At 37.8% G+C, this 72089-nt stretch overlaps 4 protein-coding genes, 2 non-coding genes and 2 pseudogenes across 6 annotated transcripts; 6 read left to right on the top strand and 2 right to left on the bottom strand.

Moving 5' to 3' along the window:
* LOC114495093 overlaps nt 1-5302 on the top strand; it is a 9602-nt pseudogene extending 4300 nt beyond the window's left edge.
* On the bottom strand, nt 69-170 carry LOC114495802. The gene has a single exon (XR_003684474.1). It is a non-coding gene; the product is annotated as a U6 spliceosomal RNA (small nuclear RNA).
* LOC114495803 lies at nt 2068-2168 on the top strand (annotated as a pseudogene).
* An 18346-nt stretch (nt 5303-23648) lies between the features above and the next one.
* On the bottom strand, nt 23649-23789 carry LOC114495747. The gene has a single exon (XR_003684427.1). It is a non-coding gene; the product is annotated as a U4 spliceosomal RNA (small nuclear RNA).
* Nucleotides 23790-28646: 4857 nt separating this feature from the next.
* Nucleotides 28647-30134, top strand: LOC114495595 (trace amine-associated receptor 1). The gene has a single exon (XM_028510922.2). It carries the CDS (start codon nt 28748-28750, stop codon nt 29765-29767), a length of 1020 nt encoding a protein of 339 aa, XP_028366723.1. The 5' UTR covers nt 28647-28747; the 3' UTR covers nt 29768-30134.
* A 13732-nt stretch (nt 30135-43866) lies between these two features.
* Nucleotides 43867-49328, top strand: LOC114495388 (trace amine-associated receptor 2). Its single transcript, XM_028510654.2, has 2 exons — nt 43867-43986; nt 48193-49328. Exons 1-2 carry the CDS (start codon nt 43963-43965, stop codon nt 49186-49188), a joined length of 1020 nt encoding a protein of 339 aa, XP_028366455.2. The 5' UTR covers nt 43867-43962; the 3' UTR covers nt 49189-49328.
* Nucleotides 49329-58566: 9238 nt separating this feature from the next.
* On the top strand, nt 58567-59910 carry LOC114495397 (trace amine-associated receptor 3). The gene has a single exon (XM_028510676.2). It carries the CDS (start codon nt 58611-58613, stop codon nt 59640-59642), a length of 1032 nt encoding a protein of 343 aa, XP_028366477.1. The 5' UTR covers nt 58567-58610; the 3' UTR covers nt 59643-59910.
* A 3765-nt stretch (nt 59911-63675) lies between these two features.
* LOC114495152 (trace amine-associated receptor 4-like) lies at nt 63676-67499 on the top strand. Its single transcript, XM_028510309.2, has 2 exons — nt 63676-63746; nt 66387-67499. The coding sequence occupies exon 2, from the start codon at nt 66446-66448 to the stop codon at nt 67487-67489; it is 1044 nt and encodes a 347-aa protein (XP_028366110.1). The 5' UTR covers nt 63676-63746; nt 66387-66445; the 3' UTR covers nt 67490-67499.
* Nucleotides 67500-72089: the final 4590 nt, after the last annotated feature.

The raw sequence follows: 72089 nt of genomic DNA, 5'->3' as shown, positions 1-72089 counted from the left end.
GTACCAGGATTGCCACTATGGGTGTGTATAGGAATTCTCACATAAGGAGATTTGTTTGTTTGTTTGTTTTAAATATGGAACGCTTCACAAATTTGCGTGTCATCCTTGCACAGAGGCCCTGCTAATCTCTGTGCCGTCCCAGTTTTAGTGTACACACTGCCGAAGCGAGCTCAGGAGCATCCTTTAATACAAAGAATGGCTGCACCTATGATCAACGTGATCTGGCTTAAAGATTAAGGAATCAATCCTTAGTTCAGTAAGTTAACAAAGAAAGGCTTTCCTAATCAGCTGAGTTGTATGAAAAAGCACTTTGATATCTGATTTTGTATCGTTTGTATTGTTAGTTCGGGGTTCTGTGCACGCAAGGCTTCTCCAGTGAGACGAACTGACTCTGAAGCGCACCCACTGTATCTTCCACTTCAGCACCTCCCACACGGTGCGCTGGGACAGCTCCGCCCAGGATGTCCTTTCCGCGGATGCTCACATGCCCAGCATGGTGCTTTATACGGTAAGAAGAATTCAGCAAATATTTGTTGAATGTTTAATGGACACTTACTATAAGATAGTGTCTTCTTCAGTAATTAATAATTTTTGTTGTATTGTACTTTGAGATTGAACACTTTGAAACAGGTCTTAGGAAATACATTTTAATTGTTCTGTTTCACTTCTTTCTTCTGCTCCCAATAGCACTAAGACAGAGCTCTCTGCAACATTAAGGATTCTGCAAACATTATGGTTTAAATGACAGGCAGAATTCAGGCTCGTATTAACAAAGTGCATTTTTACACTCCAAACCAGGACATGTGATTTAACAAGGAAGTTTTGGAGATTTTTTTTTTTTTTTTGGCTATAGCAAATAGTCTGAGAAGTATAATTTAAACAGAAATATAGTAGAATATATGAAGAACTTTTAGGAATAATAGGCACAGGAGAAAATATATAATCAGGACTGTTTCAGATACACAAAACACCAGGCTTCGATTTCATGTACCTATTCTACCACTTCAGGTGACCTGGAAAGACTTGGGGTAAATATGTTTCAAGTGGTTCAATGTGTTGTATTTACATCTGTGCATTTCGTATATCACTGAAGCAAATGAGGGGGAAAACTATCAAATGATCACTTACATAAATGCATTAAAATAATTTTTAGATGTGTTTTTCCATTTTTCTTTCTCTTTTACAAAGATATGTTTAGTAGGTGATTGCTATGGTTTTGTGCCAATCTGCAGATTTAATGATCTAGATTTGAAACACTAAGAAAGCTTTTATTACTATTGCCAGCAGATGGCACCACATTTTCATTCATTCAACAGTAAGTATCACCTTAATCCAGTACTATTATTATTATTATTATTATTATTATTATTATTATTATTTAATGTTGTGCCAGTACAGGATAAATATGGTTAGCTATTACACATTCGGAGTTTCCCACTTTTCCAAACTGCCTTTCAATTGCTTTTCTGGGACAACTACTGGTAATATGATAAAAATAAAGAACTCAAACATTAACAAATGTCCCCACATTCCTGTCTCTCCATATTGGCTGGCACTCTCCTAGCCCAGCTCCCGTTGCCTCTAATGGGAACTATTGAAACAGCTTCCTAATGATTTCCCTACATTTAGCCTCTGAACATTCTAGTACACTCTATACTGTGATGTCCTATTGGTCATAAAGAAAATTCATTCTGTCCTCAAAGCTTTATAAATGGTACCTCCTTGTCTATGAAATTTTGAACAGGTTCTCGGCCCCTTGTGCAGAACTCTATCTCTTATGACCCCAAATGTATCTTTTAAATCCTCCTTGTCCTTTTCTTTCCTAAAGATTCACTAGTTTCTCGAGTAAGATTCCTCTTTTCTTACTTCCTAAAGTTTTCTTCCCTCAATTTTATATTGTGTTGATATATGTATAACAAAATTTATCACCTTAACCATTCTTGAATGTATAGCCGGTGGTATTAATTACATTCATATTGCTGTACAACCATTACCATCACTCACCTGCAAAACTCTTTATCCAACAAAACTCAAACTCTGTACCCATTAAGCAGCTACTCCTCCTGTGCTTGCCTGGGCAGCACATACTAAAACTGGAATGATGCACAGAAGATTAGCATGGCCCCTGAACAAAGATCATGTGGATTACTGAAGCATTCTACATTTTTAGTTATTAAAGAGAAGACATCACAACAAATAATATAGAAATACACAGCATCCTAAGAGACTATGAATAATCATATGCCAACAAATTGTACAATTTAGAAGAAATGTATGAATTCCTAGATATAGACAACCTACCAAGACTAAATCATGAGAAATGGAAAATCAGGAAAGACCAACAATGAGTAAAGAGATTGAATCAGTAATCAAAAACCTCCCCAAAAAGAACAGTCCAGGACTAAGTGGCTTCATAGACAAATACTACCAAAGATTTAAAGAAGAATTAATGCAATCTATATCAAAATCTTACAAAAGTTGAAGAGGAGGGAACACTTCCAAACTCATTTTATGAGGTCAGCATTACTCTGATAACAAAGTTAGATAAGAGTACCACAAGAAAGAAAAACTACAGATCAATATCTCTGATGAATATAAATGCAAAAAATGTTTAACAAAATACCAGCAAACCAGACTCGACAGCATGTGAAAAGGTCATAGGCTGTGCGACATGGGGCTATCCCTGGGGTGCAATGGTGGTTGAACATACACAATAAAAAATGTACTACATCATTAATAGAATGAAAGATAAAAATTATATCACTAGCTCAATATACACAGAAAAAGCATTGGACAAAATTCAACATTTTGATGATTAAAAACTCTCAACAAAGTGCATATGGAAGGAACACACCTCAATGTAATAAAGACCATGTGACCAGCCCACACCTGACATCATACTCAGCAGTGAAAGTTTGAAACTTTCTCTCCAAGATCATGACCAAGTCAAGGGTGCCCACTTTTCTGTCTGGCATGGGTTCAGTGAACAGGAGATATGTGTATTTGCCCCGTAATGTCTACAAGATGGGACATACACTATATGATTAACACATAAATGAATATATGATTACAGATGATGATAAATGCAATGAAGAAAAAATTCATGGTCTGGAATCTTACTCTAGAATAGTTTCCTATATCTGAATTCCCACAAGTGTGTACTTCTTCTGAAGCCCCTTTTTGTTTTAATCCTTCCCTTTTATTTATGTTATTCAGAATTTTTTGCGTGTGTATATTACATAATAGGTTCTGGCCACTATCATTCTGAATTTTGTTAAAAGCTGGGTTTATTTTTTCCTCTTCAAATAACACATACCAGATTTGGCCACACCCAAGTGTGAGAAAGGCTCAACTGCCTGGCCAAAGACAACCCTATCTACACTGTGGCAAACACTGGGGACAAGGAGCCATGAAATGCCCGTTACCCCGAGTGTCCCTCTGATGGCCGTTACCAATACAACATGGATGTAGTGTTTGACTCTCAAGGAAAACTGGTGGCACGCTATCATAAGGTAGAATTAATTTGCAAATAATCAATCCAATTACTGAATGCATAACAGAATAGAGGGTACAAGAGGGAAAATTCCTTATAGTTGGTAATAATAAGCATACTTTAGAAGCTGAGTAGAGACAAAACATAAGAAGTAATAATTAGGTGTGGAAAGCTTCTACAAAGAGGCTCAAGAGGTTTACCGGAAAGTGTTGTTGGGTGTGTGTGAGAATCAGGAGGACCTACCTGGACTTCATCCTTTGAAAGACATGCTCTGGCAAAGGGCCAAGCCTAGAATAAAAACCTCCTTACGATAAACTTTGTTTTGATGAGAAAGGAACAAAGAAAGTCCTCAGCCCACAGAAAATAGTTAAGTGTTCTTGGCAAATAGACATTATCTAGTTTACTCATATGTCTTGTAAGATTCAGGAAGGTCTTAGCAGGTATGGATTTCCTTGTACATATCTATAAAATGTGGAGATTGAACTAAAGTCTTCCTGTTAGCTATAGCAATCTCAGATTCTGTAACACTTTTCCGATGAAGCCAGTGGTCCTAGATGAAATTAGCACTGCTGAATCGATGTGAGCTTGTACTTTTTTAGACACAGTGACATCCAGATCACCTTCTTAAAAGAGATTTCTCCTCCCATCACCCTCTGTTTATTGCAGCAAAGCCTTTTTAGGGTGAAAAACAATTATTCAATATACCGAAGGAGCCTGAAGTTGTGACTTTCAACACCACTTCTGGAAACTTGGGCATTTTCACATGGCTCGATCTCTTCCACGATCCTGCTGTTACCCTGGTGAGGGACTTCTTCATGAACACCATGTTGTTCTCCTCAAACTGGGTGAATATTCGGCGACATTTTTCAGCTTGTGAATTCCATTCAGTTTGGGCATTGAGCATGGAGGTCAGTCTCCTTGCAGTCAATGCACATCACCCCTTCAAGAAAATTCCAGATATTGTGTAATTGTTAAGGTTTACAGGCTTGATGTAATCCAAAAAGGAAAAGAAAAGCTTTTTTATAACTAATATGTGCTACTTAATACAGTATTTTTCACTCTTAATTTTTGTGCATCTAGCTGGTGACATGGTGTAGACTCAATTTTCATGTAAGTTGTTTTGAGATTTATTTAGTTTTGTTCAACTTGAATGAACACCTTTTTCTGTTTTTATTTCAAAATTCACCACTTCTTACTGGAAATTCTTCTTGGCTTTTTGGTGTCATGATTTGTTATTCCTTTTTATCATCTATTGTCTTTAACATATTTCACTGAAATTAATGAAATATATACCTTAGAGTAAAATATTAATATGAGGTATAAGTTTAAAATAATAACTATGGGATCCCTTTTCACTTTTCTGTTCCAAATGTCATTTCCAACTTATTACTTCCAGGAAGTGGCATCTATGCACCCGATTCTCCGAGAGCATTTCATTACGGTATGAAGACAAAGGAGGGAAAACTCCTGTTCTCACTAGTGGATTCCTACCCATACCACCCAGTTGTGGTGAATTGGACTTCTTATGCCAGTGGTATAGGAGCACTCTCAATGGGAAACCAGGAATTTCAGGGCACTGTCTTTAAAATTCATCTCCTTGGAACTCACAGGAGTCTCAGGAAATTACAGTTTGTCAGAAAGATCTTTGCTGTCATCTAAGCTACAAGATGTCTGAGAAGAGATCGGATGAAGTTTATGCCCTAGAGGCATTTGGTGGACTATACAAATATAAAGAGAGCTACTATTTTCTGGTAACAATTATTTTGGTGGCAGAAGAATTACCAGATAAAATATGAGACACCCAGTTAAATTTAAATTTCAGATATACAATGAATTGTTTTTATTACAAGTATGTCCCACTTTGGTAGAAAAAATTATTTACCTGAAATTCAAATTTAGTTAGACATCATAAATCCTTATTTGCTAACTTGCAATCCTAAATGTGAGTCCAATTTTAAACCAGTTGTAAAAAGCAGAGCATTTATTTTGCAGTGCCAATGTTTAAAATGATATAATAATCACATTAGAGACAATTTTAACAGATAATTAACATCTGATATTTCCTGCCTGACCAAATTTACCCATTTTTCTTATATGTTCATTGATGCCTAGGTTGTTTTATAAAGAGCTTGACACTGTGTCCTGGAGATATACAGGGTTGATCTCTGAGATGTGCAGCAAAACAGCTTATTAATGAAAAGATTCAGCTATCTAACATTCTTCAACATAAAGGAGGAACTGTAATAGTCTTATAAAATGAAACTCATATGAAAAATCAGGTTTCTTGTTCCTCTCATTCTGGTCTTATCTTCCTTGATCTGGCCTCCAATCCTAGTTCACCCAGGTTATGGCACTATCCTCCTAACGGAGTTTCGGGGGTGACAGTTTCAGCTCCATCCACTCCACTCCCCAAACTATACTTATAAAAATCATTAAAAGCCATTTCTGATTATTTCATTCTCTTGACTAAAATTTCTCACTGTCTTCTCATTGCCAAATCGAATTCCTTAACATAAAACACTTGAAATCTGATGTGCCTTTTTCTCCTCTTTGTTGTCTTCTCTCACTTCACTGTATGTGCCTTGGGGCCCTGTCACACTGAGACACTTCCCCATCTCCAACACGCCAGCATCTGCAGGACCTCTGGATGTTGGCACAGAGTTGTTTCCTGTATCTATGTCACTCCCTCCTACTCATCATTCACAGTGCTTCTTCACCAAGAAGACAGCACCTTCATAGGTGCTGTCTTCACCAAGAAGGCTGCCCTGAAGCTTCCCGTAACACCACTGCTGCCTCTCAACTGAGCCAGGTGCTCTTTTAGGTGCCCCCAAACATCCTATGCTTAATTTTATCAAAGTCATGTCATGTCAGATTATGTGCACACCTTTTTGGAGGCAGAAAGCCCTTTGAGTGCTGGAACTGCCCCCACTGTGAAACATTTTCAAGTGCCTACTACATACCAGGTATATGTTCTGTACTAAATGGTATGAAGATTAACAAGTCTAGACCCTCTTCATGAAGAATCTATTGGGGGAGAAACATAGATAGAACATAGAACACACATTTTTCTGTAGGAATACTAAGGAGCTGTACTTAGCCTAATTTGGGGATCCAGGGAGCTTTCTGGAGACATGCTGTATAGGCTTATGCTATTACCTAGGTAAAAAAGAGTGGGATGGAACTTTAGGTAGAGGGGAGAGCATGATCAAAGGTGTGGATACGTGACAGAACAAGAGAACAAGTTGCAGGGAAGAGCAAGCAGTGCGGTGTAACCAAGCCATGACATAAGGAGTGAAGACTGGTGGGAGATGAGCCTGGAGGCAAGACCATAACTTGCAGGATCTTACCTCTCGCTCCTAAGATTTGGACTTTATCCTGTCAGTGATATTCTTTTGTTGGAAGGTGTTCAGCAAAGGAATGATGTGGTCATACCCACTTTTGAGTAGATCATTTTGGCTTCACTGTAGATGATGGAACTAAGGACAAAAAGATTGGTTTGGTTAGTATTAAAATAGTTCCATTAGGACCTGGACCAAGATTATGTTAATAGGAATAAAAGCAGCGTGTGGAGTGAAAAAATAGTTAGGAAAATGGAACTTAGTAGCTAGCTAGTTTGATACGGAAGAGAAAAGCAGAATGAAGGGTGCCAGATTTCTGGGAAAAGCGGCCAGGGGAATGTGGTGCTCTGACAGCTCAGAATGCACGGGGAGGAGCAGGCTGGAGAGCAGTGGGGAAATGCTCAGTTCTGCTTTGGCCGTGCTGGTTTGGGAGTGCTTGTGAGACCTGCAGCTGGAGCTGTCCAACAGGCTGGTGAATGGTTGGTTCTGATGCTTTTGGTCTTTCAGTTAGGCAATTGTCAGCAGTAAAAATAATTATTTTGCCTTTTCCATTTCAAAGTATTCCTTGTTTTGTTACCTTCTCTTATTTTATTGACTAGCATTTCAAGAATGCTTTTAAATCATAGTGGTAATAGCATTCATTCTTGCCTTTAAAATTTTTTTCAATTGTAGTTGACATATAATATTATATTAGTTACAGATATACACTCTAGTGATTAGATATTATAACACTTACTAAGTGAACATTCCAATAAATCTCATACCCACCTGACACTGATATAGCAATTAGAATATCATTGACTATATTCCCTATGCTGTACTTTAAATCCCCATGGCTATTCCGTAACAACCAACTTGTACTTTTTTTAAAGTTGAGTGTCATTTCTTTTTTTTTTAAAGATTTTATTTATTTATTTTTAGAGAGGGAAGGGAGGGAGAAAGAGAGAGAGAGAGAAACATCAATGTGTGGTTGCTGGGGGCCGTGGCCTGCAACCCAGGCATATGCCCTGCCTGGGAATCGAACCTGCGACACTTTGGTTTGTAGCCCATGCTCAATCCACTGAGCTATGCCAGCCAGGGCCAATTTGTACTTTTTATACCATACATACATTTTACTTTTTTCACTCATGCACTCCACCCCCTACCATCTGACAACTGTCAAAATGTTCTCTCTACTATGAGTCAGTTTCTGTTCTGCTTGTTTATTTCAGTTTTTTAGATTCAATTGCTGATATATTAACAATTGCTATTGAAACATTGTTGAAATATTGCTATTTCTTCTTCTTATTTTTTATATTTTTCTTCTTTTTCTTAAAGAAGATCCTTTAACACTTCATGTAATACTTGTTTGGTGGTAAAATACACCTTTAGCTTTTTTTTTTTTTGGTCTGGGAAGCTTCCATTATATCCTTCCATTCCAAAGGAGAGCTTTACACCCAGGCTGGTGTGACTCAGTGAACTGAGTATTAACCTGTGAGCTAAAAGGTTGGTGTTTTGATTCCCAGTTAGGACACATGACTGTGTTGTAGGACAGGTCCCCAGCTGGGGGCATGTGAGAAGCAACAGATCAATGTATCCCTTGCACATTGCTGTTTTTCTCCCTCTCTTTCTCCTTCCCTTTCCCTCTCTCTAAAAGTAAATTGATAAAATCTTTAAAACTAATGATAGCTTTTCTGAATATTGTAATTTTGGTGTAGGTCCTGGCTCTTCATCACTTTGAATATTTCTTGACAGTTTCTAGTCTGCACAGTTTCTGTTGAGAAATCAGCTGATAGTCTTATAGGAGCTCCCTTGTTGGTAATTAACTGCTTTTCTCCTACTGCCTTTAAGATTCTATTTTTGTCTTTAAACTTTTGCATTTTAATTATGTGTCTTTATGCAGACTCTTTGAGTTCATCTTATTTAGGACTCTCTACATCCCTAGACTTGTATGTCTATTTCCTTACCAGGTTAGGGGAGTTTTCTTTCCTTATTTTTTCAAATAAGTTATCAATTTATAGCTTTCTTTCTCTTCCCCTTTCCAGTACCTCAATGATGTGAATGTTGGTATACTTGAAGTTGTCCCAGAGGCTCCTTACACTATCCTCATTTTTTTGGATTCTTTTTCACTTTTGCTGTTCTGATTGGGTGTTTATTCTTCCTTATATTCCAAATTGCTAATTTGTTTCTCAGCTTTATCTACTCTACTGTTGATTCTCTGTAAATTATTCTTCATTTTAGTTAATGTATCCTTCATTTCTGAATGGTTCTTATTTTATGGTTACCATGTCATTTTTTATGATGTGGAAGTTCTCTCTAAGTTCATTTACTATTCTAAATTCATTGAGCATCCTTATAACCATTGTTTTGAACTCTATATCTAGTAGATTGCTTATCACTATTTTGTTTAATTCTTATTCTGGAGTTTTTTTCTGTTCTTTCATTTGGGACACATTTATTGGTCTCTTTATTTTGATTTCCCTGTGTTTGTTTCTATGTATTAGGTAAAGCTGTTATGTCTCCTGGGCTTGGTAGAGTGGCCTAATGTAGTAGGTCCAATGAAGAGTCCAATGGTACCACCTCCCCATTCACCCGAGCTGGACACTGCAGGTGTGCCATCCCAGCCCCTCTGTGTGAGCTATGTACACCATCTTGTTGTAGCTGAGCCCTGATTGTTGTTGGCACATCAATAGAAAGGATTTATTCCTAGTCTGATTGGTTGCAGGGACTGACTGTGACCATCATGGAGGATTAGCTGTGCAGGGGCACACCTCCTAGAGCAGGACTTACATAAACAGAGCAGATTCTGCTCTCTGCTGAATCTACCCCTTGACTGTGTCACTTGTATAGGTGCTTGGGTGGTGCTTTGACATAGTCTGAAGTTGTCCATTGGGGTGTGCTGGCTCTTGGACTTCTGAGAGGTGCAAGCCAAGGTCAGCTGCTGCCTGTGTTCTGCCCAGAGCAACTTGGCATGAGCTACACAGCAATCTGTAGATACCTTCTAATTGTGCTTGGCTTGGACATGCCCAGGAGAGGCCAAGCTGCAAACCAAGGCTGGCTTCTAGTAATGCCAAGTCTGGAGCCACTTAGGGAGAGGTATGGGGCACACTGAGTCAGATGCTGCTTGAGAGATTTAGTAAAGCCTGAAGCATGGTTCAAGACAAGCCATTCACATGTAAAAGCCACTGGAAACAGCTTGGCCTTCAAGTTGGGTGGGGCAGATTCTCAGGGAGTCATTAGAATGGGGCAATCAGTAATAGGTTGATGGAGACTCAAATGTAGCTCTCACCTGCTGGCTCTGTGGAAGAAGGGCTCCAAAAAGGAACAATGGCCTCTGCCAGTACTTCTGTCTAGGAAAAAGCTGTTCCTCTCGCTCTTACCCTGATACCAATCAGTTCAGTTCTTCCCTATATGCACTGGGGCTTTTTGAACTGCAGCCCTAGTGCTGGAGGTTAGAATGAGTGAGCCCCTCATTGATTATTAAAGACAGATTTTCATTGCATCCTTGCTTTTGTAAGAGCTATATTCCACTTTCCTCATAGTCAATCTTATAGCTTTAATAGCCACATACTTTGATAGAATGCAAGGTGAGGGCTAAAGTAGAAGTATATGATTAATAATAAAGCATATACACTTCCTGGAACAAAGACTAAATTGAGTTTATTGTATCTGTTGACATGGAATGGAGAATAAAAGTTTTCCTTGAGATATTGGTAGAAGACTGTCACCATAAAGAGTGAGAAAGTTTCAGACTTAGGAGGTAAATTTAGAAGGATCAATGAAAATTTGTCAACAAAAGAGTAAGCTCTTTAAATATTTCTATCTGAAAATCATTTCCTTATGGTGGTCCAGCCACTGAAATATAGCAAGAGTGCTTATCAGGGTAAATGACTATTTAGCCACCAAACCTTCTAGAAACTTTGAACTCCTGCCAGAGCAAGTAAGGCTCACTTGTTAATATAATGGTAGATTATCTGATAAATAGTTAATGTTTGGGCAATGTGCTTTGTAGACATGTTGATTGGATAAATTTTGAATTGAGTTATAAAAATATGAGTATTACAGAATACTGTTTTTATAGATTACAATGTTGATTTAACTAAAATTGTGAACCAACTGATTTTTTTCTTCATTTTATGATATAATGTTATCTTGCTCTATCAAAGACAATTAACTGAGGGTTTATTTGCTATCACGAAACTAATTGAATAAAAATTAATTGAAAGCCTGTCATTGTGTATATTGAGTTCTAGCTGCAGAGATGAATTATAAAAGCATTGTAGCAAGAAAATACAATATGACAGTCTGAAAAATGTGCCTAAGTATACATGTAATTTAGTTTTACTTGAAATAAATATGTAAAAGTTATCTTCAAAGATAGTTGATAAAAATATACTATAATAATTTCAGTGATTACAACAATTACAAATACTAAGTTTAAAATGTTTAAAAATGCTATTAATGTGTTATCTATTGTCTAGCTTGTAATTAATAAGATTCTCCTAGCCACCTATGCATAGGTGGATAAGTCAAGTTCTCACTAATGTAGATATCTTACTCTTTCCTGTCTCCAGCTATTTGGAGGGTGTGTGGAGGAAATCAGCTACAAAGAGGGAAAACACTTCATTTTAACGTTTTCCCCCCAAGTTTTTGGTAGTCATTTGGAGCTCCAGAGACAGACAAATCTAGAATCAAATTCCACTCTGCTCCTCAGTTGTAACTTAGCATCTAGTTGTCAGTTTCTTTCTTTGCAAAGCAATGATAAAAATAGTATCTGTTATTTAGAGTTCTTATGTGAATAAACATAAGAGAGATTTTATGTAATGCCTTCAGCTCAGTGGCTGGTTACGAGTTTAATAAAAGTTGTTCCTCCTCCCCCTTCCTCTTCCTCTTTCTTTTCTTCCTCCTTCTCCTCCCACATTCGATTCTCTTCTTTCTTTTCTGCATTCATCTCTCCTCTTTCCCCTCCCCTTCCTCCTTATTATTTCTCTTTATTTTTGTTGGCAGTAACCCAGCATAAGCTGCGTTCACACAAGCCATATATTCAGGTTCTGTCTTCATGAGTTCCTAAGGTGCAAGACAAGTTTCTGAGCAGCACACTGGGAGACCCACTGTCACAAATCATTGCCACAGTTTATCCCCACCTCCCCCTCCCATGGGGCATGGAGGAATGGTGAGAGAGATGATGTTACTTCTCCCTGGCTCTCTCCATTCTAGGGCACTTGGAAGGAGGAGAGAAGGGAGGAGAGATATAGTATGAAAGCCCAAATCCTACAACACAAAAGTGTGCAAAACTCTGTCCCCTCTGGATCTCTGTGAATATATCACTTGGGTCAGAGATTCAAGTTCAATAAGAAATTAACATTCAAGGTGTAATGTCTTAGGGTGAGTTCAGAAAGAGGAAATATTCTTCTTGAAATTTATAAGCTGAATACTTTGTTTCCTTCTATTTTTCTATTTGTGGTAGCCAAAGAATAAATATATAAAATTCCTCTAAAGCCTTCCCTATACTATTCATGGAAATATTCAGAGTTGGTAGCATCGTGATGATTTCATTTATCTGATAATCAATTCTCTGAAAGAAGTTTTATGAGACTTGATAATATTTGGTCTGTCCCAGGACTCTGAACTGAACATAGTTTTTGAATTTGCTTCATAACCTTCAAACTATTATTAGTTTCCATCACTATTATTTATTGAGTTTATAAGTTCTGGGAGTGTGTTGGGCTTTTTTTCATATAAATACTCCAAATATGCTAAAATATTTATTTGTTTGTTTGTTTATTTATTTATTTATTATCACCTAAGGACTTTTTTTTCCACTGCTTCTAGAGAGATATAGGAAGGGGGCTGGAGAGAGAGGGAGGTTGGGGGGGGGGAGAGAGAGAGAGAGAGAGAGAGAGGGGGAGGGAGAGAGATCAGTATAAGAGATGCATGGCTTAGTTGCCTCCAATATGGTCCTAACCAGGGATCAAACCTACAACCTAGGTATGTACTCTGACTGGGAGTCAAACTGACAGTCCTTCAGTTTACAGGATGGTGCTCCAACCAGCTGAGCCACACCTGCCATGGTGACATGATGTAAGTGCTCCAGATACAACATTCAGATCTGACTTAGCAATCTTCATGAAGCGCTGTTCCATTCCAGGCCCACGGATGGCTTCTGTGTTTTGCAAGGATAATAATGAGAGGCATCCTTGTCATATTCTGCATTGATATGCTCTTTGCTAATCACAGTGGTTATTTGTGCTGAACTGTATTCTAGGTTAAGTTTTTAAGGAAAATATAATTTACTACTTTTTCTTGTCAAGAGATAGGTAGATTATACAAAGCTGAACTTTTTTGGAGGGTGTGTAATCTGTGCATGTTTCTCCAAACTTCAAGTTCAGAAACTCGGTTGTCTGAATGCCACCAGAAGTAACCAGGCTCTGGCAAACTGAGCCACTTTGACTAAACTTGCCAGAGAGAGTTTATAAACCAGAGTGAATAGAGTTGTTTATACCATGGGAGAGCTGAAATGTCAGAACAGTGAGATGGAACCTCAGTGTTAGGCCTGACTTTGCTTCCTGGCTTTGCTACTTGCTGTTGTGAGTGCAAATCCCTCCTGTGCCTTGAGTATCAGTCTGTGTTTCCAAGTCTCAGGGTTGGCATGAAGATTAAACGTGACAGCACAGTGCAGCTCTGCCATACGGGAGGTGCTTCGAAAGTGATTGATTGCTTATTACTAAGCCAGCTGGACATCTGCTTCAGAACAGCTGTAGCTTCACGATATAAAACTTGCTGGGGAAATCCACATAATATATATAGTTCTACTTGCTAAAGTCATTTAAAGATTAGAGTAAAGGAATATATTCTCTTAGGAGTGCTTTCCAGAAGGCCATAATAATGTGCTGTTTCAGCATTTTCCGTAATAGGAAGGTGACACCCAACTGACCACATGCACATCCTGTGTCAGGAGACACTCAGTCCCACAAAACACCAGAGCTATACCACAGTCTTAGGGGCTCAGAACCACACCCTTTACACCAAGACCTTTTTCTCACCTACCCCAAATTCCGCAAGTCAAGACATTCTTTAATGTCTTGGTATAAGACATTAAAACATGGTATTGAACACCTGATTTACTTAAGTCCTTTTCATGGCAAGTATCTCTAAGCATGGGCATGATCATTTGCCTGGTTGTTGAAATCCTGGAGCCACAGTCGTTTACTCTATGTTTCTAAAATGGAAAGAAGTGGGAGGGCATCTGAGAGAAAGGAGAAGTGAAGAGCTGTCAGGCAAGATTCCTGATCCCATTACCCTCAATCTCCCAGAGCCTGTGCCCCCTCAAACACCTCACTGTTGGTGTTCTCTCTTCCTCTACATCTAGTCTGCCTGAGTGGTGACAAGTGCTTTCACATCTGTTCTAATTAGACTAACGGGTGTTTCTGTTGGAGAATATCATGAAAAACAAAATCTCCTCTCAACACAGAAAAACACTCCCATTAAGGGAGACAAAAAAGAAAAGTTTTGTCTTTGAATAAGTATTGAACCAGAATATGATGCACTTCACAGGCAATCTGCTAAGATATTGCAAAGATTAAAAAGCAAACCAACTCTCACCGTTTTATATAGCCAAGCAGATACAACCTATTCCATACATTGTGAAAGTTAATTCTGTGTATTGTATTAACTTGACTACGCCATGGGTTATTCAGATGTTTGGCCAAAATTATTCTGGGTGTTTCTATGTGAATATTTTGTTTGAGATTTCACATTGAAATTGATAAACTGAGTAAAGCAGATTGCCCCCACTTGTGAGTAGGCTTCATCCAATCCCTTAAGGGAATGAACTTACAAAAAGGCCAACCATCCCCGAGTGAGAGGGAATCCCACCTGCCTGCCTGCCTGACTGCTTTTGAATTGGAGCATTGTTTTTTTTTTTTCTGTCTTTAAATTCAAACAGAATCATTGGCTCTTCTTGGGTCTTGAATTTGCTGTCCTTTAGACTGGAGACCTAGCCCACCCTACAGATGCTGGGATTTGTTAACCTCCATAATCATGTGAGTCAACTCCCTATAATAAATCTTCTTCTTTCCCTATACACAGCCTGTCGGTTTTGTTTTTCCTGCGAAGGCTGACTCACACATACACGTTCTCAAGGTAAATAATGACTAGTTTTCAAGTAAGACAACTGACACCACCATTTGTCTCACACAGTTCATCCTGAACTCACTTGGTTAAATAAATTTTTAGGTTAAAAGAAACAACTCATCATAAAATGAAAAGATTGACTTTCAGTGTAGTTTCGTAATGAACACAAGTGGAGCTTTGGGAATTCCATATGAATGCAATACTTTGACTTAAAAAGCTTTAAAAGAGAACAATTAATTTAATCAGTAATTCAACATCAATCAACAAGTACATATTGAGCATTTATGCTCTGCAGGCACTGTTTCTGATGATAAAACAATGATGAACAAAGCAGACAAGAGACATCTCTGATTTCCTAGAACTCCAATACACAAGGCGTGCTTGCTTGCAAAGAAAATTAATTTTTAAAAAGTGACAGTTATTTTTATGATTCAGGCACACAGTTAACTAATTTTCAGAAAGATGAATGCTATTTTCTATGTACTGTTAATAAGCAGTGAACCAACCTTAACAAATCCAGGAATTTCTGGAGCAGGAGTTATATTCACCTAGTAAAAGGTCAACTTCACTCAGTAAAGTGAATTTTTATTCTATGCTTGTTTTGGTTTTTGCTATTGCAGCTTTTGTTAACAGCTATTTAGATCACAGGCGACGCGCTCGCTGTGTGTGCCAGTGTTTCTCTTCTGACAGTGTTCCTCCACAGCAGGAGAATGGAGTGATAGGTCTCGAGGGCTTGTTTCAGAAATACAGTTACTCCAGATAGTTGTTGTCACAAAATGCTACGTAGCAAACTACCCCAAAACTCGGTGTCTTAGAATAATAGCAACTTCTGCTCACAAATCTGCAAGGTCAGCTCGGATGTCTCTGTCACAGGCCACATACCTCTGTGCCCCAGTCTGCTCCACAGGTCTGTCAAGCACTTTGGACAAGTGGCCGTCACGGGGGTATGCTCTCATGAGGATGGCTCAGAGGATGGTCGTAAACATGGGAGTCTTCCTCATGACTAGGCTTGGAAATGGCACCCTTATGTTTCCGTCTACATTCTCTTGGCCAAAACAAGCCAAATGCAAAGTTCAAGTTCAAAGGACAGGGAAATAACTCCCACTCCCAATGGAGCAAAGACAATGGTAGAGATTCTAGGAGAGTGAGGAATTGGAACCAATAATTAATCTATCATAATTATGATCTAGTGTGAAAGAACGAGAAATAGGTATAAATAGATGAGAAACTATATCGGTTGAACTGTTTTTTTTTTTGTATTGAAGGCCCTCGCTCTATGTATAAGAGGGTCATTTTGGAAAAGTTGTATATATAGGAATTTAAAAAACTGATGGGCTACATATGTGTGATCGTATAACCTCTACAACAGTGTTTTCCTCATTGTGATTAGTAACATTACAGGGTGTAAATCCCACTCATTAAAAAAATAAAATCGAATAAAATAGAAAATAGAGTGAATTAATTAAATGAGGTAAGGGTATTTTTAATGAAAGCATTTACTTCTGTTATGAATGCCTATCTACAGTATATTGGTCCTAATATAAAATATATTTCGTCTTAGTGGTTAAAAAAGTTTGAAAGTCGCTGCTTCAAATTATTTTTTAACTATAAGATATTGTGGAGTCTAGGACATTGTCCATTTTAGAAATAGTCCTGAGGTGGTATATGTTATCTGTTTTGAAAATGAGTGATATTTTTTAGTGCTAGTATTTTCCTTTGTAAGGATGTCTAACACAGGAGTATTTTCCTTTCAAACCAATCAACAATCAAAGCAGTTTTAATGGACGTGTGCTTTCCTTTCTGTGTTGTTTACACCCATGACTGTGGTTACTGGTGACCCATGCTTGAGCTTATTTTTAAAGAAATGGTAATATTTACCTTCTCTATTTAGCTTGCTCAGTGCTAACTTCCTGATGCCAGTTTAGAATAAAAGCACCTCCCATTTATATTTCTAAACAATATACTGTTGCCTTGTCTCAGAAAGATTTATTATCAGCTTATCTTTTTCAGATTTTAACGTCTGCGTCATCCTGCCACTGTTAACTGGGGCCTATGGGAGAGCAGCCGTGGCTGCAGCCAGCAGAAGCTGTGTGGTCTCCTGGCGAAGGCAGTGTTTCCGCTGCGGCTCATCCTTCCGCTCTGTTCACTCCGACCCCAGCAGGTAGGTCTGAATGCCTCCACCGACAGCCACGCTGAACCGCAGAGACTGGCCCGGAGGGCTGGGTGATCTCTTACAGGGAGACTGCTCGAGAGAATACAACTCATCGATGGTTTGGTACTTACTCATACATTAATTTTAGGGTTCTTGAATGCAAAAACTAACAAGGTTTCTGTAACTTTAGTTAGTTAAAATGCACTTTAGTAAGAGAAGCTAACAAATCATTATATATTTTTAAATAGCTTGCTTTACACGTGCTCTTTTAAAATGCTTCACTTTTATGAAAAGTTCACCTATAGAAAGTTAGGAAATTTGAAAACTTGAAACATTGTTTTTAAAACTCCTTTTCTTGTACCTAAAGAAGGAAATTCCGTGTTGTATACTTGGCTAGATGTAGCAATATAAAAAGTCACCATGTAGATTTTTACAGGTTTTGAAATTTAAATGTATTGTATTGTTACTATATGTTAAATTACAGAACTAAAATCTTTTTAAATTTTATTTTAATTGTTGTTCAAGTACAATATTCTATCTTTTACTCCCACACCAGCCCACCCACCCAGCCCTCCCCTCCTCCCTTCCATTTCCACCCGCCCCTAGTTTTTGTCTATGTGTCCTTTATACTTGTTCCTATAAAACCTTCCCTTAAGAACTAAAATCTAATTTGCAAAAATATTATTTGGTAGTAATAATTCTGGCACATTCCTGAATGGCTTTATACTTTGTGTGTGTATGTGTATGTGGAAGTCTACACATGTCATATATTAGATCAACTAACTTAAGAATCTTTCAGTTACAATTTATATAATTGTAATATATCTTATACAAGTACAGTCTGTATCTTATACAGACTGATACATTGTATCTTATACAAGTATACATCATAGACACATGTCAGGGGTAATCTGTTGACCACAATATTTCTGGAGATTATTTTTTCTCTCATCTATTGATCTACGGTGATATATAAGCAAACAAATGGATTTGGCCACGTTTCCTGTTTCTTCAGGTTGGAAACTGTTTCCAGCCATGTCTCACCCCTAGAATCATGACCTAACGATTTGGAAATTCTGTTTCCCCTGTACCTTGTCTCTTTCTCTCTTAAAATAAGTATTTTAAAAAAATGTGCTTACCATTTTAATGAAAACTATTGGATAAATTACAGAGATGTAAACATATTTTTGGAATAAAATTATTATCAAGTCCATTTCTAATTTTGTTTCCAAATTTGTAAGGTAGAAAAAAAACAGGATATGGGTTCAGTTCAGAAATTTAGCAAAAGTGTGATTTTAATATGAAGGTAAAAATAGCTCATGTAAAGAATTATACAAGCAAAAGAAGCACAAATAATATAAGTACATTAATAATTATTCATGAACACATTTTTAAGTTTCACTTGAAACTGAATTCATTAACATTTCATTTTATTAAATAATTTTTCTGGGTATGGAAGTGAAGCATTCTCATAGTCAAAAACTTGGAAGATCTATAAATTATAGGGAAGAAAGCAAAACTCACCCATTTATTTCACTACCCAGGAAAAATTATTGCTAAAATTTGGTGCTATATGTCTTCTCTGTTGTTGTCGTTTATTTTTTTTTCGAGTTTTAATCACACTGTCTCCAAGTAAATGATATTGAGAAGTTGGAGTATACTATTACACACCTATTTTCTGTGTGTGTGTGTGTGTGCATGCTCCCTCCAGAGAACTTTACAAAATGAAATTTTTAGCTAGGTAGCGTGCAATCTAGTTCAGAAGTTTAACTTGTCAACTCCTCATCAACCCTAATAACAACTGGGGGTTAGTGAGATAGTCGAGAATTTGAGTTCCAGGTTAAAATTTAGTGTTTTTTTCAAAATTTATTATTGCTATCTAAAAATCCATATTTAACAAGCATTGCATTGTGTCATATTATCTTAATCATTTTGATTTAAACTAAAATCTTAGTTTAGATAATATTATTCACTAATGTTCTTTTTATTCATCTCTTGTAATCTAAAGAAAATTGATTTGATTTCTTTATTGCTAGAGTATTTCCTAGAGTTTCTCAGAAGGTGGTCATGAATGTATATTTGTTGTCTTTCTTTTATCTGCATATGATTATTTTTTTGGCTGAATATAGGATTATTGAATTGCCATCCTCTTTCTGTAATTGTTTCTAAGCTCCTTCCAATGATCTCTTGCTTCCAAAATTACAGATGAGAAGTCCTACGCTAGCCTGATTATCTCTGTTTTTAATTTTTTTTACATTTTAAAATATAGCTTTATTGAGGCATAATTGATATGCAAAGAGCTGCACATATTTAATGTGTACCATCTGATGCGTGGGGCACATGCAAACACGGCCACCACGGCCAAGGAATTGCTACCTGTGTGCCTGCGAGGTTTTCTCCTTTATCTTCGGAATTTAGAACCAGGTTAAGTGTATGTGCCTACATTTTTCTTGGCCCCAAGAAACACAGAAATGAGCTAATAAAGTCCTCAGTTCATTTGTTCATTCTTTAACCTTTTATTCAGTTTTCAATGTTCTAGGCATTTTCCAGGCCTGGAGGCTATAGCAGTAAATGAAACACTGTAAGTGAAAGGTCATTGTAACACTACCTCTGTTTGTTTCATTTTACCTTACTGTTTTTTCTCCTTTGTCCCACTCCCTCCTCTCCTTACCCACTGCCTATAGTGACCCTCAAGAGTGCATCTTTTTATATTAACTCAAATATGGGTGTATTCTGGAAAAAGCTTTGTGATGCTTCTTATACATTCCCTTAACATGCCCCTAACATTCCCACCCTACTGATGTTTACTTGTTTGATTAACACCATGCAAAATATGCTATTTTGCGAATCTTAATTTATACCATCCTCAGAAAAGCCGAGGAAACAGATTATTTTTCCACATAAGAACACTGCAGCCCCAAGAGGTAGCATGTCAAAGGCTGCAGAATCAGTGAGTGGCCAAACCCAGACTGGAGCAGAGGCAGCTGAGCTCCAAAGGCCCTGCTGTTCAGCACATGGCTCCAACCTCCCAAGTTCAAAACTGGACTCCTGACTCCCTCCTGCTTCTTGTCTTTCTCCAACCACCATCTTTTCCTTCTCAGTAAATGGAACCTCCACCCTACATGCTGTTCAAACCAAAAGCCTAGCTATTTCCCTTGACAACTTTCTCCCAACTTATGCTCAGTCTACAGTCAAATCCTGCCTGCTGTATCTCAGCACATATCCCAACTTGACCAGCACACCCCATAGTCATAGCCACTTCTCCAGCCCCAACCACCATCTTCTCTCACCAGGTTATTGCAGCTTCCTTATCGTCACCTCACTTTTGTCCTTGCCCCATGCCTCTGTTCTCAACACAGCAGCCATAGTGAATCTATAAGAACATATCAGATCATGTGGCTGGGTTCAAAATGCTTTGGTACCTGGCTGGCTAACTCAGTTGATGGGAGTGTTGTCCTGATATGCCAAGGTTGCAGGTTTGATCCCCAGTCAAGGCACATATTAGAAACAACCAATTACAAATAAATAAGTAGAACAACAAAAAACAATGTTTCTCTCTCTCTCTCTCTTCCTTTCTTTCTCTCTTTTTAAATTAATACATGAAAATTTAAAATAAGTAAAATTTTTACTGTGACCTCTAAAACCTTACTCAGTGCAGTCTTGTGCAGCTTCTCTGGTGTCCCCATCTATTTTTTTTCTGTTTTATTCACTCTATTCCAACTACATTGATCTCTGCTATTTTGCAAACACACCAGGCATGCTCCACCACAGAACCTGCGCACTTGCTGTACCCTGTAGCTGGATTGCGCTTCCTCCAGATGCCCACGAGGTTACCTTGCTTCCCTCAGGTCAAATTCAAAGTCTTCTTATTTTAGTCTTTTGTGGAGACATTTTTTCTAACTTTAGTTCTCTCCCCAAGTATTCCCTATCTCTCTTCCCTGCTGTATTTGTTTCCTTAGCAACCACTGCAATCTAATATTTTATTAATTTATCACCTTTATTGACTGAGCGCCACTCCCAACTGGAATGTAAGTTTCACATGGGCAGGAAGTTTGCTGTGTGTGTTCACCACTCCTCAGCACCTAGTGCCTGATGGAGGGAAAGCATTCAGTAAATATTTACTAAAAAAGGATGAGTGAATTTCTATTCCTTTTTGATTTAGCTTAGTGTATGTGGTATTCCTCCACTTGATTCACAAGAGCAGGGATTCACTTTTCAGTCACGATTCTTCTCTTTTACAGTGTCTTTATGCATTTTTGAAATACCTGATATCATTTCTTCAAGTTTCTTTTTCTGTGCTCTAATTTGATCTGCTCGGGTAGTTTTACTAAATTGTGTTTAGAGTTCTCATTTTTCTGCCACCCTTTCTAATTGACGTGGCCTCTCTCTGTGATGCTGCTGTATTTTGTTAAAGGGCTTGTGAACTTTTCTTGATGATTCCTGCATCAGGGGTGCAGAACTTGTCAGCACCCGTGAAGATCAGGCTGTCTGGCTTCTTGGGTAGAAGACTTTCTTTCACAGGCAGGTCTGCCCACAGTGCTTGCTTCCAATTCTTAAATGGTATGACTTTTCTCAAGGTCAAAAATGTGACCCTTTATCAACTGCATCTCAATTTTAAAACAAAATTTGGCAGAATTATTTAAAACTCAATTCTATGTTTGATTTGCATAAAGCTAATTACTAGTCCTCTTATGGCATAGGTTTCTAATCTTGAGATCCTAGTTCTCATGCCTTTCACAAACAATGAATGCTTCTCTGTAAGTAATTCCTTTTTCCAAAAAAAGATACATGGGTGGCATATTTTATGAGCACTTGTATATTGTAGACAATCATTTAGAGTCACATAAAGATATATTCCTTGCATATAAAATCCTTAGGTTTCCCTGGCTGGCGTAGCTCAGTGGATTGAGCTCGGGCTGCAAACCAAAGCATCAAAGGTTCGATTCTCAGTCAGGGCACATGCCTGGGTTGCAGGCCACAGCCCCCAGCAACCGCACATTGATGTTTCTCTCTTTCCTTCTCTTTCTCCCTCCCTTCCCTCTCTAAAAATAAATAAATAAAATCTTTTAAAAAAGACTCTTCAGTATCAGTATTGTTTAAAAAAATTCTTAGGTTTCAAGTTTTTCTCCCCGTATCTCTTTATATATACTACTTTGTTAAGGTAAGGGATTCAGTATTTCTGACAAGCTTGAGGTCAGCCTTATTTTTATTCCCTTCAAGATACATTATCTTGGAGTTTTGGATTTGTAGGGAGAGACCAAATCATATCTCTTACAAGGTTAAATTCTAGACTGTATTTGTTCTACCAGGCCTCCTACAGTAGATAAGAAAGTGAGATTGCTATGCGGAACAGGAGAACTCAGCAAATTTCAAGTTTCTGTCTCCCCAGAAACACTGATGGGGACACACGGCAGCTGACAACCCTCTCGTGCAGGGAAGGGTCTTGCTAGTTTAGAACGTTTAGTCTTGCTACACCCACTGCTCTTTAAATTGAGTCGTGGAAAAGACACCCTTTTAGAAGATCTTATCCTAACAATTGTTTTTCAATTTTAGGCCATGGTTAAAAACTTCAGGGTTTCTTGGCTCTAGAACCGAATACAGAGTCAGCAAGTTTCCAGTCCCATCTGTAAGGAGAGAGCGGTTAGGGTCTCTGAACAAGCGTGTTCCGCACTTGAGGACTATGCAGTGGATTCACATCGTGTGCATGACTTTCCCCTGGCACACTCTACTTCCTATATCTCCTTTGTGCATCGGAGACATGTGACCTTTTCTAAACTCACCTGGCTGCGTTGGCTGACAGCGTTTTCTTTATGATGCTCAGAAGGTCACAAATTTGTCAAGAACCATCTGAAGCCTTAAAAGTGTACCAAAAGTTTGACTGCAATAGTTTCTGTAGGACCACACAATTTTTATAATGTTACCAAAACCCAGTAGGAAATCATAAAACTGTACATTTTGATTAAAACTAAGTCTAGTTGCAATGTTAGGTCTATAATACTTATAGCTGCCTTCCTCAAATAGATCAGATATCATATAATTTAAAGTTTTTCTTATAAAAGCATAGCCATAGAGAGTTCTAGAGCAAACAGTAAAATTCTAAATAATAATGTCTCATTTTGCTACCTTTAATTTTGCAATAGGTGCTAACTGCAAAGTCACCCTATACAAGAAACACAAAGTCACTTTAAAAAAATTCAAACAAGCTCACCAGGCATTGAGACTCTGGCTCCTCTCTGGGTCAAGGAGAGTGGTTTCTTCTTAGTTTCCTCTTAGTATCAAGTGGCCCCTGATTTGAATTGCTCAGGATTTCAACTGCTCCACATTTTCTGCCTGGGGGCTGCTCTTGCATGTCTATTGATGTGGCTTGTATATCTGGGTAAAGACACAGCTGTACCTATACTTGGTGGGAGGTTCTGCACTATTGTAACTCTAGGCCACTCTACTGTTATTTCCTTGAAAGGCTGCCAGGGGATTTTGATGCCTCCCTGAATTTGTGCTGGGGCATAGGTGATTTTCTCCTCCAGGATTTGGGCGTACTGAGAAGTAGCTCATCTAAACCTGTATAACTCCTGCCTCTCCCAGGCTGCATGTACTGGACACCTGGAAGGGCAGCTTGGTCTTCTTTTTTTCCAATTAGCAATAATCGCACCTCAAATAAACCTCATTGGCTATGACACTGCCACTGTGCAAAACTTGGCAGATGAGTTTTTAAAAGGCTATGACTTTTGCCTCTCTACACTGTAATGGCCTCTTTTTCAGGGGCACTGTGGGCCTCCTTTTCTTTTGTTTCTTAACTGATGCCCACACCTGATTGTAAACAGAATGAGTTTCTCTTCTGTGGAGCATTTTCTATTAAATATACACTCTGCATCTTCCACAAAATTCATTCATGTTCTTTACCTTTTATGAACAAGTGGTAAAAAGGGAACTAATTCTCTCTTTTTTGGCTGAGAAGGTATATTCTTGAGGCAAAAATCTAAAAGTAAGGGGAAAGTAAGGAAGGGGAAAAAATAAGAAAGTTCCACTTGTTAAAATACATAGCTTTCCAGAAGCCAGGAATTTATGTCTTTTTTTCTTTTTAATTATCTTGTATATCACTGGTCTAACAAGATTGTTTTTCTTAAAAGTGAATTATACCTAAAATTCTTTATTTATACTTTTACCAGTGAAAATTTCATACCTCAGTAATTTCTTTTTTAGTTTTGCACCTAGTCCAAAATTATCTTATAGAATTTGTCCTCTGAATATCAATGGAAAAAATGACTTAGCTTGCACAAATCACAGAACTCCGGGCGTGTAGCTCCTTCCTGCCTCATTTGTAAGAACAGCATGGCCATGAGTGTGTGAGGGGAAAAGGAGTGAAGAACGTGCTTATTGGAAGACAGAGGGGTAAACAGTTGGAAGGCCATTATTGGATCATTTATGTGGAAAAAAATCATTAAAAATTTTGAGAAGTGTGGGTTTGGAGGAAGTGACAGGACGTCAGGAGCTAACATCTTGAAGAAACAAAGAGAAGTCTAGTACACTGTTGGTGGGATTGCAGACTGGTACAACCACTATGGGAAACAGTATGGAATTTTCTCAGCAAACTAAAAATGGGTCTGCCTTTTGATCCAGCAATTCCACTGCTAGGATTGTATCCTAAGAAGCCTAAAACACCAATCCAAAAGAACCTATGCACCCCAATGTTCATAGCAGCACAATTTACAATAGCCAAGTGTTGGAAACAACCTAGATGCCCATTAGTAAATGAATGGATTAAAAATCTATGGTACATTTACACAATAGAATTCTATGCAGCAGAAAGAAAGAAGGAGCTCCTACCCTTTGCAATAGCTTGGATGGAGCTGGAAAGCATTATGATAAGCGAAACAAGCCAGGCAGTGAAAGACAAATACCATATGATCTCACCTTTAACAGGAACCTAAACAACAAAACAAAGAAACAGGCAAAATATAACCAAAGACACTGAAATAGAGGACAGACTGACAGAGTTTAGAGGGGAGAGGAAAGGGAATTTCAGGGGAAAAGGGGAAGTGTTTACAGGAAAGAGTATAAAGGACACATGGATAAAAACTAGGGGTGGGTGGAAATGGGAGGGACGAGGGGAGGGCTGGGTGGGTGGGTTGAGGTGGGAGTAAAAGATAGAAAATTGTACTGCAACAACAATTAAAATGAAATTAAAAAAAGAAATAAAGAGAAGTGACATATGAGTCTATAGATGTCTGTAGCGGGAGGAGACAGAGTTTTAAAGCTTGCAGAAGGTGAAGTTTAAAAAGGAAGGAAGGACTATGATCTGTAAAGACAGCGAGTATGAGGACACTTACTTTTCCTCCAGGCCTGTAAAACAACGATTTTCAACCTTTTTCATCTCACGGCACACATAGACCAATTACTAAAATTCTGCAGCACACCAAAAAATATATATTTTTCTGATCAGATGAAAAAATAGATATTATTTTGATTCATTCACACCAGATGGTTATTGTGGTGGCTGTTGTCATTTTTTGATTTGACAACCTAAGGGAAAAAAAAGACAGTGCCCCTGACTAAATAGTCAGGTATTACATGTTTTAAACATTCTTGTAGTATACCTGTTGAAAACCACTGGTATAAAGGGGTTCCAGGGATAAGGAGAGAAACCACCCACCTTAGGAGATGAAGTGTCCTTGGAGGAGAGACACTCTCAGTTAGACCCAAGTGAAGGAAGCACTTAGAAACGTTTGAGGAAGGAGAACGATGACCACAGGATCCAAAGGGTACACTTGGAAGGGTTTTGTGAGAAATGGTCCCTTAGGTGATGGGTTCAGAGCAGAGGTTGTATGCAACAGTATGGAGATGAGAGGCTGAGCAATTAGACACAGATGCTTGATGAAACCGGAGACAAAAGGGCATGGTGGGATTAGTGCGGATGGCCTTTCACTGGGACATTGGGAGTGCTCTACCAGCAAGTTCCTATTCTGCTAGGCAGATCTATTTAAAGCTATAGCTCCTACCAATGTATTATTAATTCAGATGTCAATTTCAAACATTAGATGATTAGATCGTTTGTACAGAATTGTTTGCTTAGCTAGATAATCAATGAAAGATTTATTAATTTTCCATATTACTATTATATGTTCAACTTGGATAATTTGTATACACAGATAATAATCATTTCTAGCTAGCTAAATTCTTAAAGCCAGTAGAAAAGAAACAAAACCACCCTTATGTCATGTTCTTAGTAAGCATTCAACTCATGACGTCATCATAGGGCATTTATTTAAACAAGTAATCTAAAAACAAAGCATTTAAAATAGATGCAGAAATAATGTACAACATTCTTTAAGTTGGGCAGGAAAATTATTCTATCGGAGTGTCATTAATATTAACAATTTCTGACATACTACGTTTAAGGTTCTATATCTCTGAAATCAGGTTATAAAATATGAGGAGGGAGCCTCTGAGTTGATTGGTTTTTATCTTGGAACCTAACATTATGTGTGGATATGCAAAAAACAAGGCATACCAAGTTGTCAAATTACTTTTTTATCTTCTATGGATTTAGTCTTCTAAAATTGGACAAGTGCTTTCCCCCAGCTTCCTGTACTTTACTTTCAGACCCTCGTTTCCACTGAGCAAATGAATCTACTCAAGATGATATCATGTAGGAATGATTTTTTGACTGGTAATTAATTTGAAAACTCTTCTAACAGTGATTAGAGTGTGGTGCTTGATTCCTTTAATATGTCGATGGCATAAGAAAAAGAAGGAAAAGGGGAAAAGAGTGAGAAAAATATCTAAGTAGAATATTGCTAACTTAACTGATAGAGTTTAGTTGAGTGCACACTTAAATTTCATGGTAAAATAGTCACCATTCCTTCAGTAAAATTTTAATTATAATTCACATATTAGTTTAATAACCTAGCTTTAGTCTACTGTTTGTTCTTTTATGAAATGGGCTTGAGTGTCTATTTAAATAAATCTTATGGTTCATTTATTATGAATATGTTTACTCCTGGGAATGGAAGGCAGAAACAGGTTGGGAGAAATGTTTTAGATTTATTAAAGTGTGCATTTTAGTTCCTAAATAGTCTGTGTACTCATTCAATTCCACTTTTGGATAAATTTAGATTTCCATGTGGTTTTGATCTATACTGTCAGCCCAGAGGGAATGGGAAGAGATGAAGAGGAAGGCAAACTCCTAGAATTCTAAGACTTGTTTTATTTTCTAGCATTTTCACAAAATAGTGTCAGGTTGTTCATTGATTGCCAGAAATTTAGATTCTTCCTCCAAATGTCTCTCTCTCTCTCCATACACACACACAGACACATATACATATATGTATACATATATATAATGGATATATGTCTGGAGTACTATATATATTTCAAAATGTACTGCAAATTCAATAATGTAGCTGGTAATTATAGAGTCCTATAGAAACAAAAGGGACATTTTTAGACTAAGTCCCATGGAGCTTTGACGTTCTTCAATGAGGCATGAGGAGGAGGCCTAGTAGAAGAAGCTATCACTGTTTAACAAAATTTTACTTTCATATGTTTAATAAACTGTGATTGCATGAAAAAAATTAAGGGGTTTTATAGCTAAAAAAATAGCACTGCAGTGCCATGCCGGAGCCCACACTGAAGCCCAGGCCCCCTGGGCTCCCATTGCAGCACTTCCCTCTGGGCCACATCACTTCCCGCTGTGCGCCTCGCTCTGCATGTTTAAAATCCTTAGTGATTTGGACCACAACAGAACACTCCATGAGTAGGTGCCATTTTTCAAGTCATTCTACATTCTGATATGAAAGTTCAAAGCTCAGTGTTCTTGAAATAATTTATCTGAGTTGATCCTTTCTGCAGTGAAAAAATACTGGGATAATAACAAAGAAATGGTACTAGTAATTGAGCTATCAGGCCATATTCCAGCTTTAATGGTTTATGAACTAAGCCTCAATTTCTTGTCAGGAAAATTATGTCATGTCTTCCTTATAAGGAATAATGTTGGTATTATCAATATTAAAATGTTAGATGAAATAATTCATGGAATATATGTATAAACTGTGAGTAAAGGTATGTATGTTTCTTGCTATTACAATCACGTAAAACAAAAAATATTTTTATATGATCAAATGGGGAAGGAGGCATTAGTGGATATCAGTTCTGTTGAAGAAGCATATTTAAAATATTTCATTTTTTAAAATTATTTCAATTCTAAACTTCCTTGCTCGTACCTCTCCTTTAGAATATAAGCTTCTCATGCAGAGGTTTCCTTTGTGCAGACTATTTTCATAGATTAAAGTGTATGAAAAGTATTTGTCATTTGACCTCTGACCAACAAAAGTGGCAGTTTTATGTATTTCAACCTATTAATTCAGCTTTTCATTTTCAGCAGTGTATGGCATCAAGTAGTTGTTAAAAATTATTAAACTAAACCATTGAACTCAACTTAGAAAAAAAAGCTCTATCCAAAATAATTATTTTTCAGCAAGAAGTAATAAGTAAAATGTATTAGAAGTAGAGTCATCAAATAACCAGTGATTCACTCTTTTTTCTCTTCCAGGTTTCTGGGATAAATATATTGAAATAAAAAATGTAACTTGACTTGGATTTTGGAGAAAAGTCAACGCACAAAGGAAAAAATAAACTGGTGGATAGCCCTCAGGAATGATGTCCTTTTGCCACAATATAGTGAACATTTCCTGTGTGAGAAGCAGCTGGTCAAATGATGTCCGTGCCTCCCTGTATAGCTTAATGGTGCTCATAATTCTGACCACACTGACTGGCAATCTGATAGTTATTATTTCCATATCGCACTTCAAACAACTTCAAACCCCAACTAATTGGCTCATTCATTCCATGGCCACCGTGGACTTTCTGCTGGGATGCCTCGTCATGCCTTATAGCATGGTCAGATCTGTTGAGCACTGCTGGTATTTTGGAGAAGTCTTCTGTAAAATTCATACCAGTATTGACATTATGCTGAGCTCAGCATCCATTTTCCACTTGTCCTTCATTTCCATTGACCGCTACTATGCTGTGTGTGACCCACTGAGATACAAAGCCAAGATCAGTGTCTTGGTTATCTTTGTGATGATATTCATTAGCTGGAGCATCCCTGCCCTTTTTGCATTTGGAATGATCTTTCTGGAGCTAAACTTGAAAGGAGCTGAACAGATGTATTACAAACATGTTCATTGCTTAGGAGGTTGCTCCGTCTTCTTTAGCAAACCATCTGGGGTACTGGCCTTTATGACCTCTTTTTACATACCTGGATCTATTATGTTATGTGTCTATTATAGAATCTATTTCATAGCTAAAGGGCAGGAAAAATCAATTAATGATGCCAAACAGAAGCTTCAAATTGGATTGGAAGAGAAAAATGGAATTTCACGAAGCAAAGAAAGAAAAGCTGCAAAGACTTTAGGGATTGTGATGGGAGTTTTCCTGATATGCTGGTGTCCCTTCTTTGTCTGCATGGTCCTCGATCCTTTTTTGAACTATGCTATTCCACACACCTTGAATGATGCACTGATCTGGTTTGGCTACTTGAACTCTACTTTTAACCCAATGGTTTATGCATTTTTCTATCCCTGGTTCAGAAGAGCACTGAAGATGATTGTATTTGGTAAAATTTTCCAGAGAGATTCATCTAGGTATACATTATTTTTAGAACCAAATCCATAGAACTATTATACATTACCATTTTGCCAAACAGCTGCTGATTGTATTTATAAACACTGCATAAACAACCATATGTACCAATGGCAGCATCTTTTATCAATTATTTGATGTAAAGAATATATAATGAGATATGATGATTATATCTTGCTTCCTACTTGCGATGTAGTAGATAGGATCTTTGCCATCCTTATGGTATATGTGAAGTTTTGCAAGTTCAGAATTTACTGTCCTACATCCAAAAAAAAACCTTTTCCAGCTCTTTCATGAATTGCCATGAAACTGACAGCGGTTCTGCACCTAATTGTTCAGTGGTAGAAACTGTGGGCTGCATTTGGAAATGCAAAGTAGAGTGACCTTGTCCTTTATTTGCTTAAACATGTATTTTTTTTGTAAAATTAACTAAAAGTACACTTGAATGTTATTTATTAAATAATTATTTATACATACTTTACTATTTATCACAAATCCTTCTTAATATGTATTCTAATTCTTTTTATATTTATTTTTATTTTTTTACTGTTTGTATTCTAATTCTTAAATATCTTGATTTTATCTTTTTAAAATGGGTATCCCTGGTTCTCATACTTGTAGGAAATTTGGAAAATAAAGAAAAACATAAAAATAAAAATATCATTTATAGCTCACTTCCTGAAAGAACTATATTGTTTAAAACCCTTAAAAACATCGTTTTTGGTGACTGTATAATATTACATGATATGGATGTACAAAGATATTTTTTAACCATTTCACTATTGTTGACCATGTAGGTGTTCTTAATCCTTAAAAAAAATAGAAATTAACTCAAGTTTCTGTCTGTTACCTGCTTCTGCAGCTCATGAAAGTGTCTGGAAAGATTTTACCACGTTTCAAGGTTATATCTGATATGGTAGGACTCAAAATATGAACTATATAAAGTACAACAAATTCACTTGCTGGAGTCCAGGCTGCACCAAATGAGGGGCTGTCACTCATCAAAGCAGCAAAACAGATGTATCATCGGAATAGACGTGCCATGCCTGTTTGGGTGGCATGCACAAAAAACAAATGGTGGTTTCCAATAAGATCCCCGAAAAGGGAGTGGGCAAACACTCTAAATTATAACCATTGGTTTGCAATTAAATTGTTTCTCATCAGGCTTCACACAGTCTGTTTCATATGGGTAGTACCAGGGGTTTGGCTTTATTTATTTAACAAGAGTAACATATGCTCCTGTGTGTGTTTGAGGAAGGCAGCTAATTCTAAATGAAAGTAAAGTTCATGTTCCTGTGTGTAAGTTTCTGTTCACAAACCTCATGATCTCCTGAGGATCGGTCAAAGTCTTTCCTCTATCATAGTCTGTTTTAGGACTGCATATTTTCTTTCATTGATCTGACTAGAGTTTTGTTCTAGCCCATTTAAAAAGATAACATTCTGAGTTATCTTTTCATTTAGTATAGAGTAAGACAAGTTTCTTCTAAGCCGGGGTGTCAAACTCATCTTCATGGGAGGCCATATCAGCCTCCCAGTTGCCTTCAAAGGGCCAAATGTCATGTTATGACTGTATAAGTGTAACTACTCCTTAACAGTTAAGTGAGAGCTTGGTGCTCCCGCCGGGTAAGAAACAAGGTGCCCGGCCGGATACAACAAGGTGGAGGACCGGATTTGGCCCATGGGCCTTGTGTTTGCCACCTGTGTTCCAATCACTCCCAATTTCAAACATTCCCTTGACAATTTTTCACCTGTAAGACCCTTTGGTCAAATTTTAAAAAGGGAATAAACACATGTAGACATTTTTCTGTACCTTACAGCAACTTTCTGTGGTGTTCTTCACGTGCCCCTACACATCCCTCCTAAGAGTATTCTTAGGTGCTTGTACCTCTGGGGTGTATATTTTGTCTATTGTAAATAAATCTTTTTTAAGGCATTATATTTTCTATGTGACCATTAATGTTGGCATACAATAAAAATTTATTTTCGCTTTTCAGCTGGCTTCTTTGGGTTTTCACTATATTTAGCCATATTATCCTTAATGAAGCACTGTTAGTTTTATCTCCTTTACAATAGTTATGATTCTTATTTATATTCCCTGGTTATCAGTCAGAAGTTTCTAGAGCAATACTGATAATAGTGGTAAGAGTTATACTGTTTTACATTTATTTTAGAGTACTATCTAGGCTTTAATAGGGTCCTCATTTTTCTTGGAACAAGTCCATGACTCACATAATTCTACCTTTTCACTTACTACTAAAACCTTCGTAGGCTGCCTGTTTTTGTAACTTGTTTTTAGTGCTTACAATAAAAGATAACCACAACCCACCCTCTAAGTAAAACAAGAAGAAAGACTCATTTTGCTTTGCCATATTCCTAGCTTTACTGCAGCTTCCATTCCCTCATGCAGAAGGTATTTTTGTCTTTTGGTCGCCAGAGTCCGTGTCCTGTCTAGTATCCAATTAGCTTTTGAAAAATATCTTATTTCAACCGAATATAGTCTGTTGGAACTGTAATGAGAAGACTGGTTCCCTGCTCTTCCCCTTAGCTGGACAGTTGGGTGAATAACACAAGCTAAAGTTTTCAGGAAGTCTTCCTCCAGAATTTGCATCTTTAGCAGATGGGAAAGCAGTGATCTTTAGCAGAACTGCTAGCAGAAGACAATAAAAGCACACGGGTTCCCGTCCCATTCACGTGTAAGATCATGACCAGTCTGCTCTTAGTACGGCCAGGGCTCCTGTTTCCCAGACTCTAGAGCTGCCTGACCCTCTATTCCCAAACTAAGTTCTCCCATTTCTAATGGAGTCCAGCTAGCCATCTCATAAATTCCCTTTGAGAATTATTTTTGGTTGCACCACAGATAAAACCCTTAGCTTGATATACTATATCATGGTAAAGAAAGTGATTGCAAAACAGAATATTCCTTTCCCAAGTCCAGACAGCTCCCAATTAAAACAGCCTCATTTCCCACTCTCCTCTCAAAGAGGAGTATTTATATACATTTCTACCCAGGAAAAAATAAAAACAAAGGTACTAGCAAGGAAGTTTGTTGCAAAAGATTTATTGTTAATAAAAATAATGCCCTGGAAATTCCATCCTGATTTTAGACTTGTTCTTGAAGTAAATAATCCAGTCTTTGTAGAGTCATAAATATTTGTCAAGGAAGTAGGGCAAACCATATGAACCTTAATTCACTGTGGATTCAAGTGAGTCAGAGTTTCTGTTTAGTCGTACATTGTCAACAAGAGCTTGAACTTTAACTTAAATGTATAAAGATACACAAAGAATGATTAGTATTTTTAAATTTAGCAGACTACGAAGTGTACCAACACAACTATTATTCAGAGAGATATTCTGAGTACTGCGCGAAAACAATCTACATAATGTAAAAGTCAGATTAAGTGAAGGCATGTATGCATTTCACACAGTGTTTCAATGTAGATTGTTGTGTACATGGCCGGCTGCAAACAGTATTCAAAGGAAGTAAATTTGTCTTGGACAGGTCCTGACCTTTTCCCCCACACCTCAAACTCCTCCTCCTAAAACCCCTCTCTCAGTCTCTAAACTCTCAGTGAAATCTATGCTGCTCTAACATCCTGTCTTTGTTAGAATGTCCTATTCTGAATGGTTCTACTGCAAAGTTTTATCAGCCTCAGCATCTAATTTGTTTCTGTCTTTGATTTTCCCCAAGAGAAAGAAATCACTAATTCACACAAATTAAAAGTTATCACCATACATATTGAATAAAGTGGCAGAGGCTTAAAGTTAAGCTACTCACAATGGTTTATCAATGGCAAGCTTTCTTCTTCATTAATCTAACAGTCAGATAAGCAATAACTGAGATGATAAGCTCTAAACTTTGTTGGTCAACGTTTTCACAATGTGATGTGTTAAAGTAGTGTTTCTTAGGAGCCATGTTATAACTATAAATAATGTGGACGCTCAGGCCCTCTATCAAGAAGCTGATCTGTGGTGAAGAGGGCAAGCTTGGGAGCCAGAGGCCAGTGGGTTCAAATTCTGGCTCCAGTATTTATCAGCTCTTACTTGGACAAAGGTACTTAAAAGTTCTAAACCTCAGTTTGCCCACCTAGAAGATGAGGACAATACCTGCCCTCACTGGACTGTTGATTATTAGATAAGACACACTGTCTAGCATGGGCTTTGCACATAAAAACACTCAGCTAACATACGTCATTAGAATTTTTTTTTTTTGGCATTTTGTTGGTATGTGCTGTGGTGCTGCTCGCTCAGAATATGCTAAGGGAGTGTACGCAGAGAAGTTGACATAGGCAAATGTGGCCTTTTCTTTTAAAAGTCAGTGCAGAATTGCATCATTCTCTTTCCTATTAAATTTCACAGCTACAGTTATGAAAAAGAAGAGCAGAGATTTACTCCGAGGTCTACAGAGAAGAGAGTTGACCTGCTAACACACTTCTGTGTTGTTAGTCTGCCGTGTGTCAGTGTTCGGTGCCAGAACGTTTGAGAGACTGGGAATTTCCATTTTTTAAAAAAATAATTTATATAAAATGTGTATATATTTATATAAATTAACTATATATTTATATATGCATCTATAATATTGTTATTTCATTTACAAACTAACTATTATCTACTTATCTAATGAATTTGGATGAACACTTTGTGTAGGCCCTCGCAAGGGTGTCCAAACTTTTGGCATCTCTGGGCCACACTGGAAGAAGAGTTGTCATGGGCCACGCATTAAATACATTGCAACATGTAGTCACAAAAAAGTTTCATAATGTTTTAAGTAAATTTACGATTTTGTGTTGGGCCACATTCACAGCCATCCTGGCTTGCATGCAGCCTGTGGGCCGCAGGATGGACACCCCTGCAAAACATGTTAGTGTAGAGTCCTGAAGCACCAGGGTCAGCCTCACGCTTTGGAACAGGACAAGCCTGGGGTCCAATCCCAGCTGTCTGTGGTTCTGTGCTTTCTCTCCTCTGTGCCTTTGCTCCTGCAACACCGGCCCCCCAACCCATGCCTGAAATGCTTCCTCCCCCACTCTACCTCTCTTGACTGGCTGACATTTACCCATTTTAAACACTCATCGTGAAAGTTATTACCTCTCCAGGAATTTATTTATAATCCCCAAAATATACCATGCACTTCTTTTCAGGGCACTTACTGGTTATGTTAAAGTGCCCACTGTCCCCAGTTGCCTGTAAGTTGCAGAAGTTCATCACTGTGCTTTATTCATGGCTTTACCCTGTGCTTAGCACCAAACCTGGCACAGAAAAGTCATTCTGTTTTTTAGGTAAATTAATGTTTTTTATAGGGAGATACATGAAAGAGGAAAAACAAGGTGTCCACACAGGTGGACCTAATAAAAGTTAGAGAAAGATTAGAGCCCAAGTCTGTCTGGTTACAGACTTCTCCTTCTTTCCTATTTCCGGAAGTGGGGCCCGCTGTGGGGAAACTATGGGGGGTTCATAGTTTTATCTCCAGTCAAGTTTAAGCAGATGCGCCTATATGCATTTAATTTTGGCAATAAGTGCGTATTCTTTATGACTATATACATATGCAGAGTATGTTTTACTCTTCTTGCATCAGCTGAAGTTTTCTTTCTCAGATTTACACTTTGCCTTTGCTTAGTAGTCTGAGAATTCCCCAAACATTTGGTTTCTCAAATAAAGTTTCGTGGTAAATGTTTTCCTACCTCCACTAAGTACAACTACTTCCCCAATGACTTGTAGTGTGAAATGATTTCCCATCACGGCCAAGGCAGAGCTGCAGATGTGTTAATGATGCCCTCTGGTCTCTGTTTACTTGGAAGTTGGGCAAATGAAAGCAAAGTGAGAGAAATGTTGATTATACTCGTCTCTTTGGACTATGGACACAAATTGCAGCTTCAAGGCGTCAAACTGTAAATGAAGTGCAGTGGGCATTGATAAATATCCAATCAACACATTTAATTACCGTTATTAACAATTCTCACAAGACTGTACTTTTAACAAGCACAAGAGTTTGCAAACAGTGATATCATATGCTTGAAATATGTTGACAACTTTATTTTCATATGGCTAAAGGTTTTCACCTTGTTTATAGATTCTCCTAAGCACAGAAATTTATAAACTTTGGGGGAGTAAAGAAAAACATACATATCATCCACTAGTTTCCCTTCCATGGTTCATATGACAAGGAACAATAAAATAAAATGCAACAGAGCAAAACATCACAGTAGAATTTTCTACCATGCGATAGACAAGACTACCACAATGCTAAGTTTGAATATGTACAGCTAGATGACTGGTTTGGTTCTATGTAAAAAAGCAAAGTGGAAAATGATGGCCATTGCCTGGGTAATTAAGTCATCTAAATTCTCTTCTTCATCGCTCCTATTACCTTGGTCAAAAAGGGCCACAAATGAAAGAAACCGGAATCATTGCTTGTAATGTACCTAGAAACATATTGGCTGGAGTTTATACTCAAATACTGGTTATTTATTATTAACTATTTAGCAATGTCCAACAGCTGAAAGCAATTTACTAAACCTCTTTAAATTTTCATTTTCTTAGTCATATAATGGATAATGGGTAACACTCAGGGTTATTGTAAAGATTTATTCATTTATTAAATAATTTAATTATTCCCACAAAAAGTATTTGTTAACTGTCTATTATGTCATCATTATGTTAACTGGATGATAAGGATACAGGTGTGAACAAGATCAACATGTTCTCCATTCTTCTGGAAATTTTGTAGAAACAAAATGAGTTCTTTGGAAGTGAAATGAGATTATATTTGTCAAGTATTTGCATAATGTACAGTAGATAGTTCATAGCGCATGGTCAATAAATTAGAGGCATTATTATTGTTAGTATTTATAATTCATTGGATCCTTGTCAAGTTGGTTCCTAGTTGCAGAGATAGAATTAAAAATATATCCCTGGCTAAAGGGATTAAGGAGCACAAATTGGTGGATAACAAAATAGCCACAAGGGTGTAAGTACAGCATAGTGGATATAGTCAATAATAATGTGATAATGAGGTATAGTGCCAGCTGGGTACAGGAAATAGCATGGGGAACATCATGTAAAGTACATGATTGTCTAACCACCAAGCTGTACATCTAAAACCACTACTAAATAATATTAAAAGTGAACTTTACTTGAATATACATGTCTATACCTGGCTATCAGTTCTGAGCTCAGGTCACAATTTTATGTGTCACTCTTTCTATATAACTGACACAGCTAACCCTGAAGGTCATTGCTGTGATCAGGCCCTTACTACCTTCTCCTAATTTCTCTTTTTGTCCAGTCAAAACACAGAAAATACCCTGGTATTTTTGTTCCTCTTCAGTAGGCATCCCAAATTCTATACAAGTGCTAAACCAAACTCAATCATTCCATTTCCAAGCTTCTCCTCCTAAACTCTCTATTACATCACACCACTATTCTTGGAATTGCTGAAGCTGGAAATCGGTGAGCAATCCTCGACTTTTCCTTCTCCTTTCCCCACACCCAGTCCAGTGTGGGCAACACATCTTAATTCAGGCCTTAGCTTTCCCTCCCATGCACTTTGGGTAAATTCCATTATTGGTTGCATTCCTCAAGTCTTGACCTCTGCAGTCCATTTTCTATACTGTAGACATCAAGTATCTAAAGCCCAAATTTGGGCCCTAATTCAAATGTCTTTCTGCTGCTGAAAGCCTTATGTGGTTTTGTAGTAACTTTCGTATTAGTTATGTCCAAATTCCAAATTTGGATGTCCAAATGTCCAAATTCCTTGGCTAGCACAAAACATTTGGTGATCTGTCCTGCCTACTTTTCTACCTATATCTCTTACCCTTCTCTTATTACTTTATTTTATTGAAACCATACCAAGTTTCCTGAAAACTCTGCATCTTTTTAGAACTCCCAGCCTATAATGCCCATCATCAATGTGTTTACTTATTTACCTTCAGCATAACTCTTGTCTGAAGCTTTCCCTGTTCAGGACAACATATTGTCTCCTCTCATCTCCAAAAGCAGTTCAGGCATGGTTCTATTGTTGCCTACAACACACTGCATTGTAATGATCTGTCTTTACAAATCAATAAGTTTCAAATAAATATTGAGTAAAATATTTAACATAAAATATGTAAGGTATAAATGTTAGGCATAAAAATAACAGTGAGCATCCTTGCAGCCTATTCTAAGTTTAGGAAAAATAACATATCTAATTTTTTTGTGTGTTGATTTTTAGTTCTTTGCATATTTCTGATGCTAACTTCCTGTCAATTACTTGTATGACAAATATATCTTCCTGTTAGTAGATTATTTTTTAAGTTTCTTAGGATATCTTTTATAAACATAAATTCTTCATCCTCATGTAATCAAATTTATTCTTTGTTTTGTGTTTTTTGTGACTTCAGTGATCCTTCTTTAATATGAGATCATTAAAAGCTTGTCCTATATTGTGTTTGAAAAGTTTTATAACTTTTCCTTTTATACTTAAGATTTTAATTCACCTTAATTCTAGAATTGATTATTGTGTGTGGTGTGAAATAAGTTCCAATTTCATTTATTCTTTCTATATAACTAATTGTCTTAGCACCATTTGTTGAAAAATCTAAACATTCTTTTTAATCTGTTGTTGGTGATATAATAAATTGCTTCTATATGTATTGGAAAAATATATGTTTTTATGCTCTTTAAAGCCTGCATTGATCTGTTTATTTGTTCATGTACCGATAGCATACTGTCTTAATTACTATAACTTTATATTGTCTTTAAATGTGTTGAAAGAAATTTTCCTTCACTCCATTTTTTCCTTTTCCTTTCCTTCATTTGGAGAGTTTACATTTATGTAGCTTTCTGTAATTCCTTACACATTTTTGAAACAACTTGGTAAACAACACATACACACACATTTGATGGTTTTTTTTTTAAAGATTTTATTTATTTATTTTTAGAGAGGGAAGGGAGGGAGGGAGGGAGGGAGAGAGAGAGAGAGAGAGAGAGAGAGAGAGAGAGAGAAACGTCAATGTGCGGTTGCTGGGGGTTATGGCCTGCAACCCAGGCATGTGCCCTGGCTGGGAATCGAACCTGGGACACTTTGGTTCCCAGTCCGCGCTCAATCCACTGAGCTACACCAGCCAGGGCACATTTGATGTTTTGATAGAGCATTCAGTCTAGATTGTTTTGAAGAAAATTAACACCTTCACAACAGTTGTTCTTCCAATCCCTGAATATGGCATATTTCTTCATTTATTTACATCTTCATGTATGTCTTCTAGTAGTTTTAAACTTTTTTCTGTAAAAAACGTTCACATTTATTTTTAAGGTTACTTTTTTATTTTTTAATTACAGTTTATTGATTATGCTACTATCATCGTCCCAATTTTTCCCTCTTTGCCCCCTTCCACACAACACCCTCCAACTCCCAGGCGATCTGCTCACCATTGTTCATGTCTGTGGGTCATGCATACAAGTTCTTCGACTCCTCCATTTCCTATACCGTACTTTACATCCCCATGGCTATTCTATATGTACCTACTTGTACTTTTTAATCCCCTGACTTCTTCACCCATTATTTTTTTATTTTTTAATCATGTTGTAAAGATAAACTTTTTAAAGTTATAATTTGTAATACTTTCTTTTTATTGCTAGAAAAGCAATATATTTCTGTATACCAATTTTTAAAAATTAGCAACTTTGCTAATCTCTCTTACAAATTCTGAAAATACAAATGTAAATTTTAGATATTTTTAGAGACACTCATATCACTTGTCAATAATAGCAGGTTTTTTTCTTTCCCCCAATCATTGTTTCTTTCTTTTTTTTTTAAGATTTTATTTATTTATTTTTTAGAGAGGGAAGAAAGTGGGAGGGGAGAGAGAGAGAGAGAGAGAGAGAGAAACATCAATGTGCGGTTGCTGGGGGCCATGGCCTGCAACCCAGGCATGTGCCCTGACTAGGAATTGAACCTGCGACTCTTTGGTTCACAGCCCGTGCTCAATCCACTGAGCTACGCCAACCGAATCTTTCTGATCCTTGTACATTTCTCTCCTGCATTTCTGTACTGGCTAACACCTGTAACAAAAGAAGGGCACTGAAGTGGTTTTACAGGGTTTTTAGCCTTATATCTCATCCTCACAGGAATACTCTTAATGTTTCATCATTAAGTATGATGTCTGTTAAAATTTTTTATTTTTATATATACTCTTAGTTAGATTAAAGATATTGTTTTTTCCTTAGTTTGTTAAAGTTTTCCAAATGATAAATAGATTTTTATCTATTTATTATGTGTTGACATAACCAAATAATTATTCTCTCTTAATCCAATAATGTGGTGCATTACTTTAAGTGATATTCTCAAGTTAGTATAGAGGGATAGATAATAAAAGAAGGGAGCAAAGGTGATCAGACATTAAGAAACCTAATCTACTAGGGGGCTGAGTCAGATAATAAGCCTTCTTCACTAGGACGTTATAGCTTCACGCACTTGCCTGGGGACCACTGCATCCTCCCTCCTTAGGACCTAATCCCCCAAGCAGACAGGAACGGGGCAAGAAGGATCATTACCAGGCATTGACAAAGGAGGAAGAAAAACAGCAGGAGAAATTCCTCTGTTGGTTGCATACCCAGTAGAAGCCACCACTGGGGGAAGTTCCTTCCACCATGAGGCAGTCACAGTAAGAACTAGGATGGCTACCTAAGGGGCAGAGCCTAGCCTGAGAAAAGGATCAGATTAGATAAGGGACACAAACTTTGGGGAAGATCTAGGAAATGGATTAGTTAGGGGGATGACCCAACCATAACGCATGAAGGGTTGGAAAATTGACTGGTTAGTTTGAAAAAGCACCTGGTCCTTCCCAAACCCAAGGTGATATAATCCAAGCTTAACAAAGCTCTCCCCTTTGGTTTATATATGTTTGGAATATGTTTTTTGTTTTTACTCTCCAAATTTCTGAATTCTTATGTCTTGGAAAATAAGCAAAAGTAATGACAGGATTTCACAGAAGGAGAAACAATGAAAGATAATACACATATGAATAAATGTTTTATCTCATTGGTAATCAAGAAAATGCACATCAAGACTACAATAAAATGCCATTTTTTACTTATTAGATTGTCAAGAATTTCATCTTGACAATACCATGTTAGATGTAGGTCAATAAAATTTCTACATATTGATTGTAAGAATGCGAATTAATACAGCCATTTTGGAATACAGTTTGTTTTAGTCTTGTGAAGTTGAATATTCAGATTCTTGTTGATTCTGCAATTACTTTCTCATGTATATTTCCAATAAAATCTCTTGGATATGTGCAGCAGGCGACTTGCACAAGAATGTTAAAGACATCACTGTTCAAAATAGCAAAAGAACTAGAAATAATTCAAATATCCATTGATAGGAGAAAACATAAAAAAATTACTATAAGGTAATGAAAATAAAGAACTACAGATACATAGCATAAAGTTGAGTTAAAAAATAAGAGCAAAACAAATTCTAAAAGACAACAAAGTACATGATATCTATTTTATATAGAATTCAAAAATAAGTAATCCCCGAAATGCTTTGATTTAGTTAATACAAATACATGTGATAAAGCTATTAAGAGAATACAAAAAGCAATAAAAATAAAACTCAAGATAGTAGCTACCTGGGGTGATTGGCAGAAAGCAACATACAGGTCTAGTCTAGTAGTTCAGTCACTTTTTTCTTCTAGATTTTACTATCGTCTATTTAGTTTAATTTAACTATGTCAACTTATTGATGTAAACTATTGTCAACTTAGTTCATAGTCACGGGTGTTTATTATGTTACAAACAAAGGAATAAAGCAAGTAAGACATATGTGGCATGGTTGTGGTTAATTCAAGTTCTACACACGTGAGTTCCATTAAAAATGTGAAAACTAGCCCTGGCTGGTGTAGCTCAGTGGATTGAGCGCGGGATGGGAACCAAAGTGTTCCAGGTTTGATTCCCAGACAGGGTACATGCCTGGGTTGCAGGCCATAACCCCCAGCAACCGCACATTGATGTTTCTCTCTCTCTCTCTCTCCCTCTCTCTCTCTCTCTCTCTCCTATCTCCCTCCCTTCCCTCTCTAAAAATAAATAAATAAAATCTTTAAAAAAATGTGAAAACTTACATTATTGATGTATCTTTTTGCTCCAGCTTGAGATACAAAATAAGATCACATCTCTTTGTATTATTTAAATCAGTTAGCCAGCTTTTGTATTTCCTTTTGGATCTTTTAGTTATAGTCACAGGGGACTGAATCATTTCTCCTAAATTGCCACAAGGTGTCACTGTTCAAGTTAGAAGACGATGCCATTCCGTCTGCAGTGCTGTGGGGCTAATGGACAGTGAGGGGAAGCTACTATTCCCAAGGGCTTGGACAGGAGAGTGAGCTGGAGCTCATTACACTTACATTCACCAAAGAGCTCTTTCTTTCAGATCTTGCCCTCGGGATCAGAGAGGCTGGTTCAGAAGAACCAGCTCGGCCAGTTTTCAAGGCTCAGCCATATATTGTTTCTAGGATTTGGTTTTGACCCTGTCTGCACCATCAGTCCTCCCACCTTCCTCATGGTCAGGTTCAGTCAGGAAAGCCCTCATGATTTTTCTTGCCAGCCTGTCTAAAATGGTATATTTGAGTTTACTGGATACACTCAAACAGCAGTGAACCTCAATAGGCAGAGTACCGGACTGATTGCTTTTTCCCCATGTGGGATTCTTAGCTCTTTGGAAATTATAACTTAAGTTCTAACCTCCCCCTGCTACTTATCTGCCATCTACCTACTGTATTTTGCCATGTATAATGCACACCATTTTGCCAAAATTTTTGAGGGAAAAATAAGGATGCACATTATACATGGCTTTAATGATTAACATGTTCTGGGTATAATAATCTCATGTATAACGTGCACAAAAACCATGGGTGCACATCATACACGGCAAAATACAGGTAACTGAAAGAAAAGGCTTAAGTAGTTCTTTACAGAATCAGGAAGGTTTATCCAAAATGACTCACCATCTGCCCAGCAAAGATAGAAGTCCCTGGCAAATTTTAAGTAGTAACATCTTCTGATATTAAAGAAATTAAGTTCTACTTCTTGGCAAACAACTGCGCTATTTGTAAAACTTTCTTTTGAAATACTTTCCCATACATGTTTCTCATCATAACATGATATAAATATGAATCTGCTCTGAAATGAAAAAAAGTATTTTTAGTTACTCTTTGTTATAATTTCAAAACGATCCCCTGAGAAAGACTGAGCCAAGACCAACTACATCACTTGTGAATGTTTTTGTAAAATGAAAATGCAGAGTCCTTTGTTAAAAATTATTAAAAATTTCAGGAATATGACTGTAAAGCATTAAACCAAGCATGGGCCATTGGAGTTCAGTTCCCCATGTGACTGGGCATTACATGCCCAAGCAGCAGCCCTGAGCTAAGCTGACTGAGAGCACATAGATTAGGCAAAATTATAATTCAAGCTGGACCCCGATGTCTTTAGTGACCAGTATTATAGTTTATCTACATCTTGACTATGCTGCCATCCAAGGCTGGCCCATCAATGAAAAATAAACTTACACATTTTAAAAGAACACAAAGAAGTAGAGCCTTTAACATGCACGAGTAGATTTAAGTCGGTAGCATCTGAGAAGTGTTGGCATCACCATGTGAGTTCCTTCAAGAGATAATAATTATGCCCCATTCACCTGGGTCTAAGAGGATTGATTAGATTTATCCTTTTAGTTGGATTTATACAAAGGAAAAAGGAGAAACCCAATGGGTGGTAAGGCCTCTTCTCAATGACTAGACCATGAAGCAAAATATAGATAGGGGTAGTCTCAGATTTTCTACAGAGGTGAAGGGCACGTATCCATTTTTCTAACTGAACCTCTGATCCCACCCAGTGTGGCTGGATCAGGTTCCTTAAAGCCACCGCTAACCCAGTTGATCAGATCTGCTTTACAGTCGATATATAATAGGAGATTTAGAGCCTTCAGAGCTGCAGGTGATGAAAACTTAGGTAAGCTGAGAGTCCTGAGAGGATGGAGTGTTTTAGGCTCATTAAGCTATTAAACTTTAGAAAAGCAGGGTTAATTTTTACTTTAAAAAAATCTTTTCAGACCCAATTCCCTTGAGACTAATTGTTAAGTTATTGAATAGCACAATTCACATAGTTCAGGTTTTCTAGTTCCATATAAGCAGTGACTGGAGTTAGAAATAAACAAAGAAATAAAGTTCCTTCAGTAAGGAGTCTAATTAACAATGGAATCTTCTACAGTGCAGCAGGTATGTGGAGAAGGGATGAACAAGGGTAGATCTGTGTTTTCTCTTCCTTGAGGTTTCCTTAAGAAGTAAATTGTCACCCTAATGTAGTTGTATTGCTGGTATCTTGATTCTTTCATTCTTGCATTTGGTTTATGCACAGAGAGAATGTGTAGGAATATGGAAGCTTATATATGTAGGATTTAAGAAAATTTTATAATAAAAGAGAGAGCCTTTTAAATATCTGAACAAGGAGAGCGTGTTGCCTTTGGGCAGTGCCCTGCATTTCCTGGGAAGAAGATTTAGGGTCCCTGGCAGGGTTAACTCGTCCTAAGTGGTTGAGTAAGCTATGGTGTTCACCCAAGTGATGCAGAAGTTAAAGCAACTACCTGGGCTTTTTGCACACAATCCCACACCTTTACTTTCTCAGGAGAAATCTTTTTCTGTTCGTGTCTGTTATTGAATGTGGTGTTCATCCTAATGAGGGAGGAAGGAAGAAGGATGAGAGGAAAGTTACCTCTGATGGAGCTCTTTATGTATCAGGCATTATGCTAAGGCTGTTCATATGTATTATTTAATATGCTGGGATTCATTTACGTTTAATATTTAATAGAAATTGAACAACTGAAAGAAATCAATAGCTTGAGTAAGGGAAAAAGAATTCAAGGAAAATAGAAAGAATGATTAGTAGGAAGACAGGCTTTGTAAAGTCCCTTAGAAGTTTAAAAGTGGTTGCTAAAGCTGAGGAATATTTAATATTATAAAAGCACTTACCAAATGTAATGATAAGTTAAAAAGAAATAAGATCACATTAGAAAAATCAGAAAATTCTTTATTATCATGGTCATGGTTCTGCAATTTAATTGCTTCCTTGGAAAAATGCAAAAGACACTTTTATTTTAACAATTCAGTAGAATAAAGTTTAGATATAGTATTTATTAATACACTGAATGGACAAGAAATTGTGTCCCAAATCTTTCATTTTTATGTTTTGTAGAAACATAACAGTAATGGAGAAAAGATCAGATTTCCCACTTAATTTTGTTGCAATCTATGTACCCATGTGTTTATATTAACAGGTCTAAAAAACAGAAAAAAAGACACAGAATATAACCTTGAAAATATTGTTTTATGCATTTAGCTTTCACAGACAAGCAATCTGAAAGTTGCAAATGATATAGCCATTAAAAGGGTTAAAATGATGATGGCTGTCACGTGGGAGAAACAAGTCAAATGCACCGTGGAGAATGATGAATGGAAGTGACTTGAAAGCGCTGTTTGATAAGCTCCCTGAATTTTCACCTGATGTGTTCCTGTCTGCTCTGCAGCCAATGCATGAGGAACACAAATGCTAATGTATATGTCACACTACGTGTTTCAAAGAACTTTATTAACAGTCACGCCATGGCTTTAAAAGTTAAAAGGATTAAGACTTTCCAAAAGTGGAATGGTAGGGTGATTAACAATATTAGTCACTAAGCCACAAGCACAGAGCAGTTTGGAATCAAATTTTGTAATGTGTCGTTGCTGTGGGGTTTCCTGTAGCACAAGAATATTGTGTGTGTGCTATTTTCATTATAATGAAATTGTTATTTCCCTTAGCTTTTCTTTCGAGAAGTAAAGTGATTTAAAAATAAACTAACAAAATTTTCTTTGGCTCCCCTATGCTCTTGAATGAATTAACAGGAGGTGATTTGAACCTTCCCTTCTCTTTTATAACACTGCATTTTCTCCCAGGATTTTCCTCTGTGGTGAATTTTCTGCGGGTCAGCAGGGGCTCACAAGAAGAGACAAGCAGCAGAAAAATGTGGCACAGAGATTGGGGGAAATTCCTCACCTCTTACTCTCTTCTACCTTTTTTTCCCTAGGATGTTCTAGGAGGAAAAGGAGAGAAATGCTATACACATACTAGAAATCCCTATGCTCTCTGCAAAGAATGAGTACTAGTTAAGAATCAGTTGTACATGTTTAGAACATTTTGGAAAAAAATGTTCTGGCCAAAACATTTTTCAGAAATAAGTCTGTTGTTTCTGTAAGTAGCCATCAGGGCATTAGTTGGCAGATCCCAAGGGCAGCTGGGTAGCATTCCCGTAATGCAATGATATCACCCGCATCCCTCCTTCTCCATCTTTACTTCCATTGCTAAAACGTGTCCTGTGTCACAGTTAGGTCATTGGTTCTGCCCAGGTAGGGATGTGACTCCAGAGGAAAAAGGAGAAAAAAAATAAAATTGCCCGGAACTGAACACTTTAAATCAGTAGGAGAGAGCTTTTAGTTTCAAATCTGCATTCATTCTCCTGTAGCTAACTTAATTGCTTTATTTTCTTTCTTTTTAAAATCACTATTTAAATTTGAGAGCCCAGTGGAAAAGCTCCTTTGACTATATGTGGTCAAGATCACAATCTTGGAGTCAGCAACAAAACTGCAAACTCTCTCCTTGCCCACCCTGTTGTCTCTTCAACCCCCTATTTTCTCTGATGTGTTTCAGACACCCTGTGAGTGGCTTTCAAATGCCTCCACAAATCTTGGTGCTTTTTCTTCACTCAACCTTTCTTCTTGGAATAGGCTTTTTTCTCTTCTGCTCAAATCCCCTTTACCCTTTAAAAGCAAGTCGAAGTGGGGAGGGTTGGGTGGGTGGGCTGGAATGGGAGTAGGGGGGAGAAAACTGTACTTGAACAATGATTAAAATTAAAAAAAAAAAAGCAAGTCGAAAGCCCCACCTTCAGCGAGAATATTCTTGTCTACCCCAGCCTGAAATTTCCTTGCCCATTTTTGATGTTTGATTTCACATTTTGCCTAGACCTTTCTTTGGTCAATTAATCACCACTGTTATTTTTTTTTATCTGCGGTACAAGATCATTTAGTTTTTACGTGTCGGTGTGTTTTGTCTCTTCACCTGTTGTGTAGACTTTCTGCAGCCATGGACTGGTTTATTCTTTCTCATTCTTTCATTGAGTCTTGTATATTGTAGGCATTCAATAAACAGTTATGCGTGGTGGTGCTCTTACATCACAGAAGCTGAGAACTTATTGCATTATCTATTAGTAATTGGCCCGGTCTGATATGTGTGAAGTCATTGATGGCTAAAGGCTTTTTGTCATTTTAATAGTCATGCTTTGTCCCTGGCTGGGTAGTTCATTTGATTAGTGTCATCTCAATATGCCAAGGTTGTGAGTTCAATTCCTGGTCAAAGCACATACAAGAATCAACCAATGAATACATAAATAAGTGGAAAAACAAATCAATGTTTCTCTCTCACAAATCAATAAATAAAAAAATTAAGAAATTTTTGTAGTTGCGCTTTGTATTTAATAATGCTTTTTATACATGCTGATTTTTATATGCAAAAGGAAGATACTGGGCCAATACAAGGACAGCATGAACCACTTGTTTTTACTGCAGTGGAGATGGCTTGCTTTCCTAAAGCTTTCTAATCATTTGCTCCTAGCTCTCTGGGTGACCCACACAAGGGAACTTGTTATTACAAGTTCATTACATGGGGCTGGGAGAAGAGGCACTGAGGAGGTGCACTTGCTCTTCCTAAAAAAGTGAAAATAGTCCAGCTTTGGTCTTTGCCCACCTCTGCTTTAGCTGCTCTGGCTGGTGAGATGCTTTGCAAGGCTTCACGGATGACTGAAGAAGATGATTCCGCCAGATCATTAGATATCCTTGTATGATTCTTCCTCTTTCAAAGAACTTCAACCTAAAAAATGAAACATAATGAAAATAGTGGAACACATAACTAAAAATAATAACCTCCTGGTCCCACAAAGGTATAGGCCCCAATCAAATCAAATTTGATTTTGTATTCCTGACTCACCTGAAGAAGTGAATGTAGTTTTCAGTGGGTATCTAGCCTTTGTACATGTACAAGGAAGATCAATTGTAATAAGTTCAATAATAAACTTCTTTCTCCTTCTCCTCCTTCTTCATCTTGTCTTCTTTTTAAATTTCAGGCCCTGGCATAATAAAGTAAGAGCTTTCTAAATTTTAGTGGTATAATCTGAATCAAGGAAAGTATAAACAATGATCATTTAAACCCATTAGAATTCTATGAAGTTGCAAATAAAGATTTAAATAAATAAATACATCATAAGTAAATATTTTAGCATAAACTATGTTCCTTGAGTCTTTTATAGCTTTCTAGATTCTTCTAGGAAAACTATATAAAACATAGAAAGTTTTATCTATTGTCTGACAAAATTCCATGTGTCCTTGCTTTTCCTGAAGGAAACATTCAACTGCTCTGAATATGGAAATGGATCTTGCCCAGAAAACCTAAGGCCGCTGGGCATCCGCACAGCCATGTACTCATTTATGGCAGGAGCCATATTCATCACGGTCTTCGGCAACCTGACCATGATCGTTTCCATCTCCTACTTCAGGCAGCTGCACACGCCAACCAACTTCCTCATCCTCTCCATGGCGGTCACCGACTTCCTCCTGGGCTTCACCATCATGCCGTACAGTATGGTCAGATCAGTGGAGAACTGCTGGTATTTCGGGCTCACATTTTGCAAGATTCATTATAGTTTTGACTTGATGCTTAGCATAACGTCCATTTTCCATCTTTGCTCCGTGGCCATTGATAGATTTTATGCTATCTGTTACCCTTTACGGTATTCCACCAAAATGACCATTCCAGTCATTAAGCGGTTGCTGCTGCTCTGCTGGACAGTCCCTGGAGCGTTTGCATTCGGAGTGGTCTTCTCCGAGGCCTACGCCGATGGGATAGAGGGCTATGATATCTTGGTCTCTTGTTCCAGTTCCTGCCCAGTAATGTTCAACAAGTTATGGGGGACCACCTTGTTCATGGCGGGTTTCTTCACTCCTGGGTCAGTGATGGTGGGGATTTATGGCCAAATTTTTGCAGTTTCCAGAAAACACGCTCGTGCGATCAACAACTTATCAGAAAATCAAAACACTCAAATGAAGAAAGACAAAAAAGCAGCCAAAACTTTAGGGATAGTGATGGGTGTTTTCTTGCTGTGTTGGTTTCCCTGTTTCTTCACAATTTTATTGGACCCCTTTTTGAACTTCTCTACCCCGGTGGTTTTGTTTGATGCTTTGACATGGTTTGGCTATTTCAATTCCACGTGTAATCCCTTAATATATGGTTTCTTCTATCCCTGGTTTCGCAGAGCACTTAAGTACATTTTACTAGGTAAAGTTTTCACCTCACATTTCCATAACACTAATTTATTTACTCAAAAAGAAACTGAATAGACTTATTCTGTATGAGTGAATTGAAGAAAAAGAACTGGAAGTAAGAAGAATGAAATCATTTAAAGTATGCGTGTGTGTGTGATGTATTTTGACTATCATGGAAAGCTCTTAGTTTCTAAGACTTGAGGAAAAGAAGAGGACTCATTTTTGACCAAAAATTGCTCCTTTTCAGCATACTTCATATGCACACTACTTCCAGGTAGAGAAAAAAAAAAAGAACGTTAGAAAGGTGAAAAGAAGTTGAAAAAAGGTGGGAGTGGGATGAAGATACACAAAATCTTTTGAACTACGTGGAAGGGAGCAACCACAGCTGAGCTCCAGGGCTGCGGCCCCTTCCCCACCACGCACACCTCCCGGGATAGTCCCATCCACGTTTTCTCCTTCCATGTCTGACCAGATGTATTTTGACATATCGACAACTAAAAACTATAGGTAAATAAATACAGAATTAACAATTTCAGAAATGCACATGCTGTCAGGAATCAGTCATCAGTTAGCTGAGAGTTAAGCCTTGACTTGATGTTACTGTTGTGAGGTTAAACATTTTTGAAATGGAAGAGAAATGGAAATTGTGTAACTGAAGCCGCAGCGTCAACCACGTGTTCATGCAGGTCTCATCTTAATCACAGCAATTTCTATCTTATTAGATGCAGTGCCTTCCTTTCTTCCTCAGGCTCATCGGCTTTTTGTATTGCTAATTGGTATCCTGATTTTTAATAAACGTGAAATATATAGTCCAAAAGTTGTGTTTTGAATTCACCATTCCTTTTTGCTTAATATTGATACATACATGTTTGAATAATAGAAAAGTGAGAGAAGAAAACAAAAAAGAAAACTAGTACGTACTGGGCGAGGTGGTCTCTGGGTACTGGGAACTCTATATGGTATTTGTTACTCAGTGTCTTTTTAACTGTAAGCTAAGACCCAGTAATAACTGGTCAAATTGTTTTAGTGCTCATCAAGCATTGGTGTGCTGGTAAATATTTGACACTTGTTTCTGAAAAAAGAAAAGCCTGATTGGTAGAATTTAATAATTTTCTTGGTGTATATTAGAAATAATCTTCAATTAGCCAATTTCTAACTGTGAATGTAATGCCAGCTGCCTCTCAAAAATGTTAAAAATTTAACCTATTCTTGCAAGTGAGTATGAGTGATTTCCACACACTAATGGCTGCAAATCACATTTTTATTGAAAATCAAACTACAATAGAAGAAAATAGATAATCTGAAATATATCACTTGCATTGAGGACAAATATTACCTTATAACTTCTTTATTTTATGTATATATATGTACATGTTTTGTATATGTGTTTTTTCATATATAAGTAAACTGTTTCACTAAAATGTTTTTTGTTTCATTTCCTCATTTATAACATTTCAATGAACAAATTAACAATTTTTTGTGTGGAGAAGTTTATATAATGGCCCACAAATTCACTTTGACCTTAGTCCGTGGAACAGGTCACACAGTTAAGCAGTGGCCATTCAGCTAGCAGCGTGAGTGCTAACCTTGTGCAGCTGCCCAAAGACAGGCCCACACATGGCATCTGGGCCCCCTACTGCCCCCCATCCTTGCTGTCCTGCTGATGGCCGGGTCCCTCCCCACAGCCTGTAGGGCAGAGGTAGAATAGTGCAGCTTCTTTGAAATGGCAAAAGAGACTATAAGTACAAAATAAATGTGAAAAGAGATTTTTCAAGAACAGGGAAATTAGCCCTGGCTGGCATAGCTCAGTGGATTGAGCGCGGGCTCGAACCAAAGTATCACAGGTTTGATTCCCAGTCAGGCCAAATACCTGGGTTGCAGGCCACGGCCCCCAGCAACTGCACATTGATGTTTCTCTCTCTCTCTCTTTCTCCCTCCCTTCCCTCTCTAAAAATAAATAAATAAAATCTTTACAAAAAAAGAACAGGGAAATTAAAGGCAGGTGGTTTTATGAGACCTAATGTGGCATGTTGGATACTACTAAGGGTTTTGTTTTGGTAGTTCTTAATGAAGTGATTCGGTTTTGGTATTCAAACATGCATACACATAAAGACTTTCTGTTTTTATTTTAAAACACCAATTGCTAAGACATGAGTAAACAGATTTTCACCTTATTGTGAAGTAGAATTATTTTGAATTAATATTTATTAAGTTTACCTCTCAATTCGTTACTATACAACTTTAGAAAATAAAATGAAATAGCTTGGTGTAAGGTTGCCTGTTGACATCTTTTGGAAAGGAGTTTATGACTGTCCTTTTAAATGACTGATGATATTTGTGAAGTTGGTTATTGTCTATGCCGGTGCTTGCTGATGAAATAATAATATGGCAGTTTTATGTGTGCACCATCAAGGTTCTTACAATATTTCTCTTTGTATTAAAGTCCTATTTGTACTTTAAACACCATTCCACTAGCTCCTCTGTGAAGCTGTGCTGGTTAGCCCCACCGTTTCCCGGCCCCGGATTGTTTCCTAGTGCAGCCGTCCTGCCTTGTTTGCTGGGGAAGGAGTGACACAGCCCCCTGTGAATGTTCTGCCTCCCATGCTTCCCCTTGCTTTCCCTTCCCACAGTTAGTGATGTCTCCTCTCCACACCCAGAGCTTCATAGGAAGGTAGAGATGATGGAGATGAACCTGGGGACATCAGTGCTTTGTCCCCGGTTGTACCACTAACGATAGATGCAGGACTAGGACCCAGCTCCCACGACTTCTCACTCAGTGTCATTTACTGGACTATTATTTTCAAGATTTGTGACACTTGGGGTTTTTTCCCTCTTTTTTTTCAACTAAGGATTTTAGTCAAACTTGTACAAATCACTGGAGTAAAAAATAAATGCTTCCCTCCCACCACAAAATGTTTTCATTACATCTGGGGATCAAAATGAAAACAGAAATCTTTTGTAATTCAGACAACTGATCCTCCTTTGGATATCAGCCAACATTTAATTTAGGCTACACATGTCTATGTACTTTCAATATACAGATACTTCATTACCTCAACTTCCTAGAGTGAAACCCAAGTGACAATGAAGGCACTAGACATCATTGTCCTTCTTTGGGAAAAAGAAGCTGAAAAATACCTGGGACATTAAAAATACAAAGAATATTTCAATTTCCCATAGGAAAGAGAGTTTAAAAGAGCAATTCCTCTGGGGCTCTGCAGTTCCTCTCTTGGAGCTCCTGGATCTGAGTTCTTCACTCCAGTTCTCTTGAGAACAGAAGCAGATTTATATGAATCAGATATCTTAATCCTCAACACTGCACTTTTCAGAATTTCCCAACCTCGTGCCTGCAAAGCCACCAGAAGAGAGGCATTGATTCACAACTAGCTCTTCAGGAGAGGGAAGGTACTGGAGTCGATAGAAACAATTGGAAATGTACTGTTTTTTTAATTGTCAATTTATTCTCTTCAAAATAATTGAACAGTAATAATTAAATTTTAAAGAGAACCAGAAATTGTTACAAATAGGACGAAGTGGAGAAGGTAGGGTTTTTTCTAACTGAAAAATAGTTGTTATTACATTTAGGTGAAAGAAAGTTCTTAAATTTTTCATCAAAATTTATTTGCAGTTTATGAATTTCTATGTAGCGACAATATAAAAAGTGGTTTTGCAAAGTACAAGAATTACGAAGGACACAATTTAGTAAAAGTAAGTTATGCAAGAATTTTAATAATGTTAAAATTCACTCTTCCCTTTAATATTATATATTAATTTAAAATCTTGCTACATACTGCTTCATTCACTGTCAAATACTACATATTTTATTTTTGGTATTTTGTCTCTTGTAAGCAGCATTTACTTAGGATATCCTGTTTCTCTGTGCTCTCAGGTTATTCACTCCTTTCAGACATAAAGGTGCCCAACCTAAAAACTAAATGTTTGGGTTGGCAAGAACTGTTCTTGAATTCAACAGCCATACCAAAAATTTAGACATCTTACCAAAAAGTACATTTTGGGATGGGTCTGAGTTTTTACACTTTTTTACATTTCCAAAAGTGTTCCCAGGTGATGTTGTGGCTGGTCTGTGGACCAGACTTTGATTAGCAAGTACTTGGTGGGAGAAACTACCAGCAGATAACACCGGAGACTTTCCTGTTGCCCGAATACATGCTCAGTGAGTTGTGGCCCAGCACTGGAGATGGGGAGGGGTGGTGAGAGTTTGCCTGAAGCAGGAGCCAGGAGACCTGGATTATAACATTTGTTCCAGCATTTAGTAGCAGGAGTCACCCCACAACTCGTTCTTTCATACATACATGGAACCGCTGGAAGGACACAGTGGAAATGTAGCTTTCAAGTAATTTAGAAACCTTAAGACACCCATTATTTTTATTTTTTTTATGTTGTGTCATTTGAGATGCTTTTTGTTTTAAAGGGGGTTTATTAGCTACTTGCTAAGCAGCATTTACTCTTTCCTAATATTTTTGTCTTTTTCAAACAGATGTCACTAATACAATAAGACTAAATGCATGGTGTGTTAGAGTTCCTTCTTTTCTTTCCATTTAAATCAACTGCCTCCCTGCTATGCATGTTAAATATTTCAAGGATTAGATAGTTAATGGGATGTTATCTCAGTAACTGTAAATTTCTTCAGAAATCTATGGTGAAGATAAGGCAGTTTTAAAAAGTGTTGTGTGTGGCAGAAGAAACAAAGGTATTTGAAATCAAAGTCAGTTATAAATGAGGAAATGGCAACTCTCATCTTTAAAATCTTTGACCTCCCCCGATAGTCTGTAACAGTATGAGATTTTCTCCAAATGGGAGAGTCAAAAAATGAGTTCTAGAAAGAAATGGTGTGTGAGCTAAGCCCTGACAGGGCACAGATGAAAGGGCTGACAATCAGGTGGAGGAGAGGGAGCTGGCCAAGCCACAGAGTGGGCATTTGTAGGGCAATAGAGAGCCCAGTGTGGCCAAGGGTGGCTGGAGTATCATCGCCTGAAGGGGAGAAAGGCTACAGCCACAGTTTCCATGCAAATAGATGCTGAAAGATACATTCACAGTGTTTTAGCTAGGCATGTTGTCCCAGATCCTTTTCACTGTATCCACTGAAGAAAAGTACAGGGTGGGGCCAAAGGAGGTTTACAGTTGTGGGTGCACAAAACACAGAGTTTATTCTTGTAGTGCTATTTATTAATTATATTATTTTCCATATGAACAGTATAAACTTACTTTTGCCCCACCCTATATCTGTAGTCTTTATAAAATATTATTTAAATCAACTCTTTTTTAGCCACTTACTTCTAACACATTTTCTGGTACTTAGTTATAGTAAAGTTTCTTCTCTTCTAGTTTTCCAATAATGCTGTAGTTTATGGCTCATCACAACGATGATGCTTTGCTTTGGTTTTAATTTTCACTCTCTTCTCTGCCTCTGCTGCCTGAAATGGGGGTCGCTCTACCTGTTCTGTGAGAGTGTTCACTGTCACTCTCTCCCCACTGCTTTTAAGAGGACAGGAGTTTCAAGATGTCATCTCTGCCCACTGCCAACTGCCATGTGGCTTTCTAAGGCTCACTTAGGAACTGTGAGCTATTTGGAATAAATGTTTTTACTTGCCAGACACTATTTTTACTTTTTGATGTTTCAATGTGTAAATTAGCATAAATAGATACAAAGTAAATTTATAGGAGAATTCAGTGTCTTTAGTTATCTCAATTTTCAGTGCCACATTAGAATACAGCCAACTCATTTTTATCCCTAAAATGGCTTGAAGTAGTCTTTGTTACTGTAGTCTTTAAATACTCACTATTATCTGTGTTAGATATTAGAGAATAATCAAAAAGTACAATATAATGAATTTTGATAAATTTCAAACTGTTGCTTATCTTTTCTATTATACTACGTATACCACTTATAGATTTGTAACACAATACTAGTCTAAATTTGGAAATCACTCATGAAATTGTACTGCCACCCTGTTGTTATTTAATTAGTTTAATCAAAATTAATACAAATTTTCTTTTTGGATGAGGTTTGCTTTTAGACTTAGAATAATTTTAGAGCTTTAAAAATAGAATTTAGATTTAAGAATCTAGACTTTAAGATCAATTTTAAATAGATTGTGTAGCATTTGACATTTTCCTCTGGACTGTGGCAAGAGAAATGATGCAACAATCAGTGTTAATGTTAGTTCCCGGTCTTTAAATGGGAACTGGTTTTGGTAAGAAACTCTTCCTTCTACCTAGCACACCCTGAGCAGGCATTCAGAAGTGGTTAGAGAGGGTAGTTTCAAATTTTATGTGATTTTCTTAAGCAATTATCTAATCAGCTAAAATATTTTAGATTTTAGCCTTAAATTCTAGAAGCACAGGGAAATCAGAATTTAAGGTGAAAAAGAAAGCACATTATTTATGAACATTATCCACATTTGTGCTCAAATAGAAAAACTTTAAAATTTGCTTCTTATTACACTTAATTTGAATAAGTGTGTTACGCTAATTGCTCATATTTGCCTTTGCTGATCCTTCTTATCTGATGTTTTCAACAAATAAAAATAAGAAGAAATCATAATTTGAATTAATTTATATATCTGTCCATACATACATGCAGAGGTGGTAATGGAAACTTTACCTGAATAGCTCAGTTCTAGAAGACGGGAACATCTTTTATAGCAATGGTGGCATTGTGTCAGTTGGTACCTTAATCAGAGCATGTTACTATATTTGCCTCCTTCTGTTAGAACCATGGATTGTAACCTTCTACTTTCTACTTCATCTTCATATGCCATCCATATTTTCAGACTGTGAAAACTAAAATCTGAACCTAGAGTTCGCTGTTGGGCCAACTCTTCCTTCTACTGAAATAACTGTGTTCAGCCCATTGGACTTTCTCTTTGATAAATGTTTTAGCTCCATGATATAATCTCGCATTGAAAATCTGACTTGAAAATTTTTATGACTGGAGATATTCCAACTTTTTTATCACTCAGTGCTTGAAATTGAAATATGAAGGGGAAAGGAAAAGATCCGAATGAGAAATAATTAATATCTGAACATTTTTACATACAAAAATAGCAATTTCATAGATGCTGTGTGCAACATAATAGATTATATGCAAGGCTCAACAAAGGGCAAAATTGAAGGAAATGCCATAATGCTTATGAGAAAGTTATGAAACAAAAGTTTATTTGTAAGTAAGAATACAGTCGTTAAAGCTGGTTAATGTGTGCTTCAGTGGGTGCTTAGCAGAAGATGCCACATTTTCTTATGTTACCTTAATCTCTAAATCAAATGTGTAAAGAAGGCTATATTATCCTTAATTTATAAGGGAAAAACTAAGGCTTAGGGACACTTTAGTGAAACACAGGTCTGCCTGATTTCAGAGCCATACTGTGAAATGGAACTTAGCCATGGCGCTGGAAATGGCATCACATTCCATTTGAGGTAGCTTCCAGTTCCAAAAGTATATGAAGTTCCACTTATACAAATATAAGTGTGCATAGTGGAAGATTTGATCTCAGGTAGAAACACCTCATAGAACCTTTCCAGTCCTGAGAAACAATTCGAGCAGTTGCTTGTGTGTGAGGCTGTTTCAATGTCGTGGTGGTGACTGTTAGGATCATACAGGCAATTGAGGTATGGCAGAGTTTCCTGGGTTAGCACGCGCCTTAACTGCACAGTTAAGTCCATAACTGTGCCTTTATGGACTTAAATACTGTACAAGATTAATTATGAGTCTGTGATCTCCGGCACAGTATTTTCTTTAATTTTTGAGAACGTGTGAGTTTCAGCTGTGAGAAAATCCCAACTCCCCTATGTGGTAGGAAAGGTGCTAAGCATTGAATCAGGAACAGAAAAAAAGCTTGTAACTGCATCTTAACACATTCATAAAACACCAAGGGGGCTCTTGGCCACCACCTCCCAAGTACAGCTTTCTTTTCCTTTTCCTTTTGCAGCTCTACCTGGACTCCACATCTTCAGTTCCCTTCTTACTAGCCTAAAGGATCAGTGAAACATGTCCAGGGCAAATCTCTCAGCTCTCCTTGTCTAACTGCTACTCTCGGTTATTTTATAGCAGCATCAGAAGCAATTTAATACCAAAACACATTTTCATTAACTGTGCTTGTTGAATTGGTCCATTCATTTATAACAAAATTTCAAGCACATTGAACCGATTGCTTTTATTAAAACACTGAAGATATTAAAAAATGGCCATAATTTGCCATTTATTCATATATGCACTCATTCAAAAATATGTGTCCAGGGCCTGCTACAAGCACTAACTAAGGTACTGAGAATCCAGTGGCAAACAAGATGGACCAGTTTCTGGCCTCATGGTACTATATCAAAGAGACATGCCTGTGACCAACAGGAGTCTCATGAGATTTGATTGTCTCATCTGTGAGTGTGAAATTCGTGATCCTGTGAGTCACTCAGGGGTGGGGTATGTAACTTGGCTCCACTAGTTAGAATCTCAGAAAAGTGAGAAGATTCCAGAAATACAGGGAGGGGGAATGAAGAGGAGAAGAAGGAGTAGAGAGCAGAGCAGCTGTGAAGCATTGACCCAGCTGCACGGTTTAGCCCACAGGTGCGCAGCTTTCTGTGTATTTCAATAGCCATGTGTGTGGGCTTTTTACAAATGGAGATTTTAAGTCATTGAAGGAATGCATAAAGAAAAAACATTGTGATTTCACTTAGGTTTCATGTATTAAGTATTTTTATGGTGAAAGAGATGTTAGCTTATTTGAGTTCTAAGAAGTTTCGGGGGAAGTGGTTGATCAATGTGAAAGTAGATTACAAATTCTTTTAAAAAATAGCTTTACTGCGGTATCATTAATAGACAAACAATTGCACTATTCAGTCATGTGCAAACACCTATGATATCATCATCACAATCAAAATAATCAAAGTAATAGACATATCCAATACTTCCCCAAGTTTCCTCATGTTCTTTCATTGGTGTGTGTGCAGTTAGAACACTTAACTCACATTAACAAAATTTGAAGTGCCCAATACCATATTGTTAACTCTAGGCACTATGCTGTACATCAGGTCTTTAGAACTTATTCCGCCAACAGAACTGCAATTTGATACCCATTGAACAAAACTGCCTATTTCCCTACCCTCCAGCCCCTGGTAACCTCTATTGTATTCTCTGCTTCTTTGAGTTTGACTGTATTAGATATCTCATAAAAGTGAAATAAACTCTTGAAAAACTTCCAGCACATTACCAGGAGTAGATTAGTCAAATAAATATATAGAAAAAGATGAAGTAGAAAAAAGCAGGAAAGATAAGCAGAGGTGAGTTTTAACTTTCTAATGCAGCACATAACTTAGAAAGCAAGCACAATTCATATAATTTAAAATATTTAAATGACATAATTGAAATGAATTAATAACAAGTGACTTTGAATTTTATAGGAACTGAAAATTACTGGACTCAATTTTAAGAAGAGAAACACTGATTCACCTCCCTGGCAAAGAGTTGGAAAAGATAAAGCACCATGGATCTAACTTATATTCCTGAAGACATATCCAGTTGTCCAAAATTCGGAAACAAATCCTGTCCTCCCACCAGCCGCCCTTTTCATGTGCGAATGATGATGTACTCCATTATGACTGGAGCCATGGTTATCACTGTCTTTGGAAACTTGGTGATAATGATTTCCATCTCGCATTTCAGACAGCTTCACTCCCCCACAAATTTCCTGATACTGTCCATGGCAACCACGGACTTTCTGCTGGGTTTTGTCATTATGCCATACAGCATGGTGCGATCAGTGGAGAGCTGCTGGTATTTTGGGGATGGCTTTTGTAAATTCCATGCAAGCTTTGACATGATGCTCAGCTTGACCTCCATCTTCCACCTCTGTTCCATTGCTGTTGACCGGTTTTATGCCGTGTGCTACCCCTTACACTACACAGCCACAATGACCACCTCCATGATAAAGCGGCTGCTGGCATTTTGCTGGGCAGCCCCAGCTCTCTTTTCTTTCAGTCTGGTTCTGTCTGAGGCCAATGTTTCTGGTATGCGGAGCTATGAGATCCTCGTTGCTTGTTTCCACTTCTGTGCACTTACTTTTAACAAGTTTTGGGGGACAATATTGTTCACCACGTGTTTCTTTACTCCTGGCTCCATCATGGTTGGTATTTATGGCAAGATTTTCATCGTTTCCAAACAACATGCTCGAGTTATGAGCAACATGCCTAAGAACACACAGGGGGAAATGAAACCACATCTATCTAAGAAAAAGGACAGGAAGGCGGCTAAGACCCTGGGTATAGTGATGGGGGTGTTTCTAGCTTGCTGGCTGCCTTGTTTCCTTGCTGTTTTGATTGACCCATATTTGGACTACTCTACTCCCATACTGATCCTCGATCTTTTGGTGTGGCTGGGGTACTTCAACTCCACCTGCAACCCCCTCATTCATGGATTTTTTTATCCCTGGTTCCGGAATGCTCTCAAGTACATAGTGTCAGGAAAAATATTTAGCTCTCATTCAGAAACTGCAAATCTGTTTCCTGAGACACATTAATTTTAAAAAACATTAAAAAATTAATGGAATGTTGAAAATGAGGCTACTATGATTTGCTCTGAAGCACATATACTACATCCCCAGATAACTGCAAATATTATTTTATTGAATTTCAGTAATCTAGATACATTTTCTGGAACCTGAACAAGAGCTACATTCAGTATCTTTGATCAGCCAATCAATCAATCAATCAGTCATTCATTAATTATCAACACTCACCTCTAAAAATTGGTAAGAAAAATGTACAAAAGAAATATATACTATAGTGGAAAATAAGTTGCCTATTCACATGATAGGTTGCCTATTCACTAATTCACATGAAATAATTAAAGACCAACATAAGAATAAAAATATAAAGTGTTAATCATTTTGGTTCCTCTCTGATTCCATTCTAGAATCCACAAAAGGGAAGATCATTATGACCTGTGAGCCCACAAAGGGATCCATAGAGTGTGACTTAAGACTTTCTTTATTATCAGCTGGCAGCCCACCTCATCATTTGGCTTAGAAGAATCATCCACAATCTTTATGTAAATTTTTCAGTTATTTCCTGACACCCTGAAGCTCACTAGAAAGAGCTGCTCATAGGAGAAGCAGTTGATTAAACAAATCATCATAGGCAATTTGAACTTTTATCCTCATGATTTTTTACTTTGTGGCTTATAATTTGAAATGACCTCCTGTTTCCTCTGTCTCTTGCTTCTTAATCTGCGTGGTATGTCTACACCATTGGCCAGCAATCACAAGTCCTTTTACCTGGTTTAATGACTTTCTCTGACAGTTACTGGAGTCTCACCAGATATATTTAACCCACACTGCAATGCCTATGATTTAAGTCAGATCATTAACATTTGCTGAAAGTTCCCCGGAATTTTTCTGTGAAACATTTAGAGACAAACAGAACCTTCCATTATTTGGTAGATTGGGACATATGTGAGTAAGTAACAATCATGTCCATATCTCCTCATACCTGGGGTTGAGCTGTGGGAGGGGGAAAAGGAGGAGGAGAAGGAGAACACGCTGTTCTTCAGTTTTGGGGCCTTAGAGAGTGAGCGATGGTGCAGAGAGACAGGGTGGAATCAGATGAGTTGTTTGAAACATCTTTGGTGTAAAGACTGAATGATTAGAAGAGAACAAGAGTAGATTTGAGAAGAACAGATAGGAGCCTAGTTATCACAAGTCCAGAAGAGAGATGATGGTAGTTTAGACTGCAGAGATGCTGATGAAGTGGAGGGAAGCTGCTAAAGTCACCAGATACTCACCAGGAAAAACCAGTAGGACTTGGTAATGTGTAGGCTGTGCAGGGGTGATCAACCTTTTGGCATCTCTGGCCACACTGGAGGAAGAAGTGTTGTCTTGGGCCGCACATTAAACACAGAAATGCTAATGAAAACTGATGAACAAAATAAAGGTTTTTAGTAAATTTAAGATTTTGTGTTGGGATGCATTTATAGCCATCCTGGGCTGCATGTGGCCTGTAGGCCGCAGGTTAGACACCCCTGCAGAATGATAGAAGAGTTTCAAGCATGATTTACAGATTCCTGGCTTTTGCAATAGGAAGTGTGGTAGATAAGAAATCTTGGAGAAACCCAGTTTGGGGGAGGAGAGAAGATCACGAGTTCTGTCTGGGGCATGGTGGGAATCTGGGACATCCTAGTAATATTTAATGCATAGTTGGATTTAAGGGACAGGGCCTAGAGAGGTCTGGGGGAGAAGTGGGTTTGTGGGTATTGGCATGTAGATAAATATGAAAGAGAGGGCATGGGTGACCACTTCAAGAGAGAATGTAAGAAAAGAAATGGGGGCCTAAGACTAGCCTTGAGGAGTTCCCGCATTTAGTGGCCAAGTGGAGAAGGATAAAGAATAAAACAAGTTCTGCTTCGGCTCAAACTGAATAGAAAAATTTAATTCCAGCTTTTTTTCTGTATTTCTTCTGAGCCCTTCTTTGCACATACCCTGACATCCTATGTCCTACATCTAACTATGGAAACTTACCCGGGCTCCACCTGTGTCCTGAAGGACAACATGATAATGTAAGGACTGTTCCTCATCAGCACCATGACAGTTTCACTCCCTGTCATTGTGAGTAGAAAAACAAGTGTACACACTAAATGCATAATTCAAGTATTTTCATATTTATCAACGGATATTTACTAATCCAGTGTAACTGCTGACCTTGAGGAGAATATTTTAGGCTGCGTCAGGAGTGGATATGAGGGATTGAGAGTCACTGCCAGGCTCCTTCTTCCCGAGAGTCCAGAAGACCATGGACAGCATCCAGTATGGCCTCTTCCTTTGCAGTTGAGGACATTAAAATTGACTTGTCCCTCTTATAGGTGAGAGCATATGGGATCTGTCTTTCATTGACTAACTTATTTCACTTAGCATAGTATTCTCCAGTTCCATCCACGCTGTTAGAAATTGCAGGAGTTCCTTCTTTCTTTCTGCTGTGAGGTATTCCATTGTGTAAATGTACTACAGATTTGATCCACTCATTTACTGATGGGCACTTATAGAACCATGGGCATGGAAACATGGAACAGACTGAAAGTGATCAGAGTGGAGGGGGGAGGGGGATATTGGTGGAAAGAAGGGGAAGGAACCAGACAAAGAACAAATATGAATGGCCCACAGACATGGACAACAGAGTGGGAATTGACTGTGGGAGTGGGAGGTGGGCTGGGCGGAGGAAGGCAAAGGGGAGAATATTGGGACAACCGTAACAGAATAACAATAAAAATGACTTAAAAAAGAATTGGCTTGCCCCACTTCAGGAGTGAAGGAATTTCATGGCCTGTGATCCTTATACTACTTTGGCTTCCTCTCAGTTCCTGCTTTGAAAAGTCTCGTTTTTTCTCTAGTTCTGAATAAATTTTTTTCTATTCTAACAATTTCATGGACTGTGTGTTAGAAAAAATTATTCGTCACACTTATTATATACAATAAGGTAGACTTTATTCAAGGGAGGTTACTACAATGGGGTTTGTGTAGTAGCAAGAGAGGAGACTCAGCCAACTCCAAGCTCAAGTGGGATTTATACCCAAGGACCAAGGTGAGGGATAAGCCCCAAATTTATGTTTAAAAGGGTCAATCCCTCTTCATGTGCATTCGTAACTAATGGACTGATCATTCTGTCAAAAAGTAATTAGAACATCAGTGGCCATACGGGGAACTTTGGAAATCCCCAACCTTACTTTTCTTAAAACAGAATTGGACAATAATCACTTTGACCATTGCAAAACTTTTTTGGAATTGTGTTTTGAGCCTTTCAAACATCACCAGGAATCTGAAGTTACCTCTTGCTCAGATGCAGTTTTAAAGTGAAGTGAGGCTAACAAGCTTTTAACGAAAGAACAAATGTCTTGGGAAGCCTGGCGCTCCTCGCTTCAGGCCCATCTCAGCCTTTCCCCTCCGCTCCTTTGCTTCAGCACCTGCCGCTGGAGCCTTCTTGCTATTTTTTCCTGACACGTGATGGTGGCACTTTTCACTTTTTATTCAGTTGAAACATGATTCTTATTGCTTTCGTTTAGGCTAAGACTTTCAGTTAGGGAATTACAGACAGAGAACTGCAATGTGGATGAATATCAGTGTGCATACCAGCCAAATGAATAGACACAGATGAGGCACATTTCCCATAAGGACTAAAGAGCCCACTGAAAACATCTAGCATTTGGTAATAAGTGAAGTGAGCATCTGTTGAATGTGAACTAACTTTCCTTCCTTCTTTCCTTCCTCCCTCTTTCCCCCACTCCTTCCCTCTTTCTCATATTTTCACTCTTCTTCACTTTGGCCTTGTGTGAGGCTAGTCTATGGATCCCTTTGAAGCCATGGGGATGATGATAGCATGTAAACAGATTCATCCTCCCAAAGCCAATTCTCTGGTGGCTTGCTGTGATCCCTTTGCTGGCAGCACCCTGAAGGTTGTTAAAGGACACTCCTTCAGACACGGGACACAGGTAATACAGCCTCAGGGGCATGTGCTGTGTATAAAAACTGAGGGCAGCGCAGCCTTCCAGGAGCCTACCTGTGAGAGCTGAGGCCCAAGTGGGTTTTCAGGGGGACTCAGCAGGGAAGAGAGCAGTGAGTACGGTGGTCACATGCATGGTAAGAAACTTGAGCACAATGGATCAGTCACCTTTCAATGGATTTAGCTCCAAAATACCTAATTAGCCAAACAAATTCTGGGGAACCAAAGAACACATTAAAAGAGGATAAAGATCAAATAGATTTATATTTGTGCATGGTGAAAATAATCAAGTTTAAAATACCGATTTATGAAGACAAATGTGGATCATTTTTAAGAGTCAATGAGAGGGAGATCTACTGCAGATCTTTTTAGGTCTAATTCATAAGTAACCTGCCTTAACTAAAAAAAATGCTACTGTGTAAGTGAGATATATCAAAACAAGATAAAAACATTGTTTTCAGAGAAAGACGGAAAGGTGGAGCGGTCGAGCCATGTGACCAGTAAGAGAAGAAAAATCATGCCTGATAAAGCAGATGGGTCTGTCCTTCAATAATTTTCCACTTTATTTACAATATATTATGGAGCTTGCTGAATATGTTCCTTCTTATTGAAGGGCAATACATATACAGCAATAAAATTTTAGGTATGTAATACTTGAGGAAAAGTCATGGCATTCATTTTTCATTTTTTCCTTGAAATTCTAAAGTACTTTTAGATTTTCAAATCATTATTTCAGAATCCTTGTATCTGTTTCCTTACTCTATAATTTTTTCCCTTAAAGAACTAAATTTAAACTAAAAACAATGCAATCTTTGCTCTCTTACAGAACTTAGCAAATATTTATTTTTACCTCCCAGCAAAAATAATGAACATTTTCCATGCTTTCATTAGGTGATTGTTTACAATGTGCCACTAATTTTGTTCTTTGTTGCAATGTTATTGATACAGAAAAAAAGCTTAACAATGTCCCATGATGAAAGTGAGATGTCAAAGAGGGTTTAATTTTATTTATTAAAAAATTACTGCACCTTTTGTGGAACTGAATCTTCAAAGGAAAAGAATCTCTGTTCAGTGTTTAAAAATAACAAACCAAACCCCAACTGCATTTAATTTCATGACGGTCTCCTTTTTTAACAAAGCAGTAGACCAGCAGTCACGTTGGCATGTTCTTACTTGGTTTTATAATTTCAGATCAAAACTTTAAGGTGTGGGCTTAAAAATATTGCTACTTCAACATTACCTTAACAATTCACACATGTAATAACTTTTTAAATAAATGTGTGTCTTACCCTTTTTGTCTTACTGTAACATTTAGAGGTTTACATATTCCCCTTATATACAATGATACATCAGAAATATGAGATAATACTACTATTTTCTAGCAGCTGTTTCATGTCATGTTCTCCAAAAAAATTAACAGAAAAAAAAATTTTCTTGTAAACCTAAGAGCTAAATGAATCATTGTTTCCGGGGAACGTTACACAGGACACTTACCCATGAGGCTGCTGGGTTTCAGGAATCTGTGTCTGTGCATGTACGGAGGCAAGTACCTCAGTCACTCTGGGATCATTGTTAGTTGTACTTAAAGATCATTTTTAATAGATCATTAAAATGAATTCAATAAAAATTTTAATTCACAACTGCAAAGAAGGTAAAAGGCAGAATAAAGTTAATTTAATAAAGAAGGTAAGTAGGTATGTAAAGCTGTATTATATTCAGAACCTTAGAGCTTAGAAACCAAAGTGAAAAGTAATGAAATAATTTGTGCTGTGTTTCAAAATCAATGGGCCACAGTTTATAAGAAAGTTAAATGAGTCTTTGTCCTTCTTACATGTTATTTCTCTACGTGTTTATTTCTCAAATTCAACTTAATAGTATAATATTTGATTGCTACAGTTACAATATCTCTAAAGAAAAATTTTGATCTGAGATATTAAATTACTATATCCAGATCAAATGAAATGTGCTAAACTGGTAAGATTTCAACTAATACACATGGGAAAGACTGTTGAGCTCCAGTTGCAAATACTGTAAATATTACTGTCCAAGGTACTTGTATTATCATTAATGTGTTTTCCAATTAAATCTGGTAGGACGTGCTTGTGGGTTCATTTTCTCAACAGACCAGGGACTTTTAATCTATTCTCAGGCCAAAGTCCACATAACAACCTGGCGCTGGATCCCACTAGTGGTTGTCACTGGTCATCAGAGTCACACATCCAGTCCTGGCACTGGAAAAACAATTCAAACCCATGTCATATTCTGGGTGAGTCAACTCCATTAATCACACATTTTAAGAGCAATAGCATAAACTATATAAAGCTACAGCTTAAACAATGAGCAGGCCTATATGTCAAATTTGTTTCCAATATGAGACATGAAATCTGTGAACAAGACAACACCAACCTGAATCTGAATTCATGAAATTGCTGCTAAACAAAAAGAGATAACCTGTGAGATTTATAGAGCCTATCATTTGAGATGTTTTCTCTTTTATTTTGAGATTATTCATATATAATCTTGCAGGCATCAACATTAGTTTACCACACATTGCCCTAAATTCTAAAAACTATATTGTTTACATTGGAGAGAGAAATGTTTTCTTTGTGTATGTTGTGTATATCTGTGCATATTGTGAGTATATTGTGTATTCAGTGGCAGGATCCAAAGCAATGCTCCTGACCAGTGTGGGGTTCAACCTGGGATTAGAAAGGCAGCTACCTGGGCCTTTCTGAGAAGCTGCCAATGATCTTTGTCATTTTTCCTTTCTTTCACAGAAAGGAGAGGAACACGGTACTTTTACAAAAAGACTTGTAGTAGCTAAGGCACCAAGACAATGAATTCACCCGAACTTTGGAAGGCCCCAGAAGTACAAGTCTGCTTTGCTTTGGTTAACAACTCATGCCCTAGAAATGTGAGGTCTGTGCTGAGTGTCTCCACCATGTACACGGTCATGATTGGTGCCATAGTGATGACCATACTGGGCAACCTGGTTGTGATCATTGCCATCACTCACTTCAAGCAGCTCCACACCCCAACCAACTTCCTGATCCTCTCCATGGCCACCACTGATCTTCTGCTGGGCTGTGTGGTCATGCCCTTCAGTGTGATCCGTTCCATCGAATCCTGCTGGTACTATGGAGATCTCTTTTGCAAAGTCCACAGTTGTTGTGACATCATGCTCTGTACCACCTCCATTTTTCACCTCTGCTTCATCTCAGTGGATCGCTACTATGCTGTGTGTGACCCTTTGCATTATGTCAACAAAATTACCATCCCTGTCATAGAGGTCTTTCTGCTCATCAGTTGGTCCATTCCCATCTTTTTTGCCTTTGGCCTGGTATTCTCAGAATTAAACATCATTGGTATAGAAGATTTTGTTGCAGCCATTGACTGCACTGGTTTGTGTGTGTTGATATTTAACAAGCTCTGGGGAGTTTTGGCCTCCTGTATAGCCTTCTTTCTCCCTGGGACAGTGATGGTGGGGATTTACATACACATTTTCACAGTAGCCAGGAAGCATACTAAGCAAATCCACATGGGTCCTATGAGGAAAGAGGTTGGGTCAGAAGGGAGAATGAAAGCATCATCCAAAACAGAGAGCAAGGCCACCAAGACTTTAAGCATAGTCATGGGAGTGTTTGTGCTGTGCTGGCTGCCCTTTTTCCTCTTGATAATTACAGACCCTTTCATTAATTTTACAACTCCTGAAGATGTGTATAATATCTTCAGTTGGCTGGGTTATTCCAATTCCACTTTCAATCCCATCATATATGGCATGTTTTATCCTTGGTTTCGCAAGGCATTGAGGATGATCGTCACAGGAATAATCTTCCGTCCTGACTCTTCCACCCTAAACCTGTTTCCTGGACATGCTTAGGTAATGAATGCTCTCTGTTCTTTAAGGCCCTTTCCTGGTTCTTTCCAAAAGGATCTCAGATGCTTTTTCCACCCCAAGGTAGAAGCATGGGTGGAGTAGATCAGGAGATTCATCCTGCTGGTGTGACAGACACCTAAGAAGGAGCACTAAATTGAGTCTTCTGGGCATGCCAGAGCTGCCACAGTGGCTGATTCCTGGGGCTCTGAGGAAAGCACCTCTAATAAAAGAAACTCTCTTCCAAGGTTTGCTGACTCCTGAAGTTCTAAAATTAGAGATTCAGAATTTCATGTATTCGGCTTAAATAAAATAATAACAGTCTTCTACTTGTTTTTCTTGTAAACATCAGAAGAGGAGACATAGCCTTGACTAGTGTGGCTCAGTCAGTTGGGTATTTTCCTGCAAACCAAAGGGTCAACGGTTCAGTTCTCTGTCATGGCACATGCCTGGGTTGTAGGCCAAGTCCACATTTGGGGGGCATGCAAGGAGAAACCAACTGGTATTTCTTTCTCACATCGATGTGTCCCTCCCACTCTTTCTCCTTCTTTCCCATCTTTCTAAAAATAAATAAAGTATTTTTTAAAAAGGAGGAGACACAATTGGTCTTCACTTTCATTGACAGCCATGTACAGTTTACCTTAAACTTTCTTGAGATTATTATTACACCTTAGGGAAGTGGGGAGAGGCCTTAAGAATACTGGGAGCCTGCATTGTGCAGCATGTGGATGACAGAAAGAGAGAAGGAAGCAGACAGTTGTATCTACTTCATATTTTATTGGTTTTGAGTTAAATCTCTTCTCAAAATGAGCTGCTGTGAGGTTTGCAATATTCTGATAAAACTGAACTGTCTTATTAAATGAGAAGCATGAATAAAGAGTTTAGAAGTGTTTTTTTTTTGTCAATATACTATTTTTGTGTATATACACGAGTGGCCTGCATGTACAGGCAGTGTACATCTCTTTGGGTGTGTGAGCACATGCTAATTATTCACCAAGGCTGAGGTTCAGTCACAAAGTAAAGTTTTTTCTCTTGCCCCAGTGATTTAGGACAACATTTATTGCTTCGATGAATGGGTCTTCTCTGTGTCTTTTTGTCTTTCTCTTCCTTCTCTTACCCCATAAACTTATTTCACCAAACTATGATTTTTATAATCTTCTTTCATTCTTCCCACCATCTCTCTGTCCTCTAATCCAGTGGTTCTCAGTCAGGGATAGTCCTGCCCCTGGGAGACATTTCTGGTTGTCACAAGTAGAGAGGCAGTAGGAGTGACATCTAGGAGGTAGAGGTAAGGGATGTTGCTAAACACCCTACAATGCACAGAACTGTCCCTCACAACAAAGACTTATCTGGTCCACATCTTCAGTAGTGCCATGGTTGAGACACCCTGTTCTAACCTTACCTGACCTCACAGCTTCAATGAACACCTGTCTATGTATTTCTCTCAAATATATTTATCTTCATCCCTACCATTTCTCCACATTTGAGTTTCTTGATTTTTTATAATCAGTATCTTTTCCTATGCTCCCTCAAGATCTCAAACTAAACATGTCCATCATTTCCCTTCGATACCCACCTCACCACCCCCATCCTGTCTCTTCTGACTCCTGCTTTGTACCAGGCTTGGGTGTGCACAGTGTTAGTTCCTCATCTATCCTGTGGGCTCTCTGTGTTCAAGGCTGCAACCTGATACTATTTATGTTGGTGCCCCACAGTGCCTGACATGGTGCCTTTCCCACAAACATCTCTGACATATTTGCTGGATGACTAAAATATAGAAGCTAGGAGGATAATGAGAGTTACCCGAATTCACAGAAACAAACCATTATCAGAGAAAGGGTATTAGATGTTGGGGGGCCTCTTTCCTTGGGAGGGAAGATGGAGGGAAGAGCCTATTTTCAAGGAAAAGACGGAACTGAATTTAATTCCTGTTCTCATGGGCTTTGGCCATATGTGCAAAACGCTGTACTGGGAACTCGAGCCCCGGGCCAGCAGAGGCACAAAATGGAAAAGACTCACCAACTCAGAAATGTCCACAACATATAGAAAGAAGCTTTCAGTTCACAGTGAACTTCCTGAGGATAGAAGTTGGGTTTTCCCTTCCTTTACCTAATGTACTAACAGTTCAAGAGCTTCAGAGAAATGTTTGGTCATGTAGAAATATTGTTCACCATCCTATGTATTTACAGATTGGAAAAAAATTTAATGGAACACACAAACTCAGAATGTTTATATGTGGATGGAGCAATTCATTCATTAATTTTTGCCTGTATTTGCAGATAGTAAGGTTGCTTTTAATAACAAAAACCCTAAGACACTGGTAGATTGGAAAGAGAAAATTTGCTGCCATTACAACAAATTTCAAAGTTAAGTATATTTTATTATATGAATTCTTATCATAATGTCAGAATGTAAGGTTAGCTAAACGCCATCCATTTTCTGACCCGGCCAATGGTATCACACTTCTATGCAGGACATACAATCCTAAGGTTTATAATGTTCACATACATACACCCTAAAGGCATTCATAAACTATTTTGCTTTTTAAAAACTTTAGCCTTGCTATTGAAAAACTACTTATTACTCCAAAACACCTTCAAAAACGTCTCTGTTCAGGGAACAATTCTCAATACCCTCTTGGTCTGCCTGTTCTGTTGAACATCTATAGCTTCCCATGGTCAGTAATTATAACTTGATCATTTAATTATAGCATATTTAGGTCCTGAGATGCCATGAGATTATTGTTTTCACAGGAAAGTATTTGAACTCAGAATTGAGGTTTAAAATGCTAGGCAGAGGATTGGTTTATTCCATTCGGATTGCAGTAATTTAATGCTTCAGAAGGAGATTTCCCCTGCCCCTAATCCAGAAGGTAACATTCAAAGGCTAAGGTACTCTTTCCTTTTGAAGAATGAAAGGAACAGGAGGAGTTCCTCAAGCCTCAAGCCAAGTCAGACCTCTTTCGAGGGCCTGATAGAGCAACAGATCACCTTACAGGGTGTGGAGCATTTTACCATTTTCTTTTTTTGTGATGAGCTTCCTGGACTCTTTGGAAACTCAACAAAGACACTTGGACAGTTAAACCAGAGGGACTGACTAGGAAGGACAGCCAGTTATTCAGTACATAGTCAGTTTTTTTTCATTTGACCCTCAAAAGTAACATAAAATACGTAACAACATCAAGGAACTGATGTTTTGAAGTATGTGATGGTCCTTTACTCAGACCAGCATTTATTTTACTCACTAGGAGCCAGGTAAACAGAGAAAAAAAGGAATAAGCAGGTGAAGACTTCTACTGAAGTCATCATTTTTTACCTGAATGAAGAACTTCTATTGTTTATAAAGGGTGTCCACGAACATTAGCTCAATTGTTTCTCAGAACAGCTCCACACGTTCTCCCCAAGCTAGTCCAAGGGACAGTGGTTAGCCCTAACCTAATGCTCCTCTTTCCAGGATTCATGCAGGTTAAACAGGGTAGTCATTATCTCAGGAGGATGGTGAATGCCATGAATACCGTGCTCTCCATATGAAAAGCTACTCAATTCAAGAAATATTTATTGAGCATCTACTATATGCAAAATGCTATCCTGAGTGTTCATGGCTCAGAGATGAATAAAACTCAAATCGTAGCCTCAGTGAAAGATCATAGCCACTTGATTACACTACAGGAAACTAAGGGAGTGTGGAGGAGGAAAAATAACGTAGCCTGGCTTGGGGTTTAGAGAAGGCTGTCTGCATTTTAGGCCAAAGGAATATGTCATTAGGTTTAGTAAAGGACCATTTCCAGCCATTGAAGTCGGATTATACATATGGCGTATCAGCTTTGAAATAAGGTATCCCAGAACCAAAAACCTTTTTTGAGAGTTTCTATCTTCAGGCCTTATTCCAATTGTAAGACATTTGTCTCTATTTTTCACAGATTTTTGGTCATATTAGGCTTAGACCCATAGGGCTTGCTGGCTGATTGCATGTGGTTTCTGACTTGTAACCTAAGGTGTGTCATGGTATGTGATAAAGCAAGATCCTTCCTGGTGTGATTAATTCTGGAGTCAGAAATCTATTTCCATGCACATGGACCTGGTACAAGGCGTGTTTTAAGCAATCACCACTGGATTTAGCCAGGGTCTTGTGGAAAAGGGGGAGGTATATGTCAACTGTTTTCCTTTGTTTTGACTTGTCCCAGCTTCTCCTACAGGACCTTTTGACAGACGTAATCTAGAATTCTGTCATTTTTGCAATGTTAGTTTGACTTGTATTATGAATTGGTTTCACCAAGAGGCATCCCAACTTCTGGAGGTTTGGTACCAAGAAACAGAGAGTTCAGAATACTATTGAACATGCTATTTTTGTTATTTTCCTTGGTAATATTCTTGTGAAGTACAGACACAGGAGTCTAACTGCAGGTGCTCTTACCAGTGGGGAGACACAGGGAGGGAGAGGATAAGAAATGACCTAGAGGATGGCAGAACAACAGTCTAACTCTTCTACATCCAGGTGAACTGTTTTGTGTACTGTGATTTCTTTAGCCAGTATAAAACAGAGTTTTAAAAAGGTGTCATGATAAATTCAATGTGTGTTCACAAACCAAAGGGCTTAGGATCAATCT

Source organism: Phyllostomus discolor, chromosome 4 (assembly GCF_004126475.2).
Source record: "Phyllostomus discolor isolate MPI-MPIP mPhyDis1 chromosome 4, mPhyDis1.pri.v3, whole genome shotgun sequence".
Classification (NCBI taxonomy): Eukaryota; Metazoa; Chordata; class Mammalia; order Chiroptera; family Phyllostomidae; genus Phyllostomus; species Phyllostomus discolor.
Note: the sequence above shows the minus strand (reverse complement) of the source record. Positions and strands in the feature narration are given on the sequence as shown.

Bases quoted from the DNA above. Each gene is read 5' to 3' on its own strand.
- LOC114495595 (XM_028510922.2), top strand. From the start codon at position 28,748: ATGATGTCCTTTTGCCACAATATAGTGAACATTTCCTGTGTGAGAAGC.
- LOC114495388 (XM_028510654.2), top strand. From the start codon at position 43,963: ATGGAATCTTCTACAGTGCAGCAG. The intron at 43,987-48,192 runs GTATGTGGAGAA...CTTTTCCTGAAG, and splicing joins AATCTTCTACAGTGCAGCAG to GAAACATTCAACTGCTCTGA.
- LOC114495397 (XM_028510676.2), top strand. From the start codon at position 58,611: ATGGATCTAACTTATATTCCTGAAGACATATCCAGTTGTCCAAAATTC.
- LOC114495152 (XM_028510309.2), top strand. From the start codon at position 66,446: ATGAATTCACCCGAACTTTGGAAGGCCCCAGAAGTACAAGTCTGCTTT.